General features: G+C 39.7%; 1 protein-coding gene and 2 long non-coding RNA genes across 4 annotated transcripts; all 3 read left to right on the plus strand.

Annotated features, from left to right (window-relative positions):
* The first annotated feature begins 24,388 nt into the window (after positions 1-24,388).
* Positions 24,389-28,107, plus strand: LOC138886416 (uncharacterized). Of its 2 annotated transcripts, none has more exons than XR_011405141.1 (2): positions 24,389-26,012; positions 27,407-28,107. It is a non-coding gene; the product is annotated as an uncharacterized lncRNA (long non-coding RNA). The 2 variants fall into 2 exon arrangements; XR_011405142.1 differs by having other exon boundaries at positions 24,389-25,344.
* A 2,084-nt stretch (positions 28,108-30,191) lies between these two features.
* On the plus strand, positions 30,192-34,113 carry LOC104225194 (serine/threonine-protein phosphatase 7 long form homolog). The gene is made up of 5 exons (XM_070167537.1): positions 30,192-30,328; positions 30,467-30,594; positions 32,507-33,302; positions 33,388-33,573; positions 33,651-34,113. The coding sequence occupies exons 3-5, from the start codon at positions 32,835-32,837 to the stop codon at positions 34,110-34,112; spliced, it is 1,116 nt and encodes a 371-aa protein (XP_070023638.1). The 5' UTR covers positions 30,192-30,328; positions 30,467-30,594; positions 32,507-32,834; the 3' UTR covers position 34,113.
* Positions 34,114-34,175: 62 nt separating this feature from the next.
* Positions 34,176-35,188, plus strand: LOC104225193 (uncharacterized). Its single transcript, XR_710527.2, has 3 exons — positions 34,176-34,767; positions 34,858-34,942; positions 35,021-35,188. It is a non-coding gene; the product is annotated as an uncharacterized lncRNA (long non-coding RNA).
* The last annotated feature ends 36,901 nt before the right edge of the window (positions 35,189-72,089 follow it).

Raw genomic sequence — 72,089 nt, forward strand, 5'->3', positions numbered from 1 at the left:
CCCGGCCATATTACAATTGTGACTTTACAAGTAAACAATCAAGGCTCAAATAAGGATTCACATATAACATTGCAATCAGGTTGAAAACTTTCAAAGGTAAGTAGAGAGCGCAAAAATTTATGAAAAAAAAAAGATTTGAATAGTTTTACAAGAAGAGATGAAAGCAAATAAAGGGAGGGGGTCCTAAGTTTATAATTAATATGGATCACTCCAATGCAATACCCAGCAATCACTCCTCAGAAGAGGGGTCGCACGTGATATTAGCGCATCGGTCATCATATCCATATCTACCCTTCCCACTCCGTTAAGGTGTTAAAGCGCGAAATGCTATCGTTACTTATTGCATGCTATTACCCGTCCCAATCTTATCAATCCCGGAGGCATATGGGACTACTAATCCTAAATGGGAGGGAGTTGGGGCTTTTGTGGAGTTTTCAAAAGGATAAAAATCTAAGCGACAAGCAATAACAGATAGCAGTTAAAAGGGAAACAAATAGCAGTTAAGGCTCAAGTCAGCCTCCTCATTTAAAGCAGCAGATTATCTAGCATGATTTACAAATACTGGTTTGGTCTGTATTAAACTTAACGTAGGAAGGGTGGCTAATTTATCACATATTTTCCAAATAAGAAGTCCGAATTAAGCTTGCCCGCTGGTTGTAATTATCAAAACTGATGCAATTATAAAATTTTACCCTAAGGCTTGCCTAGGCGTTAAACAAAACCTATAGGCATGATATCTATTAGTTTCAGAAATAAAGAAGTAAACTGATTGCAGAAAAAGAATTGTCAATTATAGGGACATAAGATTTGCAGGCGTGAAAACATTATTGCTACTGATTTTAGGCTTATAAGCGAGTTGACAATTCAGGTTTAGTTAACAGCTCCTATAGACATGCTTTCTAGGTGTTACTGATTTGAGCACTGTTATTGCTTATGCAGGAATCCCATAGGCAGGTTGTGTACATGCAATTGATTAGGTATTTAAATCTTATAATAGGTTTGCCTAATGACGGACGCAGAATGCAGAAAGTCCTATAAACATGGTGTCTATATGAAGATGCAGAATTTTAGAATCGGCTTATAGGCATGGCATCTGTTATGAAATTGCAGAAAACCCTATAGACATAGTATATATATGAGAATGCAGAAAATACTATAAACATGGTATCTATATGAGAATGCAGAGTTTCAATGATTTATGAAATGCAGAACTCTAGAAAAATAGTAATCCCTATGAACATGGTATCTACATGAGTGCAGAATTTCAGAAGTATAGTAATTCCCTATGAACATGGTATCTACCCCTTGCATGCATAGTCCCCTACCCTTTTCCACTAGCCGACCCCAAATGTTTATTACGAGATTATTACAGTTCAGAATGAATAAGGAAAATATATCATAAATTAAAGATTCCAACCAAGGAGAGCCTAATTCAGACTCCAGGTCTGAAATATGAAATAAACCAACTTCCAAAGATCAAATTCCAAAACCTTCTCTCATCCGGGGTGTTTCAGAGATCCAAGAAGTTTTAGGAACTCCAGGCAGTGCTTACACCCCAAATATATTGCAGAATTTGATTATAGTGCAGTGTGGAAGGGCCAGCCCTCAAATGTCCAAGTTCACAGGGAACTCAATGTCCCAAAGCAAGGCTCAAAAGAGAGGGGCAGAACTTAAGGTTCTAGGAATAGGTGTAGGTGCAATAGAGGGGAATTAGGGAATGCCAAGGCAGGCTGGTGGTCATGCCCAGAAATTAGGAATGCTGGCACACCCTTGACCAGCCTGTTAGCTAAAAATTAGAGAGTTAGGACCTATTGAAGGTCAGGTTTAGCCCTGGACAGCAACTTGGATGCTGCCAGGCTATACCTCAACTCAATACACCTAAGGGAATGGGGTATGGGAAATTGAAAGAGTCTAGGATCCAAAGGATCCAGTTTTAATCCATGGACAATAACTTTGTGTATTGCCATGTCTTAAACCACAGCTCAAACACATAAAGGGGTATGGGGAATGGGATTCATTGCAGTAACAGATAGCAAGACATAAGCATACTATCATAGAAGTTGAATTCTACAGAGCAGTAAAGTAGGCATAGACATAAAAACTTGTAAGTAAACACATTGCGGTTGATGCTAGAATCAAAACTAGGACATACCAGTTTCAGGAAAAATAAATGAAAACAGAAGTCTTGAGAAAGCCAAAGCGCAGAAAGTTTTAGAAGGGGTTGTCAGAATTAAGTGAAGCTCTGAAGTGTATTCCGTTTAGGTGAAAAGAAAAGAGTCGAGTATTTATAGCTTGGAAAATAGGTAGAGAGTAAGGGAATAATCATAGTAATTATGGAACTATGTATCAATCATAATCAATCAACATAAAAACTTCCTTTAATTAAGGAGTTCAAACTCAAACGGTAATGGACAACAATCAGTTAAGGAAAGAGAATCAAGTAAACATCTTGGGTAAAGTAGGAAATTAGGGGCAAATACATAGGGGTTTAACTAAAGAAAGAAAATTTTAAAAAATATACGATTAGCCCAAATAAGGCAAGAACACAGTAAATCAATTAGTACCTAGTAAATCAAGGAATCAGGGATTCGAAATTTCCATTGAACCAAGTCAGAAAGAGAGGTAAAGGGAGGTTCAATTAGGGGAAAATCAGTAACAATCAAGTAAGAAACACTGAGGGGATTCAGAATCAATTAACAGTTAGTAAAACCCTTTTGAAAGAAAAGTTCTCATATATAAACCACATAGGCATGTGAGAGCATGATATTGGAACCAGTAGAAGACAGAACGGAGCACAATAGAAAAACTTCATAATACAGCAAACATGAGAACACATGAAAAAGCATGCGAGTTAGAAGAGAGCAAATAAGAACATAGCAGGGATCGATTCACACCATGAAAAGAAGAAGAAGAGTTAGAAACATTTTTAAGAACCTTTTCCAGAAACCATAATCGAAAAGAAGTAACTTTTGAAAGAAAATCGGAGAAAACATTTAAGAAACTTAAGCAAAGTGCAAACATATAACAGATCTGAAAAATAATCAGAAAAAACCTCGAGTAATTAGGGTTTTAGAAAACCCTGAATGAGAAAGGCTTGGAAAAGTCCGATCTAAGTCGGATGAGGTCAGAAACAGGCTCAGAAGACCAAGAGCCACCGTAGCAAGGCCGGAGATGACCAGAATCTTCAAATTGGTGAAGGTCTGAGTGAAGACCTTGGAGGTCTGGCCTCAAACCTTCGAGCATCAGGAATGCAAGAGCCGGAGGAGGTGAGTATAAGTTGTCCATGGCCTGAGAAGCCATGGACTCCGGTGAAAACACGATGGAACAAGGTAGGAGGAGGCTAGGGTTCCGAAGAACCTTGAGAGAGTCTCGAGAGAGTTTGGGATTCAAGGGCGGCTGAAGGGTGGAAATGAGGTTATGGTTAGAGGGTTAGGGGATTAAAAAAGGAAAGGACGAATCACGGCCGTTGATCAAAATGATCAACGGCCAGGATTAAAGGGGAATCCGGGCGGGTCTGAAAACGGGTCAAGGGTCAGGTAAAAATTGAAATTGGGTTTTTTCAATTTGGGGCGGAATTGGGGATCAATTTGAGGCTAAACTTTAAATAATAATGGGCTATGTGTTAAATAGCCAATTTCCCCCTTTTTATTTTATAAATAATAGCTAAAATGATTTTAAAAATAAATTAAAAGCACTGAACTAATTAATAATATATAAATATTAATCTAAAAATGCTGGAAATGGTTTTATGATTGCAAAATGCTATTAATCGTAATATAGGCCATAATTGCAATTTTATGTAATTTAGCTTTAAAAATATCAAATGAATTTGTAAAAATATGTAAAAATCACATTAATTATATTTTGGTGTAACTATGAGGATGGAAATAAATTATTCCCCATAATGATAATTTCGAAAATAATTATTGGATTTTGTATTGTTAAAATAGACAATAAATTGGTTTTGAAAATCTTTAAAAAATTTGGGGAAAATACCAAAATACTTGGGCATGCTTATATATGCATACACATGCTATTTTGAAAGTATTTTGAGTATAAAAATATATATAGAAAAATTGGGTATCAATAGCTGCCCCTCTTTACCCGGGAAGGATGATAGGGTTGTCGGGTAAAGATAAGATGACCAATTTTGACCGGAAGTGGCGATTTGAAAGGAGTTTTGACCGAGCTCTGGTTTTTGAGCCGCCTACATATCCTTGGTCTTACAGGAATCAGGTCATATGTAGTTCCGGAACCATTGACGGAATATGCCGATGAAGATTGAAACGAACGAACGCGATGTTTAGATTGAGAGAGGTTTTCTGAAAAATCGATAGGCTGCAGGAACCGGAGAGGGATCGCTCCTGCTGAGACGGCCGTTGTCAGCCAGTGCACCTGCAAGTAAGCAATACGAGCGCATATTGTGCGTAAATTTAAACGTGATGCAAATTCCCATTGGACCATGAATGATGTCCTCGTACGGTTAGGATGACGTCCTCGAACCATGACGTCCTGGGCCATGAGGCATATGGGAAAGGATTCGTAGGCTATGAGATGATGTCCTTGGGCTATGAGAATGGTGCCTCTGAACCATGATGCCTTTGAATAATGATATGCAAAAGATAAAATGGGGTTCTCAGGCCATGGCATGGCGTTCTCGGGCTATGAAAATGGTGCCTCCGAACAATGACGCCTTTGGACAATTTGGCAATCTTTCGGCCCATAATATGCAGAAGGTGTCGATCTTTCAGCTGATGCAAGACGTAAATAAAAGGTGGTGATATTTCCGCCGATACAAGAAAGATAAGGTGGCGATATTTTTGTCGTGCAAGAAAATAAAAAGGCAATATTTCAGCCATGCAGAATGGAGACAGAGCTTAGTATCGGAAGGCAGAAAGGTAGCCTTATGCAAAATGCGAATGGAGATAGATCTTAGTCTCCAAAGGAAGAAAGGTAGCCTTATGCGATGCAGATGGAGGTAGAGCTTAACCTTGGAAGGCAGAAAGGTAGCCTTATGCAATGCAGAGAAATGCAGATGGAGGTAGATCTTAACCTCGGAAGGCAGAAAGGTAGCCTTATGCAGAATGCAGATGGAGGTAGAGCTTAACCTCGGAAGGCAGAAAGGTAGCCTTATGCAAAATACAGAAAAATGCAGGATGGAGACAATGCTTAGTCTCGGAAGGCAGAAATGTAGCCTTATGCAAAATGCAGATGGAGACAGAGCTTAGTCTCGGAAGGCAGAAAGGTAGCCTTATGCAATGCAGAGAAATGCAGATGGAGGTAGAGCTTAACCTCGGAAGGCAGAAAGGTAGCCTTATGCAATGCAGAGAAATGCAGATGGAGGTAGAGCTTAACCTCGGAAGGCAGAAAGGTAGCCTTATGCAATGCAGAGAAATGCAGATGGAGGTAGAGCTTAACCTCGGAAGGCAGAAAGGTAGCCTTATGCAATGCAGAGAAATGCAGATGGAGGTAGAGCTTAACCTCGGAAGGCAGAAAGGTAGCCTTATGCAATGCAGAGAAATGCAGATGGAGGTAGAGCTTAACCTCGGAAGGCAGAAAGGTAGCCTTATGCAATGCAGAGAAATGCAGATGGAGGTAGAGCTTAACCTCGGAAGGCAGAAAGGTAGCCTTATGCAATGCAGAGAAATGCAGATGGAGGTAGAGCTTAACCTCGGAAGGCAGAAAGGTAGCCTTATGCAATGCAGAGAAATGCAGATGGAGGCCTGCATCCAAAGAAAATTGTGAGTTCTGTGAGGGGAAAGGTTAGTTCGTCTTCCCCGGGCTCTTCACGTTGTGTGTAATTGGGGTAGCATTGCTAAACAACAGCAATTTGGATAATAGTTATGCATGCTTTAGTAAATATAGCGTAAGTATATGATCGAAAATAGCTTTCTTTATATTAACCAACGACTGCGACGTGGTTCAAGACATTGCAACCTCTTTTTCTCCAGAATTTTGAGGGTCCTCCTCAAAATTCTGCCCCAGTTTGCTGAGCGGACATTTCTGACGGCTGTACTGAATGACTAAAAAACATCTTTCGAATTTTGAGGGTCCTCCTCAAAATTCTGCCCCAGTTTACTGGGCTGGCGCTTTTGGCGATGCATGAACTAAGATTAACTTCTGAATTTTGATGGTCCTCCTCAAAATTCTGCCCCAGTTCCAATAGCGGGGGAAAATTGAATCTTTATTAAATTATGACTGAACCCATAGGGCTGCCTACGTATCCCCTCTTAAACAGGAATCAGGTCAGGCGTAGTTCAAATTACATCATAGAGGGAATCATAAGTGGTTACACATAATATCGTTTTACTGCATCTGAATTGATTGGCTTCGGCCAGACTTCTCCATCCATCTCTGCAAGAATAAGGGCTCCTCCAATTAGAACCCAGTGAACCATGTACGGACCCTGCCAATTGGGAGAGAACTTCCCCTTGGCTTCATCTTGATGTGGGAATATTTTCTTCAATACCAGCTGCCCCGGTGTAAACTTCCTTTGCTTAACCCTTTTGTTGAAGGCTCTGGACATTCTGTTCTGATACAACTGACCGTGGCAAATCGCATTCATCCTTTTCCCATCTATAAGGGCTAACTGCTCGTAGCGACCTTTTACCCATTCTGCATCATCCAATTCTACTTCTTGTATAATCCTTAAGGTGGGAATTTCTACCTCGGTGGGGATGACCACCTCTGTACCATAACCAGCATGTAGGGAGTTGCTCCGGTCGATGTGCGGACTGTAGTGCAGTATCCCAATAAGGCGAATGATAACTTCTCATGCCATTATTTGTGCCTTTCGACCATCTTCCTTAGTATCTTCTTGATATTCTTGTTGGCTGCTTCCACAGCTCCATTCATCTGAGGCCTGTAGGCTGTAGAGTTCTTGTGTTTGATCTTGAAAGTTTCACACATTTCTTTCATCAAGTCGCTGTTGAGATTGGAACCATTATCGGTGATGATTGACTCCGGAACTCCGAAACGACAAACAATGCGGTCGCAGACGAAACCCGCCACAACCTTCTTAGTGACCGCCTTGTATGATGCTGCTTTGACCCATTTGGTAAAATAATCGATTGCCACTAAGATGAACCTGTGCCCATTTGATGCGACAGGCTCGATAGGTCCGATAAGATCCATTCCCCAAGCGGCGAATGGCCATGGTGAGCTTGTTGCAGTAAGCTCGTTTGGAGGCGCCTTTATCATATCTGCATGTATCTGATAGCAATGGCATTTGCGAACATACTGGATACAGTCTGTTTCCATAGTCATCCAAAAATACCCTGCTCGGAGTATCTTCTTTGCGCTACACATCCATAATCAAGACTCTACTAGACACGGCTCATAGACAACCCCTAGGACAGACTTGCTCTGATACCAAGTTTGTCACGACCCAAACTGAAGGGCCATGACTAGCACCCGACCACACTTGCCGAGCACCAACGTACATTTCATCTAACCTTCATTATTATCTTTTAGGGCTGACGAGATCAATATAAATGGTAGACCTAGATCATGGACAACCAGCAATAAAATATGACGGCATGAACATACATAGCAGGGGATGACCAGACAATCAAGAAACTACATATAAGGTATGAGCTACCACGCTACTATGAAAGACTATACAACAAAAACTAGCCGACAAGGCATACCAAACTATACATGAGCCGACACCTGTCTATGAGCCTCTAAAAGAACATAAGTGTTGCAACATAGCCGGAATAGGGCCCCGACATACCCATAATGTCTATAACAAAAATTGCATACCAAGACCAAGGCAAGTCCGGAGAAGGGATCTCGCCAATCACCGCTGAACTGGACAGTCTACTGTGGTGGGGGAGCTGCACCTGCCTGTCTATCAGGACCTGCAGCACGACATGCAGCGTCCACAAATAAAAGGACGTCAGTACGAATAAAGTACTGAGTATGTAAGGCAAGGAACCATAAATACGATCAGTAATGTAAGCAAGGATAGAGAATATACAACCTGTAACATCTTAGTACCTCTGAGGGCTACTTACATGAAATGCATGATACATATGTATAAATACATAAACCTTTAAAGCATTCGCCTCTGTGGGCATCATCATCATCATATCGTACCCGGCCATAATAGGCTCGGTAAAAAACATACCCGGCCATCATAAGGCTCGGTAAAATCGTACCCGACCACGTGGAGCTCGGTAAAACCCAACTGATCAGTGGTTGCACAATAGGTGCCGTACCCGGCCAACTATAGCATGGCTCGGTAGAGTAAAATAGATACATATATATAATGCATGCTCGACTCATGGAATCACATTCTAAACCTTTCGGAGTGACGTAAGGTCGGTATCCTCTATACACGTTATTAGGACTAACTCTTCACTATGAACCTTATAAGAATCAGGAAGTACCAACAACATTGATAACATAAGAATAAGAGAAGCAACATTAACATCAATCGTTCCATAAGAGGGAAAACAATGTAAGTACTGCTAGCTTCTAAGAGTAGAGTATCTTGGAAGCTCGTTCATTACATTATGTACAATCGGAGTCGTGCAAAAGAAGGAAAGGGATAGCCTCACATACCTTGTATATACTGCCCCAATCTCAAGCTATGCAATTGTCAAAACTCCTTAGTCTACAATAAGAGAAACGATACTATCGTTATCATTTAAGCGTCATAACTATTATGTATCGACCACAACCTATTTTACGATGAAACGGACAGCACCTCCCCTATATATATGACCTCACACCATTCAAAACAGTCACCAAACAGCCCAAACAACATCAATAATAAACATATTGAGCCTCCCAAAATAGTCCACACACAGCCTAATCACTCCATACATACGACGACCACCGTAGTCGTGTCAAACAACCTGGAAATGTTACGAATAACTATCAGCCCATAACCCTACATATATATGGTGTTTCTCCACACCCTTCCTCCTCCAAAACTCCACAAGATAGTAGTAAAATATGCAGCCCAACAACAACGCAAAACAGTCCACAAAACAATAACATTACTACCAAGCCTTTCGATATATATCTCACAAGTTCTAGCTTCAATGGCTTAGCCGCAACTTGGATAATCTTAAATACATATAGAGTAAGAGGTTCCTTACCTTTATACAGAAATAAAAACTCCAATTTGACCTTAAATTTCCATGAAATATCCCTCCAATGCTGCCACAACAACAAAAAAGCGAAACTAGCGATCAATTAGTGTTTTTCGGCACTAGAATCACTTTAGAAGGCTTGAAATCACCTAGGATTGATATTAAGAACATGAGGGAGTATTTACAGAACATAAACCCTTTAAAACAACCTCCCACATGAGCTGGAACGACACAAAAATGAGCAACAACAAGAAGAACAAGAGACTTACTAGCGCCACGGAATTCCCGACACTTGATTTGTGTTGTTTGCCCTTTTTTTGGGTCTTGAATCTTGAGAGAACCTTGAGAGGATGTTCCTAGGGTTCTAAGGTCTGAAAATAGTGAGAAGAAATGACTTAAAACGGGTTGGAGGCATCCTATATAGGTCCAAATATCTTAAACCGCCTTAGTGGGCCCCATAGAGAGGTGCTTGGCGCAGTCTCGCAAAAATGCGAATATCTCTCTACTCCTAGATCGTATCGATGAACGGTTTAATGCGTTGGAAACTAGACTCATAGATCTTTAATTTGGTTGGTAGATCACCCCGTAATTCCTTGTAAATTATGAGAAAAGATTAGAAACATTTGACCTAATGTTTAAGTAAAATTATGAACCTAAGTTGCGACAACTTTTGTCGACTTTTGTTTCATAACTCGTTTGACTTCAAGACTTATGATACGGATATTATATGATTAAAATACCTTAATAAATGACCTCTTGAGTGTATTAAGCACCGCTAGATTACCTGAAAATACGAGTTACAACATCCTTGATTCGTTTAACTTCTAATACTGGTTAATCACCCTTATACACTCTTGTATCACTTAAGACCAATAGGATTGACTTCTTATCATCTCAAAGATAATTCATTCTTGGATTTATGTTAACTAATATATGGCATGAACTAACACATGTGGATATGGGTTGTAACAGTAAACCCAAATCGGGGGTCCTTCTGTACAAGATTCCTCCACTGTGAAAAAAGTTGATGGATAGCCTATGCAGTGTGCGCTTCTGAGTAGCATTGGCAAGTCCTGGATATACCCTGTTGTCAAGTACTCCTTGATGTCATAGAACAATGGTTTTCCATCTGCTTCTTCCTCAACATGGGCACAATAAGCTGGCTGATCATGAATCTTTACTAGGATGGGATCGATGAAATTTGTATCGGGATGTTGGATCATGGACGATAAAGTAGCTAATGCATCAACAAACTCGTTCTGGACTCTGGGGATGTGCTGAAATTCTGCCTTTGTGAACCTTTTCCTCAACTCATGTATATGATGCAAGTAGGGAATTATCTTAGAGTTCTTGGTTGCCCACTCTCGTCGAATCTGATGTATGAGCAAGTCTGAATCCTCGATCACTAGCAACTCTTGAACGTTCATGTCAATGGCCATTTTGAGCCCAAGATGCAGGCTTCATATTCGGTCATATTATTGGTGCAAGGGAACCTGAGCTTGGCGAATACCGAGTAGTGCTGGCCGGTTTCTGATACTAGGACTACTCATATGCCAACTCCTTTGAAATTTGTAGCTTCATCGAAAAACAACCTCCAAACATCATAGGATTCTGCAATATCTTCTCCTATGAAAGATACCTCTTAATCGGGAAAATACATTTTTAGGGGCTCGTATTCTCCTTCCACGGGATTCTCGGCGAGATGGTCCGCCAAGGCTTGCCCTTTGATTGCTTTCTGGGTCACACAAATAATGTCGAATTCACTTAACAGGATTTGCCACTTGGCGAGCTTGCCAGTGGGCATGGGCTTCTGGAAGATATACTTCAGAGGGTCCATTCTGGATATGAGACAAGTAGTGTAAGCACACAAGTAATGCCTTAACTTCTGCGCGACCCAAGTTAGAGCACAGCAAGTGCGTTCTAAAAGAGAATACCGGGTTTCGTACGGTGTGAACTTCTTACTGAGATAGTAGATGGCTTGCTCCTTTCTCCCTGTTTCATCATGTTGTCTTAGAACACAACCGAATGCTCTATCCGATACCGCAAGGTAAAGCAATAGGGGTCTTCCCGGCTCAGGCGGAACCAAGACCGGCGGCGTTGACAGGTATTCCTTAATTTTGTCAAAATCTTTCTGACAATCATCAGTCCATTTGGTAGCAGTGTCCTTCTTCAACATTTTGAAGATAGGTTCACAAATGACTGTAGATTGATCTATGAACTGGCTGATATAGTAAAGTCTTCCCAGGAAACTTATTACGTCCTTCTTGTTCTTTGGCGGCGGCAATTCTTGGATAGCTTTGACCTTTGATGGATCAAATTCTATTCCTCGACGTCTCACGATGAAACCCAATAATTTTCCAGCAGGAACCCCAAATGCACACTTGGCGGGATTCAGTTTCAGATTGTACCTCCTCAGTCTGTTGAAGAACTTTCTTAGGTCTTCCATGTGATCCCTGGCTTTCTTGGATTTGATGATGACATCATCCACATATACCTCGATCTCCTTGTGTATCATGTCATGAAAGATGGTAGTCATGGCTCTCATGTAGGTGGCACCAGCGTTCTTCAAACCGAATGGCATCATTTTGTAACAGTACATTCCCCATGGCGTGATGAAAGCCATTTTCTCTGCATCTTCCTCATCCATCCATATCTGATGATACCCAGCGAAACAATCAACAAAAGACTGCAACTCATGCTTGTCGCAATTGTCGATAAGAATGTGTATGTTAGGCAAGGGGAAGTCGTCTTTGGGACTGGCCCGATTCAGATCTCGGTAGTCAACACAAACTCTAACTTTCCCATCCTTTTTTTGCACTGGCACGATGTTGGCTAACCATGTCGGATACTCTACTACCCTGAGAACCTTGGCTTTGACTTGCTTGGTAACCTCTTCTTTGATTTTCAAACTCATGTCGGGTTTGAATTTCCTGAGCTTCTGCTTTACCGGCGGGCATGTTGGATCTGTTGGCAGTTTGTGAGCTACAATGGATGTGCTGAGACCAGTAATATCATCATATGACCAGGCGAATATGTCTTCATATTCCTTTAGGAACTCCGTGTACTCTTTCTTTTCTGATGGTGACAGGTGAATACTGATGCGTGTTTCTTTGACATTCTCTGTATCTCCTAGATTAACGACCTCAGTTTCATCCAAGTTAGACTTAGGCCTATTTTCAAAATTCTCAACTCCTCTGACGACCTCTTCTGGTATATCATCCTCTTCTGAGTCCGTATCCATTTGTTGCATCATCTCGTTGCGAGTCACAATCGTTGGTTCATCGTCAAGGCAAGTAATAGTAATGCTGGGTAAAATAAAGTGAATGATAGAAAAATAATAAGAGTGAGATATATAATAAACTAAAATACTTTGATTAAATTCGTAATTGTTTTGAGTATCAAGCTCTTTTCAGAATTAAAGACAATGCGGAAATAAAATCAGCTAGTAAAAAGTAAAGTGTGATGCATGGTGCTTTTGTTTAGCCTTGCTACCCCGAAGCTTTCCGGGCCCTGGTGGTTCTGATTGACCAATTGTTGAGGCGCTCTCCTCGGTTCACAACTTGTATAGAAGGGCCTTCATCCCCTTCCTCCTCGAAAATAACACAGCAGTCCATATCATCATCCTCCAGGAATAGATTCTTCACGGCTGCCAATGCTTCATCTTCCACTGACCCATATATAATATCTGCCGGCTGGAAAGTCTGCTCTAGGTGAGGTATCGGATGCTCCAGTGGGTAGTAGGGACCGCGCCATGTTGGCGACCAGTGATTGAACTCCTCCCAAATGTACTCATACCCTAAACCAAATGTAGTGCCATATTTCTTCAGCTTGATGGGTTTGGCGATTCCCTGGAGGTTTTTGCCTAGTCCCTTTCCAGGTTCGTATCCACACCAATTCAGGATACTTTCAATCTTGTTATTCCACCATTTATCTTTGTCTACAGCGTTGACTCTTTTAATGTGGTGGTATGTTTCTCCGCCTATTCTCCTTCTTCCTCCAATCATCGGGATGGTCTGGCGACTATATATGGGGTTTCTACCATCGCCATGAATGATCACCTCTTGGTGATTCCATTCGAACTTCACTGCCTGATGCAGGGTCGATGCTACACCTCCAGCGGCATGGATCTATGGTCGTCCCAACAGCAAATAGTAGGATGTTGGGACATCTATCACTTGAAAGTCAACATCGAACCAGGTTGGCCCCATTTGTAAGCATAGGCTGATCTCTCCGATAGTAGACCTTTGGGACCCATCGAAGGCTTTGACATTGATGGACCTCTCTTTGATCTCGTGTAGGCTCTTTCCCTATGTTCTGAGAGTTATCAACGGACAGATGTTGAGGCTGGAACCTCCATCGATCAAGACTCTAGTGACGAAGTAATCCTTGCATTGCACGGTGATGTGTAGGGCCATGTTGTGATTCAGTCCTTCCGGCGGCAGCTCATCTTCGTGGAAGGTGATTTCGTGGCTTTCCAGTATTTGTCCTACCATATTTTCCATTTCTCCCCTAGTTATGTTGCTGGGCACATAAGCTTCGCTCAATATCTTCATCAAGGCATTTTTGTGTGCGTCAGAGCTCTGTAGAAGAGCTCGGATGGAGATCTGTGCTGGTGTTTTGTTCAACTTCTCAACGACCGAATACTCCTTAGCTTGTATTTTCCTCCAAAGATCATCGGGACCAGTTTCAGTAGTCCGTCCCAAGGCTTGCTTACTGGACTCAACTAGGTGCTCTGGAGAGTAAACCCTGCCTGTTCTGGTCATACCCTGCGCAGCAACTGCTTCTCCCATCTTGGTCTTTCCTTTTCTCCTTGCTTCAGCTATGTAATCCCATGGTATGACATTTGAGTAGAACGGTGTTATGTCTGACATTGCTACAGGGATGGGTACCCTCGGTGGTAACACATCAACTTCAAAGAGTACAGGTGCCTTTGGAGCCCCAAACTCAACCTCAATTGGCCCGGCCACCTTCGCAGAAAAAGGTGCTTCAAATTTGAGAGGCATAGCCATGTTTACTTCATCGCCCCTGGAGGGCTGGTTCTGCACAATAATCGGGTTAAGTGTGACTGCTGGTTTCTTTGGCTCATCATCCTCAGCAATCAGTCCTATCGATCCCTCGGGGTCCCAGTCATTTTTGATCTCCATCATGTGAATGCCCCTACCTTTGTGATCAGGCAGAGGGTTGTTGCGGACATTAGGAGCAGGCTCCTTTGCTACGATAACCTTATTGTCGATCAGAGTTTGAATCTTGTCCTTCAACGAGCGGCACTCATTCAATGGTGTGACCTTTTATGCCGGAATGGTACACACAAGTCTTATTAGGGTTGACCCACTGGGAAGGATTTTTCTGGAGTTATGGCTGGGATAGGGGAGACGTAACCGGCAACTTTAGGTTTCTCATACAGCTGGTCAATTGGCTCAGTGATGGCTGTATATTGTCTGGGAGGTCTACGGTCAAAATTTGGTCTAGGTCTAGGGAAATTTTGGCGAGTGGGAGGTGATTGGTAGTGAGAGGGTTGGGCATTATAAGCTTGGTAAATAGGTGCAAGTTGAGAGTATCTGGGTGAAGTGGGTTGATATGTGGGATGTGGAGATGATTGGTAAACAGGTGGTGGATTTTGGTAAGAGGGTGCGGGTGCTTGGTAATTCGGGATAGGCTGATATGTAAGTGGAGGTGACGGGTAAGTGTAGTATTTTAGTCGTGATTTGGCTCCCTGTGCGACCATCACGACATTGACATCCTTCTTCTTGGACGTGCCACCAGACTGCAAAGCCTTGTTGGTGGCCTGCAATGCTTCGAGATTAGTAATCATACCATTCTTAATGCCTTCCTCAATTCTTTCTCCCAGCTTGATGATATCGGAGAATTTCTGGCCCTCGATCAGCATCAACCTCTTATAATATTGTGGGTCCTGAGCCCAGACGAAGAATCTGTTCATCTGTTCCTCTTCTAAGGCTGGCCTAACCTTAGCAGCCTCTGATCTCCAACGAGTAGCATACTCACGGAATGTCTCGGTAGGCTTCTTCTTCAGATTTTGGATGTAGAATACATCCAGTGCATTCTCTGTATTGAATAGGAACCTATCCATGAAATCCGATGTCATACCTACCCAACTTGTCCATTTCTTGGGGTCCTGACTGATGTACCAGGATAAAGCATTCCCCTTCAGGCTTCTCATGAAGAGTTTCATACGAATTTTCTCATTCCTTCCGACTCCGGCCAACTTATCACAATATGTCCTCAAATGGACTCTGGAATCTCCCGTGCCATCGAACATTTCGAACTTGGGAGGTTTGTATCCCTCCGGAAGTTCAACATCTGGCTGAATGCAGAGGTCCTCATAATTCAGCCCCTCTATGCCTTTGTTTCCTTCCATCTCGGTTTGTCAACTTCTTGAGTTCTGCTGCGAAGTTTCTGATAAGAGAGTCCTTGTCATCAGACTCAGGTGCACTTGAGATTGGTTGAGTGTAGTGGGGTATGGTATCTACGTAGATGAGAGTGTTGTGGGGGTGGTCGTTTGTGGTGTTTAGTGGTTCAGGAATGAGTAGTGGAGTGTGGCATGTGTTGCAGTGTTGAGCATAAGTGAGTTGCATTTGTGGTTGTGGGGTGTTCTGTGGAGGTGCAGGATTTTGAGCATTTGAAAGGTTGACATCAGGAGCGGTGAGAGTGAATGATAAATTTGCCAAGTTCTGAACTTGATCCAGTTCTTCTTGGAACTTCAACAGTTTCTGCTCAAATTGGGCAGCAGTTTCCTTAGCAACTGGGGTACCCTGAGGAATCTCAATTCTTTCAATTTCCTTTCTGGTGCCTGAATATCCCATTCTACCTTTGTTCTTGTTCCGGATAGGACTCGGAGGAGGAGGAGGTGGAGGGCCCTTGGATCTCGTACTGTATGATGATGGTGCCAGAATGCACGAACTAACCTTTGGGGAGGGGAATAAAAATAAAGAAAGACAAAAAAGGTAACAAGTTAGTGTGGGTTATGAGAAGAAAATGTTGCAATATTTAAACACATCATGCAAGAATATAAATCGCGTCCTAATTTGGGTGCCTCGTTATGCCTGAGGTAGGCCTAGCGACAAATTAACTTGGAGAACTTATAATGCTAAATGCCTCATTTTATTTATAAAAATAAGACGAATCCAAAACGACGCTAAATAACAGAAAATAAAATGTCATTAGTGGCCATCGACCTTATTACACAATTGAAAGCAAAATAAAAGACTCCTAACTACTTGGTCCCAAAAGGACCTTCCCCAAATTTGGTATCTTTATCCCCATCGAACAGCTTCACCAGCTCGCGCAGTCCTAGCAGCAGATAAGCTTGGGCCAAATGTCCGCCTGCATTCCCTTCAGCATTTCGACAATCTTCAATCCTCTTGAGGAACTTTCCTTCTAGCTCCACTAGACCCCGCTCCAAATACCTTAGTCGCTTGTTGGCGCTGATAGCCATATCCTTCCATTCCTCGATCAACTTCTGATGGGCTTCTTGTATTTCCCGATGCTCACTTTCACACTCTCGAATTCTCTTGCGCAGTTGATTGTACTTAACCCGTGCTTCAACTTTTTCGTCGATGATTCGGTGTCCGTGAATGAACCCGGGCTGACCCATACCATTGTGATTATCTTCCAACCAATCCGAGTAGTGCGGCACGCAACCAGCGTGATACCTGTCTGGCTCAATAGATTCTTTCCCCAAAACGAGCTCGCAATGCCACATGTGTTGAGCTTGGCATTTGTAAGGGCTATCATCGTCCTGTAAATCAGCCCTAAAGTGACTCATTTTGTCGACCCTTGGTATGATTTGCTTTCTTCCCGCCTGCCTCATGGCTCAGAGGGGAATGTAGGGATAAGTTCCTTTTAGACCAATGAGTATGAGAAATGGTGCGTCTCGGGATCGAACAATGAATTTTTCAGTAGGTAACCATTCGACCATCCACTGTACCTGGTCTTCTTTTAGATTCTCAAATAGCTCCACCCATCTTCTAGCGTCCTCTGGCTGTTCGAACATGTTAGGCATATAATTCATACTCCTTGGCTGGTGGAAGGCAATGTTATCATCCCAGTCTCTGCGTAAGATCTCTTGTCGGTGTTCTCCTTTCTGGAGGTGCTCCATGAGCCAGAGCTAAAGTAATAAATTGCATCCCTCAAAATGACTTGCTTTTCGCTGACAGTTGTCCAGAGCCCGGTATATCTCAGCAACAATCATGGGCACTATACTGAAAGGCTGTCCGCCAATTCCTTCCATCAGAGTCTTGGTTACCATGGCCAGTCTGGTGTGGATCCTAGCCTTCTTCATAGGGAACACTATCATCCCCAGGAAAAAAAACATGAATACGAAGACCCTTCTGTGAATATGCCCCAGTGAGGTGAGGGCAAATTCATCTGAGTAGGTGCGGTATGACTTGCTATGGTCGTACCTCTCGTACAGATAGTCGAATGGGATGTAGGAGTCTTTCAAACAGGTCAAGTCTGGGTTCTTCTTCAGTCCCATCATCTTAAGGAAACCCCTACCCTTGCGATTCTCTGGCATAAGCAAACCCGGAGTCTCCCAAGGAATACCAGCTAAGCCTCCTATTTCTTCGAGCAAAGGAGTCATTTCAAGGTCCCCGAAGCGGAACACGGACCTGTCACTATCCCAGAACAGAGTTGCAGCCTCTATGATTTTGTTGTCAGGTTGTATTTCTATAAGAGAAGGCAGATTCCCTAAGTATTTGCGGACGAGGGTATGATCACTGGAGTGGAGATCTTCCCACCAATTCAGCAGCCTTGGATGAATGTTGGTTACCATGCCAAATCTGGTGACTTTGTGCCTCATTTTCTGCAAAACAAAGTGTTAGACCCCAACCCCGCCAGACTCGACTATCTAAACCAATAATTAGCATAAAAAGCATTTAGTTCTCCAAATAAATGCACAGAATGTGTAGGTGTCCATTTAGGTTTCAGGGAAACCCGATGGACTTTGGACAAGGCTATCTTAATGAGTCATTATGCAGACAACATAACTGACTCGGCTAGGTTTGACCATGATGCATGCACAGTTAGACAGAGTATGGTTTCTATTGGGGTTTTAGACAGGTACCCTTGAGCGGAAAACTCAAGAGGGAAAGGCACGGAACTGTCGACTGCACCACTGATCGACTGGTTTTACCGCAAATATGCCTTTGCCGAATTTAAAGGGTAATAATATTGGAAGAGCGCAACCACTCATTATAAGCGTTTCTATGGTATTTGTTTGCCACGAGTGGAATATGATGTTGAATATGCAGTTTACAAGAATGAAACAAATTGACATGTATTTTCAATAAGATAAATGGTTACAATAATTGCAGTAATTACAACAGTATTGAAATAAAGCAGTAAAGGAAAGTAGCTAAAGGAAAGAAAAGACATGAAGAGCCAAGTCAGTTTCATAGTGAAAGAATAAAAAACAGTAAATAAAGCAATTAATGATATAGTAAAGTCACAAGCAACATGCAATGGTAAAAGCCTAAAGAAAATTCCCAGCAGAGTCGCCATGCTGTCGACGCCCCCTTTTTCTAATGGGTCAAAATCGGGTATACTACATTGGGAGGACAACTCTATTCCCTTTCGAGAATTGGGTTTCGGAATTTGAAGAGTCGCCACCTAATGATTATAGTGCATTAGGACACTTTAAGAAGGGTTTGAGATGAAGAGACCAGAGATTAGGGTAAGGGCTAGAAATTATCCTGAGGGGAAGGTGTTAGGAACCCCTCAAGATCCACTAGTGTGGTCCCAGCCATGTTACAATTGTGACTTTACAAGTAAACAATCAAGGCTCAAATAAGGATTCGCATATAACATTGCAATCAGGTTGAAAACTTTCGAAGGTAAGTAGAGAGGGCAGAAATTTATGAAAAAAAAAGATTTGAATAGTTTTACAAGAAGAGATGAAAGCAAATAAAGGGAGGGGGTCCTAAGTTTATAATTAATATAGATCACTTCAATGCAATACCCAGCAATCACTCCTCAGAAGAGGGGTCGCAGATGATATTAGCGCATCGGTCATCATATCCATATCTACCCTTCCCACCCCGTTAAGGTGTTAAAGCGCGAAATGGTATCATTACTTATTGCATGCTATTACTTGTCTCAATCATATCAGTCACGGAGGCATATGGGACTATTAATCCTAAAGGGGAGGGAGTTGGGGCTTTTGCGGAGTTTTCAAAAGGATAAAAATCTAAGCGACAAGCAATAACAGATAGCAGTTAAAAGGGAAACAAATAGCAGTTAAGGCTCAAGTCAGCCTCCTCATTCAAAGTAGCAGATTATCTAGCATGACTTACAAATACTGGTTTGGTCTGTATTAAACTTAACGTAGGAAGGGTGGCTAATTTATCACATATTTTTCAAATAAGAAGTCCGAATTAGGCCTGCCCGCTGGTTGTAATTATCAAAACTGATGCAATTATAAAATTTTACCCTAAGGCTTGCCTAGGTGTTAAACAGAACCTATAGGCATGATATCTATTAGTTTCAGAAATAAAGAAGTAAACTGATTGCAGAAAAAGAATTGTCAATTAAAGGGATATAAGATCTGCAGGCGTTAAAACATTATTGCTACTGATTTTAGGCTTATAAGCGAGTTGACGATTCAGGTTTAGTTAACAGCTCCTATAGACATGCTTTCTAGGTGTTACTGATTTGAGCATTGTTATTGCTTATGCAGGAATCCCATAGGCAGGTTGTCTACATGCAATTGATTAGGTATTTAAATCCTGTAATAGGTTTGCCTAATGACGGATGCAGAATGCAGAAAGTCCTATAAACATGGTGTCTATATGAAGATGCAGAATTTTAGAATCTGCTTACAGGCATGGCTTCTGTTATGAAATTGCAGAAAACCCTATAGACATAGTATCTATATGAGAATGCAGAAAATCCGATAAACATGGTATCTATATGAGAATGCAGAGTTTCAATGATTTATAAAATGCAGAACATTAGAAAAATAGTAATCCCTATGAACATGGTATCTACATTAGTGCAGAATTTCAGAAGTATAGTAATTCCCTATGAGCATGGTATCCACCCCTTGCATGCATAGTCCCCTACCCTTTTCCACTAGCCGAGCCCAAATGTTTATTACAAGATTATTACATATCAGAATGAATAAGGAAAATATATCAGAAATTAAAGATTCCAACCAAGGAGAGCCTAATTCAGACCCCAGGTCTGAAATATGAAATAAACCAACTTCCAAAGATCAGATTCCAAAGCCTTCTCTCATCCGGGGTGTTTCAGAGATCCAAGGAGTTTCAGGAACTCCAGGCAGTGCTTACACCCCAAATATATTGCAGAATTAGATTATAGTGCAGTGTGGAAGGGCCAGCCCTCAAATGTCCAAGTTCAGAGGGAACTCAAGGTCCCAAAGCAAGGCTCAAAAGAGAGGGGCAGAACTTAAGGTTCTAGGAATAGGTGTAGGTGCAATAGAGGGGAATTAGGGAATGCCAAGGCAGGTTGGTGGTCATGCCCAGCAATTAGGAATGCTGGCACACCCCTGACCAGCCTGTCAGCTAAAAATTAGAGATATAGGACCTATTGAAGGTTAGGTTTAGCCCTGGACGGCAACTTGGATGCTGCCAGGCTATACCTCAACTCAACACACCTAAGGGAATGGGGTATGGGAAATTGAAAGAGTCTGGATCCAAAGGATCCAGTTTTAATCCATGGACAATAACTTTGTGCATTGCCATGTCTTAAACCACAGCTCAAGTACATAAAGGGGTATGGGGAATGGGATTCATTGCAGTAACAGATAGCAAGACATAAGCATACTATCATAAAAGTTGAATTCTACAGAGCAGTAAAGTAGGCATAGACATAAAAACTTGTAAGTAAGCACATTGGGGTTGATGCTAGAATCAAAACTAGGACATACCAGTTTCAGGAAAAACAAATGAAAGCAGAAGTCTTGAGAAAGCCAAAGTGCAGAAAGTTTTAGAAGGGGTTGTGAGAATTAAGTGAAGCTCTGAAGTGTATTCCGTTTAGGTGAAAAGAAAAGAGTCGAGTATTTATATCTTGGAAAATAGGTAGAGAGTAAGGGAAGAATCATAGTAATTATGGAACTATGTATCAATTATAATCAATCAACATAAGAACTTCCTTTAATTAAGGAGTTCAAACTCAAACGGTAATGGACAGCAATCAGTTAAGGAAAGAGAATCGAGTAAACATCTTGTGTAAAATAGGAAATTAGGGGCAAATACATAGGGGTTTAACTAAGGAAAGAAAATTTTAAAAAATATACGGTTAGCCCAAATAAGGCAAGAACACAGTAAATCAATTAGTACCTAGTAAATCAAGGAATCAGGGATTCGAAATTACCAGTGAACCAAGTCAGAAAGAGAGGTAAAGGGAGGTTCAATTAGGGAAAATCAGTAACAATCAAGTAAGAAACACTAAGGGGATTCAGAATCAATTAACAGTTGGTAAAACCCTTTTGAAAGAAAAGTTCTCATATATAAAGCACATAGGCATGTGAGAACATGAAATTGGAACCAATAGAAGACAGAACGGAGCACAATAGAAAAACTTCATAATACAGCAAACATGATAACACATGAAAAAGCATGCGAGTTAGAAGAGAGCAAATAAGAACATAGCAGGGATCGATTCACACATGGAAAAGAAGAAGAAGAAGAAGAAGAGTTAGAAACATATTTAAGAACTTTTTCCAGAAACCATAATCGAAAAGAAGTAACTTTTGAAAGAAAAACGGAGAAAACGTTTAAGAAACTTAAGCAAAGTGCAAACATATAACATATCTAAAAAATAATCAGAAAAAACCTCGAGTAATTAGGGTTTCAGAAAACCCTGAATGAGAAAAGCTTGGAAAAGTCCGATCTAAGTCGGATGAGGTCAGAAACAGGCTCAGAAGACCAAGAGCCACCGTAGCAAGGCCAGAGATAGCCGGAATCTTCAAATCAGTGAAGGTCTAAGTGAAGACCTTCGAGGTCTGGCCTCGAACCTTCGAGCATCAGGCATGCAAGAGCCGGAGGAGGTGAGTATAAGCTGTCCATGGCCTGAGAAGCCATGGACTCCGGTGAAAACACGATGGAATAAGGTAGGAGGAGGCTAGGGTTCCGAAGAACCTTGAGAGAGTCTTGAGAGAGTTTGGGATTCAAGGGCGGCTGAAATGTGGAAATGAGGTTAGGGTTAGAGGGGTTAGGGGATTAAAAAAGGAAAGGACGAATCACGGTCGTTGATCAAAATGATCAACGGTCAGGATTAAAGGGGAAGTCGGGCGGGTCTGAAAACGGTTCAAGGGGTCGGGTAAAAATTGAAATTGGGTTGTTTCAATTTGGGGCGGAATTGGGGATCAATTTGAGGCTAAAATTGAAATAATAATAATATGCTATGTGTTAAATAGCCAATTTCCCCCTTTTTATTTTATAACAAATAGCTAAAATGATTTTAAAAATAAATTAAAAGCACTGAACTAATTAATAATATATAAATATTAATCTAAAAATGCTGGAAATGATTTTATGATTGCAAAACGCTATTAATCGTAATATAGGCCATAATTATAATTTTATGTAATTTAGCTTTAAAAATATCAAATGAATTTGTAAAAATATGCAAAAATCACGTTAATTATATTTTGGTGTAACTATGAGGATGGAAATAAATTATTCACTAAAATGATAATTTCGGAAATAATTATTGGATTTTGTACTGTTAAAATAGACAATAAATTGGTTTTGAAAATCTTTAAAAATTTTGGGAAAAATACCAAAATATTTGGGCATGTTTATATATGCATACACATGCTATTTTGAAAGTATTTTGAGTATACAAATATATAGGAAAAAATTGGGTATCAACAATTTTCTGATACCGGATCCCGGGTAGAGATGTGTGTTGTCATTATCGTACTAGCCTTGATTATTATATTAGATTAAGTCTTCTGCTTGATTTCATTTATCATTAATATATAATGTTGGATACCTGTTAATTCAGATTGTTAAAATGGGTTAAAAATAAAAGAGTTAGAAATTTTCTATGTTTAGTAGCTTGCCTAGCTTCTACGAGTAGGCGCCATCACGACTCCCAAGGGTGGAAAATCTAGGTCGTGACACCAATGAAAACTAAACCAGTGAAGCAATAAGATCCTGTCTTGACATTCGAACTCGAAACACAAGTACGACCATGGAAATATAAAAGGATAATCATAATAAGTACGTAATAGATAAAGATAAGAATTAGCGGAGGGTAAGTGAAAGATAAAAGAAAAAAAATCTCCATCAAACACTAAAATATGTCATGAGTTGTTTGTTCCTTCACTTATATATTAGTATAATGATGATCTTGTGCAGAGACCCTTGTCATCCAAAGTGGAGTCAGGAACATCAATTCATTATCATACACTAAAATTTGAGATGCATATTATTGAGGAGGAATGATGGGGCCCATATTGAGAAGTAAAGGTCTATATAATACGTAAATGACATGATGAAAAGGAAATTTGAAGGAGGTATAAGGAAGAGGCTTAATGAAGAAGTTGACTCAAGTCTAAGGGAATGAAACAAAAGTGATGAATCAGTAATATTACATAATTAAAATATTTATAATGATATGTAGTTCAAGTAAACATTAGAAGAAAAATTTGATTATGAATTTTGAAGATGAAACGCCAAAGAAGAAGCATGAGTCCTATTAGGAACGGTTAGATTAACCGTGTCTTTGATAGTGACTTTTAGGATGATTATTATAGTAGTGAACAAGTGCAATTAGATAGAGAATTAATGAGGTGACTTTTGGATTATTTTAAGTAGCATATAAATCAAGAAAAGGGAGGAAAAACAAAAAATTGAGGTAAAAGATAAATAAAAATTCTAGCTTTAGAGAGTGCCACATCACCTCTCTTAGGCCCTCAATTATATAGATATATAGACTATCAATCCTTTTAGGGAAATAAATCTGAATACTTTACCTTGCTCATTGCATGTGACTAGGAAAGTATGAGTTTTACTAATAAGGCCATTTGCAACAAGAATTGGGTTTCAAAATTAGGTTATCGTGGTACATTATTACCCCCAAAAAAAGATACTGAGAAAAATTATGGAGAATCTTCAATATCTTTCTTTCTTGATTTCTTTGTACAATAACCTATTATATAATTATGAGAAAGAATATTTCTAGCTATCTAAGAGAAGCTGCCCATACCCTCTGTCCCACTTATGTCCAAGACACCTTTAGACTTAGGCACTTTTTTTTCACATTATTAGGACAAATAGCATTAACAGTTCCCAACAACTTTATTCAAAGACTATGAAATATTTTTTGCATCACTCGAACAGTTCCCAATAACCTTGTCCAAAGACTGTGAAATAGTTGAGTCGATTTTCTTTCCGGCAACATCCTCCCTCAAGTGAGATCCAGTCGATCGGACTCCCAACTTGCTTATAATTGATCGGTGAAGAGGCCCAGATAAGGCTTTGGTGAATATATCTGCAATTTGGGAAGAAGAAGGAATGAAGGATTGTGAAATCAACCCATCTAGCAATTTCTCACGAACGAAGTGGCAGTCAAGCTTTATATGCTTGGTTCGTTCATGAAAGATGGAATTTTTATCTATATTTATAGCGGATTGATTATCACAGTGAAGTGACACAGGTAAGGAGGAAGGAGCTGGAAGATCTTGTAGAAGGCAAACAAGCCAACTAATTTCCCAACAAGACGACGCATAGAACGATATTCTGCTTCTGCCGAAGAAAGGGCGACTATCGGTTGTTTCTTTGATTTCCATGACACCAGACAACTCCAAGACTTATAAAAAATCCACTTACAGATCATCGTGTACTAGAACAAGATTCCCAATCGGAATCGCAATAGGCCAAGAGCTGAAAAGAGGGATCCAAAGACATGAATAATCCAAGTCCTGGGTCTCTAGATAGATATCTTAGAGTATGTAGAGCTGCCTGAAAATGCCCAGTGCAAGGGGATTGCATATGTGGACTTAGAGTTTGGACAACAAATGCGATATCTGGTCTAGTATTCATCAAAAAATTCAACTTCCCTAAGAGTTGCCGATATATTGTTGGATCCTTCAAAGAAGTGCCGCAATTAGCTGAAATTTTGATAGTTGGATCCAAAGGGCTTGAGGCTGGCCGTTCTTTTAAACAATGGAACTCAAAGAAAAGATCTAGAGCAAATTTTCGTTGAGTGATGACTAATCCTCCAGATTCTCGAAGAAGCTCCAACCCAAAAAGTAGTGAGCTTCTCCCAAGTCTTTTATTCTAAATTTGGCATCAAGAAAATGTTTGATTTCATCAATCTCTTCTTGATTGTTCCCAGTTATTAAGATGTCGTCGACATAGATGACCAAAATAGTGATGAGATTCCCAGAAGTCTTAAAAAAGAGAGAGTAATCATTCAAAGATAAAGTGTATCCTCTAGTCCCTAAAGTAGAAGATAATTTAGCATATCATTGGTGTGATGCCTGTTTAAGTCCATATAGTAATTTACGAAGTCGACACACGTGTGAAGGAGGACCTACCAGACCAGGAAAAAATTTCATGTAATCCTCTTCGTCCAGATCGCCATGTAGAAAGGCATTATTGACGTCGAGTTGGTGTAAAATCCAATTCCTCTTAACTGTTATGCTCAAAATACATCGAATTGTGGTGATCTTTACCACCGGAGAAAAGGTCTCGTATAATCAATTCCTTCTCGTTGTATATCTCCTCTTATAACTAATCGAGCCTTTAATCTTTCCAAGGATCCATCTGACTTTAACTTAAATTTATACACCCATTTACAACGGAAAACTTTTCTTCCTTGAGGCAACTTTACCACATCCCAAGTGTGATTGGAATCCAGTGCTGCAAATTCTTTTTTCATGGCATCCTGCCAACCTGGGTGCTTCATTGCCTGCTGGTAAGAAGTAGGATCTACAATCTGACATATGAAATTAATTTTATCTTTGTTTTGTTGTGTTAAAGCAGAGAAAGAAAATGAGTGAATAGGAAAAGAAGGGGGGTTAGGAGAAATCACAGAGTAAGTAGAGTTACATATATAATCTGATAAATACTTACGTACATTATGTATTCTATCGGATCTGCATAAAACTGGTTCTTATGCTATAGATAACACTTCATCAGAATTAGGGGAAGTTTCAGGAGACCTAGAGTATTGATTTGGACTAAAACTTATATCATAGGAAACTTCAGGGGATTGACTCAAAGTGGCCGGTAATTCATGTGACTGAGATGTAGTGTCTTTGAGTGATGAGGGTTCATGTGAAGTAGATTTTCCTTGAATTATCATTGGTTGATCTACTAAATCAGTAAATGAAGGAAAACAAGCAGGAAACAAATGTGACATAGGTTTTGAATATGAAAAAGGGAAGATATTTTCAATGAATTTCACATATCTTGAAAATGAATATTTGATTTGATTGCAGACTAAGAACTTTGTATCCTTTCTTACCATATGGATAACCTAAAAATACACCTAGTAAAGCCCTAGGATCTAGTTTGTCTCTATTTCTAGAAAGTATAGGTATAAAACATAAATATCCAAAAGGTTTCAAATAAGAATAATCTGGTTGTTTTCCAAAGACTACTTAATAAGGAGACCTGTTTTGAAGAACTTTAGAAGGAAACCTATTAATCAAATGTATTGCAATAAAAAGGCAGTCACCCCAGAATTTCTTTAGGGCATGTGACTGAAATAATAAAGCTCTACAAGTCTCAAGTAAGTGTCTATGTTTGCGTTCAACCACTCCATTCTGTTGTGGAGTTGCAACGCAAGTGGTTTGATGAATTATTCCTTGAGAAGAAAAATAATCTTTAGGAATGTTCCCTGTTCGTAATTCATATACATTATCTGATCTTATTATTTTCACGTTGGCAGAAAATTGTCTTTCAATAAGGGAAAGGAAAGATTTCAAAATAGGAAAGGCATTTGATTTTGTGGAAAGGAGGTAAGTCCAAGTACTTCTAGAAAAATCGTCCACTATAGTAAGAAAATACTTTTCTCCTTTATATGTTGGAGTGTTATAAGGTACCCATTTATCAATGTAAATCAAGTCAAAACACTTCTTGGATTTAATAGTGCTGGTTGGAAAGGGTAGTTTAGATTGTCTTTCCATGGGGCAAATTTCACAAGGAAAATCTTTAAGTTCTCTAAAAGTGATAGGAATTCCTGTAATGTTCTTCATTGTATGATAAGAGAGATGTCCAAATCTATTGTGCCAAAGTCTTTCAATAGTAGAAACATTGCAACTAGGAATAATTTCATTGATTATTTCATTCAAATTTTCATGACAGACAGGACTTAAAGACTTAGAACAAACATGACTCAAAGATTTAGAACAAGCAGACTTGGACACAAAAGGACAGGACTCTGTGGCATTGCACTTAGGTAATTGACTGGCAACTGAAGAAACTTGGACATGGAGCTTTGAAAAGTCTTGAGAAGTGTTATCTTTCAGCATGTAAAGACCTGTTTTTGCTTCACCAAAAAGCTGATGCCTCTTCATTGAAGGGGCCTGCATAAAACACCCATGCTTAGTAAACATCAAAATACAATTAACTTGCTTACAAAGTTGATATACTGACAACAAACTGTGTTTGAATGTAGGGACAACAAGCACATTATGAATCTCAAGATCTAAGTTCAAGAACAACTTCCTACCATTGTAACCTTTACGTTGTAGGAATTAGGTAAATTAACAAAGATGGAATTTGAAAGTTTCTTTATGTTATGAAGTAGGTTCTTATCATATGTCATGTGCTGTGTTGCACCTGAGTCAATAATCCAAGTATTATGAAAAAGGTTGGAAAAGAAAGAGGTAAACTTGTGTAGAACAAAATTTGTACCAGCAAGGTTAGCACTAACACCAGGTTCAGGTTTTGAGGTTGATCCACTAGATCCGTGCACTGTCCAGAACATTTGGATTAATTTTTCACATTGTTCTTTGGTAAAGCCTTGACTGTTGACTGAAGTTAGTATTGTATTTGCTCCAGTACCTACATTATCTCCTTCTTCGGTATTTACTACATTAACTTGATGGTTTCCATAGCCCCATTTCCTTTGTTTGCTTAACTTGAAATGTTCTGAATAACTAACCAACTTGTAGCATTTTTCTTTAATATGTCCCGTCTTTTTGCAATATTTGCAGTACAACTCATATTTCCTCAAATCAAAGTTAGAAAGTTGATTTCCTCCTTTGTTCTCTACGTTTCTCCTTTGTCCATTCCATCTCTATCCAGTCAACATAAAAGCAGCAGATTCAATAGAGACATGAGTACCTGAGTGTATCTCCCTTTGAGTTTCCTCATGCAAGATGATTGAGTAAGCTTGTGCAATTGTGGGGAGTGGTTTCATCATCAAAATATTACCTCTTACTCCACTGTAAACATCATTTAGCCCCATTAGAAATTATATTAGCCTTTGGTCCTCATTCATCTTGTGGTTGTGTGACTTTGCACCACATTTACAATCACAGTTGCAAGTCATAAAAGTATTTAGTCCTATATTCTCTTCAGCTTAGTGAAATACCCTGTCACGCCATTAGTTCCTTGGTTGCTGTTGTTTAGCTCTCTTTGTAGCTGGAACAACTTAGTCATATCAGCTTGCCCATAATGCTGCTCTAACTCATTCCACAACTCTTCAGACGTTTGAGAGTAAATAACACTCTCTGCAATGTCCTTGCTGAGAGAGTTAAGCAACCAAGTAATGACCATGTCATTGTACCTCCTCCATTGATATTGCATCGGTGGATCTGTTGGCATGGTATACGTTCCATTAATAAAACCAAGCTTGTTCTTAGCGGATAAAGATATCAAGATGCCTCTGCGCAAGTTTGCATAACTAGTTTCATCAAAGTTTATATTGATGAGATTCATTCCCGGAGAATCTGAGTTGTTCAGAAAATAAGGATGACAAGCATCTATTTTTTCAGCCAATGTCTCAGCCATTTTTGGATCAGAAAAAATATTTTCAGTGTTTGATTCAACCATCTTTATATTGATGGAGATTCAAAGAAGAAGGAGAACAAGAGAAAATTGTAGAAAATAATATCTTAGTGATGCTCTGATACCATGAGAAAAAATATGGAGAATCTTCAATATCTTTCTATTTTTTTCTTTTTACAATAACCTATTTATATAATAATGAGAAAGAATATTTCTAGCTATCCAAGAGAAGTTGCCCATACCCTCTGTCCCACTTATGTCCAAGACACCTTTAGACTTAGGCACCTTTTCTTTTTCACATCATTCGAACAAATAGCATTAACAGTTCCCAACAACTTTATTCAAAGACTATGAAATATTTTTCGCATCACTCGAACAAATAGCAGTAACAGTTCCCAATAACCTTGTCCAAAGACTGTGAAATAGTTGCGTCGATTTTCTTTTCGGCAACAGATATTGCCGTACACACTTCATGTTTGACCATTCTATCATATGTAATAGTAATTCACATGTTAGATTTAATTATATTATTCATTGTTTAGTATTATTACATTGTTAACAAAAACTTTTATTAGCATATCATTTTGTTTAATATTTTTTTCTGCTCGCTTTCTTTTTGCAGTATAAGGGAAGATAATACTTTTATTAATACCCCCCACGTCCCTATTGTTAATTGGCTTCTACTACTTACTCCCTCCGTTCTAATTTATGTGAACCTGTTTGACTGGGCACGGAGTTTAAGTAAAAAATGAAGAATTTTAGAATTTGTGGTCCTAAACAAGTCCAAATGGGGCCCAGAGTATTTGTGTGGTTATAAAAGCTTCTCATTAAGGGTAAAGTTGTAACTTTAAGCTAAATTGTTACCAAATTTAGAAAGGGTTCACTCTTTTTGGAACGGACTAAAAAGGAAATAGGTTGACATAAAATAGAACAGAGGGAGTATTAAGTATCGCCAACTGCTTTTTCAACTTCTTTGAAAGCTCTGTGTCCATTTCTGCATATATTCTCTCTCTTCTTTTATACGCAAGAAAGAGAGACTTGATAAATACTGAACAATATTGGCACATAAAAACGCAATATATTCATAAATTTGTACTACTACGCATATATATTATTATAGTAGTAGAGAAAAATAAGGCCCTTGTTTGGTACGCATTATGATCCAACAAGAAAATCAAGACTTGGCTTCTTCCTTGCCTGCTCTTCCACGATTAGATCGACTTGATCGTCTTGTAATTTGATCTTTCTTCCTCCACTAGATATCAAATTAAGGTAGTTTTCAGCTAAGTACGGAATTTAAGAAAGAAATAATTTTTTTAAAATGTCATAACAAACTTTGTTAGGCTATAAAAATTTGTCATTAACCGTAAAAATATTTTGCTAACCAACTGCGAAATCGTGGAGATGCAGCTGCAGCTTCTGGAAGAGAAACATGGCATTTCAGGATTCTGACTCTGACGTCCTCTGCTCTGGAACAAGTTCATCACAAAGGCACACTCATGGAGCGACTTTCCGTCCTTGAGACTCGAGTTTCGCAGGTTTAATAAAGATTTAATTACATATACTGGCAGTAAAATGAGTTTTTACACTGCATGTCAATTAATTTAACCTGTTGTCGCGCATGTTAATTGCCTTATTGTTCAAGTTATTGGTTCCATTTAATTTATTTTTTGGATAGTTACCTGTAATTTTCCTTTACATGACAATAATGTCAAAGTAACTTTGCACAAAAATATTTGATTTCTATTGTAGTTAAGCCAGATAAGACTAGATATGGATGAATGGAAATTGTCAAGGTCGAGCTCATCAACAGGTGCACTTTCTTTTTCTGAGAAGTCGGGGAATACTTCAGTTACGTAAAAATACGTCTCTACGGTTTTAAAAAAAAAAGTTACTTTTGTACCTAAAACGCAGTATAATATTGCGTTTTACTTTAATGGAATTTTAGCCTTTAAAATAAAGCGTAGTATAATATTGCGTTTTACTATAGCACAGTATTATACTGCGTTTTACACCTTAAATTTAACCCCCCCCCCCTCTTCTTCCCACGACAGAACACTGTCATCTCCCCCTCCTCCATTAAAATATAGCAGCGGTCCCCTCCCCCCAAATTATAAAAAAAATTCGAGTGGACTCCACCCGTCACACAAAAAGTGAAGATTGTAGGTCCCGCATACAACCCAAGCCTTCGATTGTTGTGGTTTCCTTAATTCGAGCTCAAAATTTCAAATTTTTGACTTTTCTAAAAATATAAATCGAGGTATTCAGATTTAGTTTATGACGAAACTTGTATAATAATGCATATTTGTTGTCTTGAATGTGTTTTTACGTTGTTTTGTATTTTATTTGCGATTAAATTTGTATGTTATTTTTATCCGGATTAAATTATTAGTATTTAAAAAAAATAGTTAAAGTTGAGAAATATTTTTTCTTGTTAATAAAATTTTTCATAAATTTCTTTTACTGTTTTATATGTAATTTCATGAATGTTATGTTATTAAAATATGTTTGTTGTTTTTATTTAGTATAGATTATTTATTTGCTTAAAGAATAGTCCCCTTTTAGCGTAGTAAAATATAGAGCCTTATAGCGTAGTAAAATATAGAGTTTTTTAGTGTAGTAAAATATAGAGCCTTTTAGCATAGTAAAATATAGAGCCTTTTAGCATAGAATCTCTGTAGTTTAAGTATCTACTAACTACAAACTCTATCCAATTACACTTTACAAGAATTAATTATTTAATTTATAAAACAAACACATAGAACTAACAAATTAATATATGCTGTCAAATTAAATATCGAGCGTGGAACTCATAGATATTTATCCTGTCCAATTAAAAATTAATTATTTAATTTATAAAACTAATAAAATTGTAAAAATATTGAAATTGACACACATAAGAATTCAGGATAGCTTGGTGCTACTGGGGCTCAAATATCGAGCCTGGAACCCATAGATATTTATTTTGTCCAATTAAATAATTAAATATTTAATTTATAAAACTAACAAAATTCTAAAAATACTGAAATTGACACACATAAAAATTTAGGATAACTTGGTGCTACTGGGCCTCAAATATCGAGCCTGGAACCTATAGATATATACTTTTTCCAATTAAATATTTAATTTTAAAACTAAAACAAAATTCTAAAAATATTAAAATTGACACACATAAGAATTCAGGATAGCTTGGTGCTATTGGGCCTCAAATATCGAGCCTAGAACCCATAGATATATACTCTGTCTAATTAAGTAATTAAATATTTAATTTATAAAACTAACAAAATTCTAAAAATATTGAAATTGACACACATAAGAATTCAGGATAGTTTGGTGTTATTGGGCCTCAAATACCGAGCCTGGAACCCATATATATATACTATGTACAATTAAATAATTAAATATTTAATTTATAAAACTAACACACAAATAATATTGTTTAATTTACAGTAGATGACATGGACGTGCCGCCGGTGCATCCTGGACCTTTCTCAGATGAGATATTAGTGTTACAGGGCGATCATAGGTCCGACTACGTATTGGGAGGGAGAGCTAGTGGAGCAGACTCTCCGCGCCAGGAGAGTGGACGGCGTGTAGGACTTTATCAGGGAGAGAGAGGTTTTCATTCCCGCTAGTCCAGTGCCTGCGTGATACGGGCTTCTATAGGATTTTTGAGATTGGGCGGTTGTAGCTCGACTGGTCTCTAATCACGGCGTTGATAGAGAGGTGGCGACCGGAGACGCACATTTTTCACCTGCCAATTGGCGAGGCCACCATCATGTTTCAGGATGTTCAAGTTTTATATGGGCGACATGCTGATGGACTGGTCGTTGCACTGCCTCAGTATATGAGATCTATGATGCGTGCCCAGTATTTGGACTTGCTGCAGCAGTTCACTGGTTTTAGCCCACAGGGTGAGGATGCAGCTTCAGGAGGCAGTCGTATTTCTGTAATAGCTATTAGACAGCATTTAAAGGTATTGCACGCCGACATCACCGGCGAGACAGAGGATCTACATATTCACCAGTACACGAGGTTGGTGTTGCTCCTTCTTTTTGTGGGTGTCTTGTTCCCGAACACTTTGGGAAATCTAGTGAGTATGCGATTTCTTCATCATCTTCAGCAGCTAGATGAGTTACCCCAGTACAGTTGGGGTGTTGCTATTCTCGCTTACCTGTATAGGAGTATGTGTTGGTCTAGCATGGGCACCCAGAGCGACATATGTGGTTTTCTGCCGCTTCTACAGGTGACTATTCAAATACTCTGTTCATTACTTCCAATTCTATATAGTCAAAATGACTCTTAAATTTTACGTCGACCTTGTATGTTAGGTTTGGGCCTGGGAGCAGTTCCTGCCATTGCAGCCACCTCTATCATCATTACCTCCAGATGTAGCACCTCTGTTTCTCCCTCTAGCTAGGAGGTGGGTTCTCCGGCATGGAAACTACCGAGCCATTAATGCTCATCATAATCTCTCCCTTGTCAGGGATGTGTTGGATATGCTGGATGCCGCCCAGGTAAATATGTACCTAAACTTACTTGTTATATATTCATTTGTGTTGCGCATACTCACTTTTATGTTATTATTTAATAGTTCGTCTGGATGCCATACAACGACGACTTGATAGCTGACCTGCCCGATTATTGTCGAGCCGGCCGACTAATTTGGAGCACTTCCGTCCCATTGATGTGCCGCGATATTGTGGAGCATCATGCTACAAAGAGGGTACTTTTCCAGTTTGACCGTCCGCAGAATATACCGAGTCAGCCTACATGGGAGGCTACACATTATCAGCGGGATGATCATTCGAGGGCAGACGACACATTTGTAGCATGGCTAGAAGCGCAGGTCCATACTTGGGAGCAGCGAGAGGACCTGATTCCGCCACCACCTTCACAGATCCAGGTGGCGACTATTGAGATTTATACGTCCTGGTACCGCCGTCACACCCGACTGATAATCAGGAACCCCGTTCATCAAGCTGGCGATCGGTACAGACCATACGTCGGGAGGCACAAGGCACTGATATGTTTTTTTTGGAACCCATACTTATAACTGTGATATAACGTTATGTAATTAATATTTTAAATGTTGTGTAAGCTATTGTTTATTATTTATTCTACCAGTTGGGACTGCAGATGCAGCAACATGGTGACAATCCTATAATCGTAGAGTATGGCCGCAAGGTAGTAGAGTTGGCTCTCCGGACACTACAGCGAGCCAGAGAGGACGAGAGGTTAGATCACGTTGCTGAGTATGTGGCGCCACAATAGCACCATCCGAGTAGGCCTGTCGCACAAGGCAGGGGTCCGGTACGAGCCAGGGATGCCCCACGAGGCAAGGCTATCCCACGAGACAGGGGTGACCCACGAGGTGTGGGGTACGGGGAGGAGGTGGTCCCCAACAAGGGGGAGTTGAGGCACCTGTTGAGCCACCTAATGAGGATCTTGGAGATGATCAGCTGGGTTACATCCCTCAGCTAGACGAGCCTTCCAGTAGCATGTCGTCGTATAGCCTTTAGCTGGAGCTGCCAGCATCGCAGGCAACCCCGTCAGATCCATTGTTGATCACGGGTACATTCGACGGAGATGTAGAGCAGTTCTTTTCAGGCCCATCTACCGCAGTTGAGGATCGGCCGACTCGAGACGTGGATGGTGGGTGCAGGTTGAGTTTTGGCTCATCCCCCGCGGTTGATGCGGATCTATCACAGGCGCGTGTATATTTGTATTACTGTTAAATTTTAATTTGTTTTTTTCCTTAATGATTTGCCATAAATTAATTTTTAATTTTCTTATTAAAGATTCGTCTCAGCCCATTATAGAGCCCACTTTATGCGATGATGAGGACACCACGGATGCTTTATTCAGGAGCCCGACGAGACCATCGTAAGAAAATGTTTTTGACTTAACACGTACATTACTAATATATATTTTCATATACTGAGCTTAGTAATTGTTTTGTAGGTTGCTGAAGGACCAACGGCCCCTTCTATCGATCTTGCCAGCTCTACTGACGATCATGCTGCTGCGCATCCTCACATAAAGAGGTGACGTGATGAGGATGATCCTAATAGTGTACCCGGCCGATAGGGGATGCGCCTCAGGCCAGCGGCTGCATTGAAGCACACAGGCTGTGGGACTCTTTTTTTTTGGTATTTTATGTAAATAATACATTATGTAAATAATGGCAATAATTTTATTTTAACACAATTTGAACAACAATTTTATTTTAACACTACAACACAAACACAAACACAAACACAAATATAGTAAATATAACATAACATAAATTCAGTACAACCAATGAAAACACATGACACGGAAAACATAAAGATACACTACTACGCTCAACACGTACATGTCATTGTTTAGTCACAACCGTCTAGTATTCTCTGCTCCAACCACTTAAATTTGTCTTCCAGCTTATTTTTGTTTTCTTCCACCTCCTTGAGTTTCTCCGCAACTTCTCGTTTGGATTATCGCTCTCTTTCTCACTGCTTCAAACACAAACTACGAAGAGAATACAACTTGTCTTTGTAGCATTCCTACTGACAGGGTTCATCAATCCATACCTCAAAATTGCAAACAGGTTCATCGGGAACCCTATAAAACTTGTTCATACATGTCCAGTAGCGGCGTCCAAATTCTTTCCAACAATCTTGCATTATGCATTTTTTGCCGCACTCGCACCTTGGGACATAAAGGGGTTGAGACATTTGTTAAAGCGTAAAGAAAAACCTTGCTTTTATGGAAATATTTGTTATTGGTTATTGTTAGGCGCAGAAAATTACTACAATGCGCCTGTTATTTATAGGCAAGATTTCACACAAAATGTAGTATTGTACCGTTCTATACATATTCAATTTTTCTGAAACAAAACAGCTTTTGCGCGATCGGTTCAGGTTTTTTTTTTGCGACAAGACCACACAAAACGTAGTATTGTACTGCGCTATACATATTCAATTTTTCTGAAACAAAACAGATTTTGCGTAGTCGGTTAAGCTTTTCAGACCGACAAGACAACACACAAAATGTAGTATTGTGCCACGTTATACTACTTTCAATTTTTCTAAAACGAAACAGCTTTTGTGCAATCGGTCAACTTTTCTTTGCGAGAAGACAATACACAAAATGTAGTATTGTACCGCGCTATACATATTCAATTTTTCTGAAACGAAACAGCTTTTGCGCATTCTGTTCAGCTTTTCTTTGCGAGAAGACAACACACAAAATGTAGTATTTTACTGCGCTATACATATTCAATTTTTCTGAAACGAAATAGCTTTTGCACAGTCGGTTCAGCTTTTTTTTTTTTGCGAGAAGACAACACACAAAATGTAGTATTGTACCGCGCTATACATATTTATAGGCAAGATTTCACACAAAATGCGCGGTCGGTTCAGCTTTTTTTTTTTTGCGACAAGACAACACGCGAAACGTATTATTGTACCGCGCTATACATATTTAATTTTTCTGAAACAAAACAGCTTTTGCGCAGTCGGTTTAGCTTTTCAAACCGACAAGACAACATACAAAATGTAGTATTGTGTCACGCTATACTACTTTCAATTTTTCTGAAATGAAACAACTTTTGCGCAATCGGTCAGCTTTTCTTTGTCAGAAGACAACACACAAAATGTAGTATTGTACCGCGCTATACATATTCAATTTTTCTTAAACGAAACAGCTTTTGCGCAGTCGGTTCAGCTTTTCTTTGTGAGAAGACAACACATAAAATGTAGTATTTCACCGCGCTATACGTATTCAATTTTTTTGAAACGAAACAGCTTTTGCACAGTCAATTCAGGTTTTGTTTTTTGCGAGAAGACAACACACAAAATGTAGTATTGTACCGCGCTATACATATTCAATTTTTCTGAAACAAAACAGCAATGTCTTGATTTTTCCTTTATTATCTTTTATTTTCATGTATGTTGCTTTAGTTATGGTTGTTGTGCTTTTATCTCTTCGAATATTATGTTGTGAAATTTCAATTTTCAGATTGGTCTTCTTTACTAACACCTATAAGTTGAATGTTGGACTACCATATCATCATCCCAATTCAAAAGGTCATGTTAAAAAATAAGATATAACAAGATTGTGGAACATAATTTTGTTTATTAGATATTGCAACATACACAAGTACAAACACTTATTACAAAAAATATTACAAAAATAAAACACTAGGTGTATCCTTGATTGTTGGGTACATTCGACGAACTTATACCAGGAGCTGGATTACCACCGCCACCCACACCAGCTGAAGGATATTTACGACAATTGTGTCCTATTTTGCGAGCATATGTGTCACACCTCCTTTTTGCGCGCCCGCCCCGAGGGGTTAGATGCGCGGGTGGAGTTTTTCCAATTTAAGTGACAATATTCGAAATGGGATTATTTATTTAATTCAGAGTCGCCACTTGGGAAAAGTTTGGCTTTTGGTGTCCCAAGTCACCGGTTTATCTTGAATCCCAAATCGAGGAAAATATTCGACTTTTCCAAATGAAGTCTGCGAACCAGAAATTCTAAGTAAGGAATTCTGTTGACCCGAGGGAAGGTGTTAGGCACCCTCGAATCCCGTGGTTCTAGCACGGTCGCTTAAATTGTTATAATGGCTAAATATCTGATTTAAATACATGTTATGACTTGCGTGCTCCCATTAAGTTTAAACCGCTTTTATCATTATCATTTATTTTTATAGAATTGCAACGTCGTGAAGATGCGTCTCGAACCACGTCACAATCAATGCACCCGTGATCGTCAACACATTTTGACTTCGCTGAGATTTGGATTTGGGTCACATCAATGTGCACCCGAATTTAAGAATATATTTTAACTTAAAGTCGCGCCTAAAGAGTCTAAACGCGTTATTATCTTTGGGGAAGGTAGTGGAATTCTCTAAACAGTCCCTCCCAAATTCTAAGTATTTGTCGTGATCAATTATTGAGGGCCCCGCAGTTTGCATTTTTTATTCGGCGAGGCTCGTCTCATTATTTAAGAAGGGTACCCTACAATGACTACATTTCTACTACATTTATCTTTAAAGAGAAGGATGATGCCGAATTTTGCGGGTTTGGACAAATACGGACTGAATCCTTATTATGTTTGCCGGAACTAAACTTGTTTGATTACCTGATTGATTGTTCATAAGGTGAGGGTTACCGCATGCTTTGTCTTCATCGAGTGGATAACTTATTAATTCGCTAAATGAGATTGCAAACAAACTAACAACATACATTGAGTTATGTTTAATGACCTCCAAGTTCTATTTTTTAACACTTTAACCTATTTGAAGTTGATAAACGAAATCGACTGTTTTACCAGGGGAGTTACTACTAAGTGAACTCAAAAAATGGTTATTAGTTTTTCTCAACAATCATCACATTATTTCGAGACAAACAACCTATACCGAAACTCAGTATCGAACCTGCATTGGAGCGAATGAACTGACAGGAGAACTGGCATTCATAGCCAGACTCTTAATGTGACTGCATGGGAGTTTGTTTGGGATACATTTATCCCGGACCCAGTACCACAATTTTGTTGATTCAGTGGTCTAGGCAAAATACATACAAGTGCCTATGACTCTATGTTATACAGTCATAACTAAACCAAACAAGTGTTATACTGAACTGAATGTATACTAAATCAAAACATGTTGTCTATGTCATACTGTCATTACTATTGAACAATGCTATCTGACAGTCCATCTCAAACAGAATGTATGCTAGTTTATACAAAGTGTTTGCAGTTTGCAGTAAAATATACAATCCCAAATAACATTCGACCTATTTTTTAACACCAATGTTATAACATGAACAACTGTTCTTTTCTTTATTTCTGCTTCAACTTCAAACTTTCAACCATACAAAGTTTCAGAGGTTGTGTACCTGGAAATATTTGACAATTGAAGGAAAAGGGGAAGTCAGCAGAGTATGATGACAACAAAAATGCAGCAGCAATCACAGCACTATCAGTAGCAGCAGGGCAGAATAGCAGCAGACAAAGCAATGCAGCAAGAAACAAGCTCGAATGCAGTGATGCAACTATGGCCAATAGAGAACAAATGGCCAAATAACAACAGCACCCAGTGGAGTAGAATCAGAATTCCAGATAGATCAAAACAGTAGTAAACCAATGAGAGCACTCAACTAATAGACACAACTGGGATTTCAGAGGATCAGAATTGGTTTGAACAAATTGAAACAACTGAAAACCCAATAACAATAGGAGGAAGAAAGTTTCTGATTATTGGTTGTATCCCTTCTATCCCTTAATCTCCCTCTATCTATGTGTATCTATTTTGTATGTATTTCAGCTCTCCTTTTCAAACTCCTCACAGTATGTCTATATTCTTTTCCCTTATCTATTCAGCTCTCTTTCCCCAGAAATTCCTCACTGTGTGTGTTTATTTTCTTTTACAGCCCTCAAGGTCCAGTGTCTATCCTTTTTCCTCTTTCTGTTCTGTATATCTCCCCCCCTTTTATAAACCTCAAAACTATCTTTTTTAAACAGCCTTTTTTCAGAATACCCCAGTCCCTCCCATGTGCATTTCCATTTCAGATTCCCATTAGTTATTTAAGTATTAACAAAATCCCCCCATGATATTCCCTGACAGTCTTACTCTTTTAAGTGAGGTTTAATACTTCTTAAACTAAAGTAGAGCATGGGCAGCAGGGGTGTGCTTTGACAGCACACGCTGTCAAACTATTTTTAATTCAAAAGGGGCCTTTGTGCAGGAACCAGGCTGTGCACAATGCACATGCTGTGCACAAGTGCACAATGCACATGCTGTGCACAAGTGCACATGCCCTCAATTCAGATTGCAGCTTAACAATCTATCCTTTCAGATTCAAATACAACTATAAATGACCCTACTTGATTCTTACTTTGATTCAAACAAAGTTGCAGCAGGCAAAATGTTCAATCGTTAACATTCGAACTACTGAAACTAATTGACGACATTTGTCGACTCGACTATATTAGCATTAACATACACAATCGTAGCCAAAAATCAAACATTCAGAAGTATGGGACACATGACTCAACTTATACTGATTAAAACAGAATTGTATTTTGAGGAATCAGTTAGTCAGTACAAATTCGGAATACCACCAGTACGTACGCCTTATCAGAATAGGAGGGGAGGGATTCAGACAAACACAGGGGCTCAAACAAAGTGGCCAAACAAAAGTTGATAAAATTAAAACAAATATGAACAAACTTTCAAAGACCAATCACACGGACTAAAAAAAAGGAAAAGAAAACAAGACTCACCTCAAATCTTTGAAAAATCAAAACCTCGACTCGGATTTGGACAGACCTTTCTTAAGGCTGAATGGATTTTAATCGAAGTGTTTCTCAGATGAGAAACACTTTGATTAAAGTCCATTAGACCTTAACCTCTTCGGTTGAACCGGTATAAACCAGTGACGAAGAAATACAAAAATTTCCAAAGCTCAGATCCGGGATTCAGGCTTCCTTGGTCAGATTCGGACCAAACCAAGTATGGTTTGGTCACGAGGGGGGTCTGGGGAGTGTCTGGTGTGAAGCTGGGGTTGGTTGGTGTAAAACGAGTTTTAACTCGAATCTTCAAATGAAGATTCGAGGACCTAGGGGATGGTTCGGACTACATGGTTAGCAGATCCATGTTCAGGATGGCAAGGGGGTTCTAGGGTGTTAAGGGGAAGGTCACCGGCGTTCAGGCCGCCGGGTTTCTGGTGAGAGTGTGCAGGGGCGGCTCTAGGGTTCGGGGGTTTGGGTGAAGACGATGAGGCTGGGGTATTGGATAGGGGGGGTAGGGTAAGGATTTGGGCTTATATAGTTAGTGGGTGGGTTGATCTCAACCGTTAGATCAATCTAGATCTACGGTTTGGATCTGATGGTCTTAAGTGAAACGGTGTCGTTTCAAGTGTTGAGGGTTTGGGTTTGGTCCGGGTGTAAACGGGTCGGGTTTGTTGATGGGTTATGGGGATTGATCTTGGACCGTTGGATCGGCTTGGTTTAAACGGTTGTGATGGGTTGGCATCGAAACGACGTAGCTTTGGTGTTAAACTACGTCGTTTCATGGCCTGGGGGTGGGCTGTTTGGACTGGTGGCTTGGGCTGTCCGCTTGGGCTGAGTTCGTTGGGCCAATTTTAACAAATTGGCCCAAATCCGGAAAGGGCCCTTTCTTTTTTCTTTTTTTTTTTTATTTTTATTTCTTTTCTTATTTATTTTAAAACAAAACTAAGCCAAAAATCAAATTAAAATACACACTCAAATACAATTATTTGCACACATACTAAAATATTTCAAAACAGGTAAGGTCAAACCAAATAAAATCACGGACGAAAATGCCTAATCACGATTTTCTATTTAACGACCGAATTATGGTTTGAATTACGCAGGACACATATATATTTTTTGAACTTTATTTTAATAAAGTAAATAAATAAGAATGGGCCAAAATCACAAATAAATCCACAAGGTGCCGCACAGAAATCCGAAATTGTACAGCGGGGCCAATTATATATTTTTTATTTCTTTTTGGAGCGATTGTCGTGTGAAGCAAAAATCACGTGCTCACAGCTGCCCCTCTTTGTTCGGAAACACGAAGGGTTTTCGTGCAAAGATCAAGTGAGCGTGTATGAGCGATTTTTGCCTATAGACCACTCCGTATGAAGCACTTTTTGAAAGATCTGACCGAATCTTGCTTCAAAGATTTCCTACATATCCTGGGCTAAACAGGAATCAGGTCAATGTAGTTCGGGAGGTTTTGGTAGCTGGGACTAACATGGGATTGCAATGCTTGCTGCTACTGCTGCTGCTGTTGCCACTGCTACGTTACTGACCGCCTTATTACAACCAAATGGAAATTGGAAACTGAGCTAACTACTTATATGCATGTCAACTGCTAGTTACAAGATTCCTATCTATGATTCTTTTACGACTTGATCTTGGGTCTTAGCTGATTCTGCTTGTAGACTCCGATCTGAATCTTGATGCTTGCGAGTTGCAGCGACTTGTTTAACCTCTGGGATACTGAGTGAGACGCGATTGGCAGGGTTCAGGCCCTTAATTAAACGTTGGAGTCAATCCTCCTTGCATTTACTCCGATATCTCGGGACATCATCTTTTTTTCTTTTTTCTTTTTTTCTTTGATTCCGAACTGGGATTCATCTCGTGGGTCATTTCGATTCATGTGGCTCGAGGTCAGACCTGCGGGAGAAAACTAACGAACGAAATTTTCTGCCCCAGTTTCACTAGGAAAATTTCGTTAATTATTCACCAGGAAGTTCATAAAATTGATGAAAGAGGATATGCGTGCTCAGTTCGGGGTTGGAGCCCTAATATCGACTAGCTGAGGAAAGGTTCAGTGTAGGGTTTAAAACCCTAACGCCGAACAAAGGAAGAATTCAGTTTAGGGTTTAAAACCCTAATGCTGACTAAAAGGAAAATTCAGTTCAGGGTTTAAAACCCTAATGCTGATTGCATTAAAAAGCTCAGTTTAGAGTTCAAAACTCTAATGCTGGCTAAAAGAAAATTCAGTTTAGAGTTTAAAACCCTAATGCTGACTAAAGGAAAATTCAGTTTAGGGTTTAAAACCCTAATGCTGATTGCATGAAAGAGCTCAGTTTAGAGTTTAAAACTCTAATGCTGGCTGAAAGGAAAAAGTTCAGTTTAGAGTTTAAAACCCTAATGCTGACTAAAAGGAAAATTCAGTTTAGGGTTTAAAACCCTAATGCTGATTGCATTGGAAAATTCAGTTTAGGGTTTAAAACCCTAATGCTGATTGCATGAAAGAGCTCAGTTTAGAGTTTAAAACTCTAATGCTGGCTGAAAGGAAAAAGTTCAGTTTAGAGTTTAAAACCCTAATGCTGACTAAAAGGAAAATTCAGTTTAGGGTTTAAAACCCTAATGCTGATTGCATTGGAAAATTCAGTTTAGGGTTTAAAACCCTAATGCTGATTGCATGAAAGAGCTCAGTTTAGAGTTTAAAATTCTAATGCTGGCTGAAAGGAAAAAGTTCAGTTTAGAGTTTAAAACCCTAATGCTGATTGCATTGGAAAATTCAGTTTAGGGTTTAAAACCCTAATGCTGATTGCATGAAAGAGCTCAGTTTAGAGTTTAAAATTCTAATGCTGGCTGAAAGGAAAAAGTTCAGTTTAGAGTTTAAAACCCTAATGCTGACTAAAAGGAAAATTCAGTTTAGGGTTTAAAACCCTAATGCTGATTGCATTGGAAAAGCTCAGTTTAGAGTTTAAAACTCTAATGCTGGCTAAAAGAAAATTCAGTTTAGAGTTTAAAACCCTAATGCTGACTAAAGGAAAATTCAGTTTAGGGTTTAAAACCCTAATGCTGATTGCATGAAAGAGCTCAGTTTAGAGTTTAAAACTCTAATGCTGGCTGAAAGGAAAAAGTTCAGTTTAGAGTTTAAAACCCTAATGCTGACTGGCTGGGGATAAAGCTCGAGAATACTACACGATCTATTTTTGAGTTTTCTTGTTTTAGATAAAAGGGAGTTTCGTGGAAGCTTACCTTTCGAGTGAATTCCTTATTGCCAAAATGTTTCTTGTACCTTCCTCTTTGGGCGACACCTGCTTCTTGCACGGTTGTCTTGGATTATACCTGTTTCAACTTTTCAGATAAAGAACAATTGTTAGTTCGGAAATGACGGTTGGTTCGGTGACCTTGATCGTTCCCAATTGCTTTGTTGCATCTCATATTTCTGTTGCGAAATCGCGCCATTGATTTGATTCGAATGGCGAAACCTTTAGACCGCTTAGGCTTGTATTTCCAGATTCTGTGATGATTTGCCTCGTAAGGCTCTTTTTTTTTTGTTGTCCCGTTTTGCTTGGAGGTCCTCAACGGGGATTTTATTGGAGGTATTTTGTGGGGATTTGTACAAAAGGGAAGCTTTGTGGGGAATATTTACAAAGTGGATTCTTTGTGGGGAATTTTGTACAATGGGCATGCTGGGGATTTATTTCAAAGTGGGATTTCTAGGATTTGTTGGGGTAAGCTTGTTGGGGATGTCTACAAAAGGACCCGCTGGGATGTGCTGGGGAGGTTCCATTTTTTCCTTTCTTTTTTTTTTTTTTTTTTTTTATAATTTTATAATTTGGGGGGATTCTGTGGGAGATTGTACAAGACTCTGTTGGGATTTGTACAGGGGGGAGACTCTGTGGGGATTCGTCCGAAGGTGGACTTGCTGGGGAAGATTTCAAGATTTCTCTCTTTTCCTTTTCTCCGGAACACCATCAAACGTCATGATTCATCATGCTTGGGTAATCATATCAACGAGATGAGGTGCTTTCCTTCATGAGACGGGATTCCGTGTAAACAAACCATGCCACCTACCCTTTCCGGTGTGTCCTGAACTCGGGGTTAAAATGCAAAAGGGATTCGAAAAGAAACAAAGCAGGGGAAAACAAATCAGAAAAGAAATACCCTTTTCGGGGAGAGAAAGACTTATCTGAGGAAGATAACGCTGGCTTTAAATGACATGCCCTTTGGACTGGACGTCTGACCTTCTAAGAGCTTGCGTTTTCCTGAACCAGAAACGGACCTGTGATTCCAAACTGGTGGCATTCTGCCGAGACTTTCTTGGGGTGGCGTCATCCTTTTCGGCCGACAGCGCCCTTTGCGGGTTTTCGCTGGCTGACCTCTCTCATTTCTCTTCCTGTCGTCGCTTGATAGCACTCTTTGCGAGTTTTTACTAAACAAGCTCTCTCATTTTGGTTTCTCTTCTCCCGTCGCCTCGTGGTGCCCGAAGGTTTTCACCGCCGAGACTCTCTCATTTTATTTCTCTCAACTCAGGGTGTGCTGGTTTCCTTTTGTGATGCTTATTGGTTTCCCACCATCTTTGGTAATTGATTTGAAGGCTTGTACCTGGTGAAGAGAGGTAGCTGAGACTAAACTTCTCAAGTGTCCTGACATGCCCCGGTTTTCAATTTCAGGGTGAATGGATTTTGTTGTTGGTGTGACTGAACCTCAGGGAGAGGCTGCCTACGTATCCTTTCGGAATCAAGTCAAACGTAGTTCAGGCCTCAATCAATGTTTTTTTTTTTTTTTTTTTTTTTTTTTTGAGAGGATTGGGTAGTGTTTAGGGAGTAGTGGGGAATAAAACCTTTGCCATTTTCAAATGTGTCAGGACCACCGGAGTATGATTTAGACGTAGTACCTCTTGACTGCATCTGCATTTACTGCTGTGTCGGGGTCATTTCCTTCGATATCACCTAAATACAATGCTCCCCGCGGCAGTATCTTCCTCACAATGTATGGGCCTTTCCAATTTGGGGCAAACTTTCCTCTTGCTTCTTCATGATGCGGCAGAATACGCCTCAGTACCAATTGTCCTACTTCGAAATTCCGAGGTCGGACTTTCTTGTTGTAAGCACGGGCCATCCTTCGTTGGTATAACTGTCCGTGACAAACTGCAGCCATCCGCTTTTCATCAATCAACGTCAATTGCTCCAGTCGAGTCTTAACCCACTCGCTGTCCTCGATTTCTGCTTCGACAATGATTCGAAGTGAAGGAATCTCTATCTCTGCCGGTATTACGGCCTCGGTTCCATAAACCAAAAGATAAGGAGTCGCTCCCACCGATGTGCGCACCGTAGTGCGATACCCCAATAACGCAAAAGGTAACTGCTCATGCCACTGTCGGGAACTTTGTATTGTTTTCCTCAAAATCTTCTTGATGTTTTTATTTGCAGCTTCTACAGCACCATTGGCTTTTGGCCGATAAGGAGTGGAATTCCTGTGTGTTATCTTGAATTGCTCGCACACATCTCCCATCAAGTGACTGTTCAAGTTTGCTGCATTATCTGTAATGATAGTCGCAGGAATACCGAAGCGACAGATAAGATTTGAGTGTACAAAATCCACTACAGCTTTCTTGGTGACCGACTTGAGAGTGACAGCCTCTACCCACTTTGTGAAGTAATCGATGGCAACCAGTATAAACCTGTGTCCATTCGAAGCCTTTGGTTCAATTGGTCCAATGACGTCCATGCCCCAAGCGACAAATGGCCAAGGTGCGGACATGGGATGCAGTTCTGTGGGAGGTGCATGAATCAAATTACCGTGCACCTGACACTGATGACACTTCCGGACAAAGCTAAAGCAATCCTTTTCCATGGTCATCCAGTAATAACCTGCTCTAAGGATCTTCTTCGCTAAGACATACCCGTTCATGTGAGGTCCACATACACCTGCGTGTACTTCGTGCATGATCTTTCTTGCTTCCTCGATATCGACACATCTTAAGAGATTGAGGTCCGGAGTCCTCTTATATAACAATTCACTGCTCAAAAAGAAACCACTTGCATGTCGCCTAATGGTCCTCTTTTGATCTCCAGTTGCATGCTCGGGGTATTCTTGTGTCTTCAAGAATTTCTTGATGTCATGGTACCAAGGCTGCGTATTTGATCCCGCCTCGATTACACTGCAGTAACCGTGTCTTTCCTTGATTTGGATTTCCAAAGGATCGACGTGGGCGTTGCCCGGGTAGGGTAGCATAGAAGCCAGAGTAGCAAGTGCATCTGCCAGTTCATTGTGAAACCTCGGAATATACCTGAATTCTATTGAGTTAAAGCGCTTGCTGAGGTCCTCCACATGTTGTCGGTATGGGATAAGTTTGACATCCCGAGTTTCCCATTCGCCTTGAACTTGCCGGATGATCAGGTCAGAGTCTCCCATAATCAGTAAGTCTTCGACATCCTGATCGATTGCCATATGTATGCCCATAATGCAGGCTTCATATTCAGCTGTATTATTTGTGCAGAAGAAACGAAGTCTAGCTGTGGCGGGATAGTGCTGACCGGCAGGTGAGATCAAAATTGCCCCGATCCCTATACCCTTGGCATTCACGGCTCCGTCAAAGAACATCTTCCAAACATGAGCTTCCTCCGAGATCGCTTCTACGGTGTTTACCTCTTCATCCGGAAAATAGGTATCCAATGGCTGGTATTCCTCATCGACCGGGTTTTCGGCCAAATGATCTGCTAACGCCTGGGCTTTCATTGCCGTGCGAGTGATATAAACTATGTCGAACTCCGTAAGCAAGATTTGCCATTTAGCCAGTCTCCCAGTAGGCATTGGTTTCTGAAATATATATTTCAAGGGATCCAACCTGCTTATGAGGAATGTAGTGTGGGCTTGGAGATAATGCCTCAGCTTTTGAGCAACCCATGTGAGAGCGCAGCATGTCTTCTCCAACAGAGTGTATTTGGCCTCGTAGCTGGTGAATTTCTTGCTCAGGTAGTAGATCGCCTGTTCCCTTTTCCCGGTCACGTCGTGTTGCCCCAGGACGCAGCCGAAGGAGTTCTCCAAGACTGTCAGATACAAGAAAAGTGGCCTTCCTGGTTCGGGAGGGACCAAGACTGGGGGATTCGAAAGGTACTCTTTGACTTTATCAAAGGCTTCTTGACACTCCGTTGTCCACTTAATCGCCGCATCCTTCCTTAACAACTTGAATATGGGCTCACACGTGCTTGTCAGCTGGGCAATAAACCGACTGATGTAGTTCAGCCTGCCCAAAAGACTCATCACGTCTTTCTTCGTTCTTGGGGGAGGTAGATCTTTGATAGATTTTATCTTAGTCGGATCTAGCTCGATACCTCTCCTGCTTACGATGAAACCCAAAAGTTTACCTGACGGAACTCCGAAAGCGCATTTGGCTGGATTTAGCTTCAAGTCATACTTCCTTAGCCTCTCGAAGAATTTCCTCAAGTCTTGGATGTGGTTATCCTGCGTCCTGGACTTGACTATAACATCGTCCACGTACACCTCTATTTCCTGATGCATCATGTCATGGAAAATGGCGGTCATGGCCCTCATGTAAGTAGCCCCAGCATTCTTTAAACCAAATGGCATGACCCGATAACAGTAGGTGCCCCAAGGCGTGGTGAAGGCAGTTTTCTCGGCATCCTCTTCATCCATCAATACCTGATGATACCCAGCGTAACAATCTACGAAAGACTGTATCTCGTGCTTGGCGCAATTGTCAACGAGGATGTGGATGTTGGGCAGCGGGAAATTATCTTTAGGACTTGCTCTGTTCAGATCTCGGTAATCTACACATACTCGAGTTTTCCCGTCCTTTTTCGGTACTGGAACCACATTCGCCAACCATGTTGTATATTGGACTACCCGGATCACTCCTGTTTTCAGTTGCTTGGTGATCTCCTCTTTAATTTTGTCACTGACCTCGGTTTTGAACTTTCGTTGCTTTTGTTGAACCGGAGGACAATCAGGATGAATCGGCAATTTGTGAACCACTAGATCGACACCTAGTCCCGGCATGTCATCATATGACCAAGCAAACACGTCTTTAAATTCAAGAAGAAGTTGAATTATCGCCTCTCGCGTTTTCTTGTCCGTGTGAATGCTTATCTTGGTCTCCCGGATTTCTTCCGGGGTTCCTAAATTTACCGGTTCAGTGTCATTCAGATTCGGCTTAGGTTTATTCTCGAAATATTCCAACTCTCGGTTTATCTCCCTAAAAGCCTCTTCCGCATCATATTCTGGTTCTGGATTCATTAATTCGCAATTAAATAGCTCATTGTGACCTGGGCGTGAAGTCCGCAAGCATGTCATATTTAAAGCCGCATTATTAGGACTGAAAAGGAAGATAAGAGGAAAAGTAATAAAATCAGGACGAAAGAAAGAATAGGAAAGCAATGATGATTTTTTTTATTATTTTCTTTTGAAAATTGGAAGACAACAACGTTTACAACTAGGAATTCGGAATAACAAACGAAAAGAAGAAAACGTTCAAGTTATGTCCCGGAGATAACTTGTGATACAGGAAAGGTGGCAGGACAGGTCTACCCGGACTTCCGTCTAGTTGGGACTGGCGTGATCTCCCAGTTTTGGAGCTTGGCGTTTGGCCCCATGTATATCATCTCAGCAGTGCTCGTGCCTTCGCCTGGTTGAACCATGTGGACCTCGTAGAGCATTTCCCTCATTGCCCCACATATTTCCTCGATTTCCTCAACTGTGAAGACCTCATCTTCTTCTTCTTCAGTGTACCCTGGCCTGACAAAAGTCGCATGTAAATCCGGCAGTGGTCGAGGCAACTTCCAGCCCTCACTTCTCCTTTTCTTTGCCCATTTTTCGTCTGCTGGAGTAGGTTTGAAACCTAGTCCAAAAGGTTTCTTGACGACTGGTAAAGTAATGGGTTCCGTCGTTCCCTGAAGATTTCGTCCAAGCCCCTTCCCTGGCCTAAATCCGTGTCGGATCATTTCTTTGGCCACCATAACCGAAGCGTTAGACAAGAAAGGCTGGGGGCAAGGTACTCCCTCTTCGTGCTGCTCTGCCAATACCACCTCGAAAGCTTGATAGACCGTATGCTCACTCCCTTCTCTTGGTTCAAGATACGGGATAGATGGGTCCCGATAAATGGCATGTTCATCTTCTCCATGGACCACGATCTCTTGGTCTTCATACTCGAACTTCACCATCTGGTGAAGAGTAGAAGGCACGGCTCCTGCCGCATGGATCCAAGGCCTGCCAAGGAGGAAATTGTACGATGTGTCCATGTCTATCACCTGGAAAGTGACTCGAGATTCGACTGGTCCTATGACCAGCAACAGGTCTATTTCTCCCATGGTGTCTCTCTTGATACCATCGAAAGCTCTCACGCAGACGTTGTTGGGTCGGATTCTTCCGGTCTCAATTTCCATTCTTTGCAGCGTGGAGAGCGGGCAGATGTCAACACCTGATCCCCCATCCAGCATCACCCGCTTGACATAGTAGTCCTCACATTTGACTGTTAAATGCAATGCCTTGTTGTGTGCGGCTCCTTCCGGGGGTAGATCGTTCTTGCTGAAGGAGATTTGGTTGATGGCGAAGAATCTTTCTGTCATCCGCTCTAGTTGCTCCACCGAGGTTTCGACCGGTACGTATGCTTCATTCAGGGTTTTCAACAGGATCTTTTGATGCTCGGTTGACCTCATTAATAGTGACAGCATGGACACTTGCTCAGGGTGCTTGCGCAGCTGGTCTATCACTTCGTAATCCGGCATCTTCATCTGTTTGAAGAATACTTCCGCTTCTTCAACACTCACAGGCTCCTTTGGAGGGAAGCGCCTTTGTGTGGCGTTGTTCAGTTCTTGGGTATTTGAGTACCCTCCAACGAAAGTATTTTCTGGAAGTTCTTCCCTGACCTCCTTACCTTTATATGTTACCAAAGTCTTTTGATAATTCCACGGCACTGTGGACGGGTTGGTCATTGGCTTTTGTGGCACGCGTCCGATAACCACTGGCTCATTCAGCCGAGGTGGTTGAATCGTCCCCCGGACCACATAGGCCCCTTTTGGCACATACATAGGTTTTGTCTTTTTGACCCCGAAGTTCTGCGTCTTCTTGGCTTGACCTCGTGGTATGTAAAGAACTCCACCCTTTGCTGGTACTACTTTCTTCTCCACCTTCTTTTCGGGCTTGCTTTCTGCAGCTTTGGCCTCCTCCCCCCTTTCTGATTTCTGGTCTGTTTCAGGCCTCCTCGCTGTGTCGACAATGGCAATTATGGCTTTCAAGGCAGGGTCGAACTCTTTGTCTTCACAAATCATGCCGATCAGCGGCCCGTTATTGTGAGCGGGCAATGGATTGTTAGTTACATTTGGGATCTCTTCGTCCCTTAGCACTATCTTCCCCTGCTCTATCAAATTTTCGACCACTCTTTTCAATGACCAGCAGTCGTTTGTATCATGCCCCTCGGCCCCTGAATGATAGGCGCATCTGACTCCGGCTTTGTAAGAAGGAGATGTCGGGTTTTGCCTTGTTTGAGGGATGGGTTGTAGGAAACCTAACTGAACCAACTTTGGGAACAAAGTCGAGTATGGCTCACCGATGGGCGTGAAAGTCCGCCGTCGAGGTGGCTCTTGGGGGCGGTAGTTATTTTGCGGGGGTTGTGGGTTATAGTGGTTGCGGTAAGGAGGCTGATTTCTGGGAGGTGGAGCTGGGCCTCGGTTAGCTTGTTGTGGTGAATGGTTATAAGGTTGGGCATTCATGACCATATAAGGTTGATGAGCATATGCCGCATTTGAGTGGGGGTAGTAGTGTTGTGAGGCCCTTTCCGGAAAATGGGGCCTGTGATGACGATACTCCCTTGCTTCAGAGGCTGCCATAGCCGTTTCTTCCTTCTTCTTCCCCCTTGTCGTCCCTCCAGACCCGCTTTGGATGGCCTGAGAGGTTGCCCTTAGGGCTGCTTGACTCAGAATCCGACCCGTTTTCAGCCCATTCTCTACCATTTCTCCTATCTTGATTGCTTCCGCGAATGGCTTACCCATGGCCGACATCATGTTTTGGAAATAGTCAGACTCTTGAGCCTGGAGAAAGGTAGTGACCATTTCCACTTCATCCATGGGAGGCTTTACTCTCGACGCCTGTTCACGCCACTTAATAGCATACTCTCTAAAACTTTCCGAAGGCTTCTTCTTCAAATTCGACAGAGAGTTTCGGTCTGGCGCAATGTCGATGTTATACTGGAATTGCTTTACAAAATCTCTGGCGAGATCATCCCATATATGCCATCGGGACATTTCCTGATCCATATACCATTCCGAAGCTATCCCTACTAAGCTTTCCCCAAAATACGCCATTAGCAGTTCTTCCTTTCCGCCGGCTCCCCGCAATTGGTTGCAGTATTTTTTAAGGTGTGCAATGGGGTCACCGTGCCCATCGTATTTCTCGAACTTGGGGGTCTTGAAGCCCGTCGGCAGGTGCACGTGAGGGAACATGCACAGGTCGGCGTAAGAGACGCTCTTTTGCCCGCTCAAACCTTGCATATTCTTCAAACTTTGTTCAAGGCTTCTCATTCTCTTAGCAATCTCATTTTGTTCTGCAATCCTGGGGTTCTGTTCCTGTCCCGGTGCGAGTTCGCACTGAGGCGGTAGAGGATTATTGTTGGTAGCGAACCTGGTTGGTTCCATTGAGAACGATGGTGCTTGGAATGTAAAAGAGGATGAGTCAAAGCTTGGCTTGTATGTGGCAGGCTGTGCCGTAGCTGGGCAAGGCGATGCAGTAAAGATATTCATGCTTGCATCGGTGGCCGACATTCGGGGATGAGGCTCAGAAGGTGATCCGGCGGAGAAAACGGAGTTGGCTGGATACCCGAATGGGGTAGCAGGGTAATTTATGGGGACATTAGAAGTCCCACCTGACCTGGAGAATAATTCAGGGAATCCGGGGACGACACTTGGCGGCTCTTTCCCATTGTTCCAATCATCCAGCATTTCCAACATGCGGAGCCGCAGGATTCTATTTTCTTCTGCAGTTGCGGATTCAGGCGTGAGGACGGCTGAGATTGAGCTCTCCTCAGAGACGGGGACTGTTTGCAATGGAATTTCCGAAGACATTTCCACACTTCCTTTTGACCTGGTGAAGTAGGTGTGAGTACTGTTTCTGGTCCTAACAATAGGTAGTTGAACACCTCTCCTTGACCTCGTGAAGTATGAGTGCGAGGCCAGACTTTCACCAAACCAACCGTCTTTTCAAAAACCCTGGAAACATGCTCAATGACAAGCGCACGGTTAATTTGTAGCAGATAACAGATAGTTAATCTCACGTTGGGCATGATGTACCTATACAGTTAAGTGGATTACTATATGTCTGCTACGAGAGCATGCGTCATTCCGGTATTTTCCTCTTATTTCCCCCTCTTTTTTTCTTCTTTTTTTTTATTTTATTTTCATTTATTTTTCTTTTATATATATATATTTTGTAGCAAAATAAAATGCGATCGGATCCGATGAGGATTGCCTACGTATCACGATACTCACGTGAATCAGATCATTACGTAGTTCGAAAACACAAATGAGCGTGAAAGAAGCAAACTCTTTATTATTGAAGCAGTCTGTTACAAACTACATTTTGCAAAAGAAAAAGCAAACTTTGAAAATAAACCTAGACTCAAAAATAGACTAAAATCACCCTGATGAAAGAAAAACAGGCAGAAGATGCTAAGGTACAGATTTGACCTATGAATGCATTATGGTTTTAAAAATTGGTTTCCGCGGGGCATCGTTCGGCCTCGCCGCGGTCCTAGGCGTGAGATCCCTCTCAAGTTGCTCTAGCTCGTGCATAGTCTGCTTGACATAACCCATTACTGCCGAGAGGACGGTAGCGCTGGACATGTTCTCACATCGTAGGCATCGTCTGGTGATGGCATGGGCAATGGCCTTGATCCTATCTCTGGTTTGCTTCTTCTCTACGAGCAGGCGTTTTGTCTGATCGCTGCATATCTTGAAAACTTGAGCATCTTGTACATGCTGATGCTTCAGTCGTCGTACTTCCAACTTCATCTGGGCTATTGAGTCATACCAGTATCTGCTCTCAATTTGGAAATCCTTGGCCTGATTAGCTGTTTTGATCTCAAGTGCAGCCATCTCTCTCTTTATCTTAGCAACAGTCTTCTCATGGTCGCTTTCCAATCGATTCAGGTACCTGCGATGCTTGTCTGTTCTTGTACCCCACTGTGCTTTGAGCTCTGCTATGATGTTTTCAGATTTCTCCAAACCATCTCGCCATTCCCTGACTTCACCTTTTAGCCCTTTTATCAACTGCTCGTCCGATCGACGCCTTGGTTGTCTATCTGCATCCAACCTTATCTGTTTGATCTGGGCTCTGAGCATTTCATTTTCTTGAATCAACCTGTTCCGTTCTCCCAGATCGGTAGCAACTTGCACGTTGTGTTCATATTTCAATTTTTCCACTTGTTGCTTTAACCCGCTGATTTCGGTGCAATAGCCTCTTTCTTTTGCTAACCAATCCCACTGCTTTTGTGATGATTCGGTAAAATTCCGGATGTGGGGTCTCTTAGCTGGCCTTTCGTGCTCGAGTTCCCTTCTGTACCATGCAAGGTAACCTGGCGCCGTTTCTCCTTTGGCTTGATCCCGCACGCAAGTATCTGATTTCAAATATTGACCCTCATTCCAGATTTGGCGAATCTTTGCTTCTGGGAACTGTCCGTTAGGACTTATCTCGATTGCTTGAGTGCTTAGATCTTCCTCATGAGGTACTGTCTGGCATTTTCCGAACTGTCTTAAAACTCGGCCGGGTGCGTAAGGTTGAATGCTCTTAAGCCCCATCAGCAAGAAATGAGTTTTAGTCGCTGACATATATAAGACCTCATCAACGGGCAACCATCCCAACTTCCATTGTATTTGGCTGGCAGTAAGAGCTTGAAAGAACGAGGTCCAAGCCAGGACTCCTTCGGGCAAACTGATCTCTTTGGCTCTTGCGTAAGATTCTTCTATGCGGGTCTTACCCGGGGAACCACGGCTCAAAATCTCGGAATGATGGCAAAGGTGCTCGGTCATCCATATCTGCAGGAGCAAGTTACAACCTTCGAAGAAATTTCCCCCAGCTTTACAAGTTGTGAGAGCTCGAAAGATGTCGGATACCACCATAGGCGCGAGAGTACTGTCACTTTGCGTGAGTAAAGTGCTGACGACCCCCGATATCTTCAAATCAATGTTTCCATCTTTCCTGGGAAATACCAGAAGTCCCAGAAACGTTATCATGAACGCCACCCGTCTGTGCTCGTCCCACTTCTGACGAACTCCTTTGCTGCACAGTTTGTTGATTGGATTATTGAATCCCCCCTCGTGACCGTATCTATCATATATGAAGCATGGAGTACAGAATCCGGCTGCTAGATCCGGGTTGTGGACTGTTCTAGGTATTTTCAATGAATCCAGGAACCGATGTACCGTGACGACTCTTGGGGCGACCAAGTATTTTTCCCTCAACGGAAGTTCAGTATTCCCGATGTATCCGGCCATTTCTTCCAAAGTTGGGGTGAGCTCAAAATCAGGGAAATGGAAAACATTGTGCGCCGGGTCCCAATAGGTAACCAAAGCTCTTATGATATCTCCCCGAGGCTGGATTTCCAACAGACCCACAAGACCTTTCAGATTTTTCTTAACCTCATTTTGCCCTTCAACACCTAGATCATTCCACCATAGCCGTAACTTGATAGGGATTTTGGTCATTATTGAAAAATGTTCATTTTGCATCGTGCTCATCCTGCACATTTATTAAGGTGATTTTAACAAAAATGAACGACTCAAAATATTTTACAAAGGGGACCAAGCTTTGAACACGGCCTTTAAGCACTTCGGGGACGAAGATTTTAAGGCTGTGTGGGTCTAAAAACGTTAAGCAAAACCCAAAAGTGGCCATTTATGCAAAGTCAGCCTTCCGGCGTCCCTTTCGGGAACATTCGGCTATTCATGTCAAAACAGCATCACCTGACTTATTTATGACTCTTTAAAAATTTGAAACATATATTTTTTTTGATTTTGGCTATTTTAGCAAAATGGGGGTTGAACCCGACGAGGGTTGCCTACGTATCTCACATCCGGTGAGAATCAAACCGGCGTAGTTCGGGGATATCGTAAAATAGGGAAAAAAATCGAATAAACCTAGAAATCAAGAATGCGTATTTTTTACATTTTTGAAAAGAGATAAAGATTATATTGTATTTCTTTTTAGGAAAAATTTGGACCTTTAGTCTGAATTCATAAAAGGGGTACTACGAAAGAAACAACACATTTTTTTTGAATTATGAATTTTGATTTTTTTTTTTTTTTACTTTAAAAATAAATACCCTTTCTTTTTTTTTTGATTTTGAAAGTGATAAAAGAAGATTTTTATAAATTTTTTTTTTAATGACTCTCAATAAACAAGACAGTTTTTTTTCTTTTTTTTTTTAAGAAAATTTCGGCAAGGTTTTGACACTACTTGGACATTGGTTTTATTTTTCCAAAATTAAGTAATTATCTCCCCTACGCTGTTACTTTCCCCTTTTTTTTTTTAGGAACCGGTCGACATGCGGAATCGAAGCAAATAAATGCATAACACAGATAGGAATGCAGCATGATGGTCTTTCCATTTCAGGTTGCCTGTCCTAGACGGACCCAACCCCTGTGTTGAGTCCCCTAAGTCAAATGCAATGTGATGCAAATAAGCGTTCCTATTAGGGATCCGGCATGAAGTTTCGTTATACTAGGTTTAAACCTTGGTATTTGTTCTAGACTGTGTACCCGAGCGGACAACTCGAGTCGAGGAGGGGGCTACGTACCGGGGACCCGCGAGATCGTCCGGCTTTGTAACTTGTCCGTCCTCTTTCTTATTTTAGGTATTGACATTAACAGAATAGGGAGTCTCGACCAGCGAGCTTCTCCCCGGAGGTAAGAAGAGAAGGGTTTCGGCACAGTTTATATACAGTTCAGATAATATCAAAGCGGTAAAAGACAGCATTTAGCACATTATGCAAAAACATGTAATAAAGATCAGATAATAAAGCCAAATATAACAATTATTCTAAGCTCGAATTCTTGAACCCTGAACCAGTGGTTCTGGGTCCACATTCCCCAGTGGAGTCGCCAGAGCTGTCACACCTCCTTTTTGCGCGCCCGCCCCGAGGGGTTAGATGCGCGGGTGGAGTTTTTCCAATTTAAGTGACAATATTCGAAATGGGATTATTTATTTAATTCAGAGTCGCCACTTGGGAAAAGTTTGGCTTTTGGTGTCCCAAGTCACCGGTTTATCTTGAATCCCAAATCGAGGAAAATATTCGACTTTTCCAAATGAAGTCTGCGAACCAGAAATTCTAAGTAAGGAATTCTGTTGACCCGAGGGAAGGTGTTAGGCACCCTCGAATCCCGTGGTTCTAGCACGGTCGCTTAAATTGTTATAATGGCTAAATATCTGATTTAAATACATGTTATGACTTGCGTGCTCCCATTAAGTTTAAACCGCTTTTATCATTATCATTTATTTTTATAGAATTGCAACGTCGTGAAGATGCGTCTCGAACCACGTCACAATCAATGCACCCGTGATCGTCAACACATTTTGACTTCGCTGAGATTTGGATTTGGGTCACATCAATGTGCACCCGAATTTAAGAATATATTTTAACTTAAAGTCGCGCCTAAAGAGTCTAAACGCGTTATTATCTTTGGGGAAGGTAGTGGAATTCTCTAAACAGTCCCTCCCAAATTCTAAGTATTTGTCGTGATCAATTATTGAGGGCCCCGCAGTTTGCATTTTTTATTCGGCGAGGCTCGTCTCATTATTTAAGAAGGGTACCCTACAATGACTACATTTCTACTACATTTATCTTTAAAGAGAAGGATGATGCCGAATTTTGCGGGTTTGGACAAATACGGACTGAATCCTTATTATGTTTGCCGGAACTAAACTTGTTTGATTACCTGATTGATTGTTCATAAGGTGAGGGTTACCGCATGCTTTGTCTTCATCGAGTGGATAACTTATTAATTCGCTAAATGAGATTGCAAACAAACTAACAACATACATTGAGTTATGTTTAATGACCTCCAAGTTCTATTTTTTAACACTTTAACCTATTTGAAGTTGATAAACGAAATCGACTGTTTTACCAGGGGAGTTACTACTAAGTGAACTCAAAAAATGGTTATTAGTTTTTCTCAACAATCATCACATTATTTCGAGACAAACAACCTATACCGAAACTCAGTATCGAACCTGCATTGGAGCGAATGAACTGACAGGAGAACTGGCATTCATAGCCAGACTCTTAATGTGACTGCATGGGAGTTTGTTTGGGATACATTTATCCCGGACCCAGTACCACAATTTTGTTGATTCAGTGGTCTAGGCAAAATACATACAAGTGCCTATGACTCTATGTTATACAGTCATAACTAAACCAAACAAGTGTTATACTGAACTGAATGTATACTAAATCAAAACATGTTGTCTATGTCATACTGTCATTACTATTGAACAATGCTATCTGACAGTCCATCTCAAACAGAATGTATGCTAGTTTATACAAAGTGTTTGCAGTTTGCAGTAAAATATACAATCCCAAATAACATTCGACCTATTTTTTAACACCAATGTTATAACATGAACAACTGTTCTTTTCTTTATTTCTGCTTCAACTTCAAACTTTCAACCATACAAAGTTTCAGAGGTTGTGTACCTGGAAATATTTGACAATTGAAGGAAAAGGGGAAGTCAGCAGAGTATGATGACAACAAAAATGCAGCAGCAATCACAGCACTATCAGTAGCAGCAGGGCAGAATAGCAGCAGACAAAGCAATGCAGCAAGAAACAAGCTCGAATGCAGTGATGCAACTATGGCCAATAGAGAACAAATGGCCAAATAACAACAGCACCCAGTGGAGTAGAATCAGAATTCCAGATAGATCAAAACAGTAGTAAACCAATGAGAGCACTCAACTAATAGACACAACTGGGATTTCAGAGGATCAGAATTGGTTTGAACAAATTGAAACAACTGAAAACCCAATAACAATAGGAGGAAGAAAGTTTCTGATTATTGGTTGTATCCCTTCTATCCCTTAATCTCCCTCTATCTATGTGTATCTATTTTGTATGTATTTCAGCTCTCCTTTTCAAACTCCTCACAGTATGTCTATATTCTTTTCCCTTATCTATTCAGCTCTCTTTCCCCAGAAATTCCTCACTGTGTGTGTTTATTTTCTTTTACAGCCCTCAAGGTCCAGTGTCTATCCTTTTTCCTCTTTCTGTTCTGTATATCTCCCCCCCTTTTATAAACCTCAAAACTATCTTTTTTAAACAGCCTTTTTTCAGAATACCCCAGTCCCTCCCATGTGCATTTCCATTTCAGATTCCCATTAGTTATTTAAGTATTAACAAAATCCCCCCATGATATTCCCTGACAGTCTTACTCTTTTAAGTGAGGTTTAATACTTCTTAAACTAAAGTAGAGCATGGGCAGCAGGGGTGTGCTTTGACAGCACACGCTGTCAAACTATTTTTAATTCAAAAGGGGCCTTTGTGCAGGAACCAGGCTGTGCACAATGCACATGCTGTGCACAAGTGCACAATGCACATGCTGTGCACAAGTGCACATGCCCTCAATTCAGATTGCAGCTTAACAATCTATCCTTTCAGATTCAAATACAACTATAAATGACCCTACTTGATTCTTACTTTGATTCAAACAAAGTTGCAGCAGGCAAAATGTTCAATCGTTAACATTCGAACTACTGAAACTAATTGACGACATTTGTCGACTCGACTATATTAGCATTAACATACACAATCGTAGCCAAAAATCAAACATTCAGAAGTATGGGACACATGACTCAACTTATACTGATTAAAACAGAATTGTATTTTGAGGAATCAGTTAGTCAGTACAAATTCGGAATACCACCAGTACGTACGCCTTATCAGAATAGGAGGGGAGGGATTCAGACAAACACAGGGGCTCAAACAAAGTGGCCAAACAAAAGTTGATAAAATTAAAACAAATATGAACAAACTTTCAAAGACCAATCACACGGACTAAAAAAAAGGAAAAGAAAACAAGACTCACCTCAAATCTTTGAAAAATCAAAACCTCGACTCGGATTTGGACAGACCTTTCTTAAGGCTGAATGGATTTTAATCGAAGTGTTTCTCAGATGAGAAACACTTTGATTAAAGTCCATTAGACCTTAACCTCTTCGGTTGAACCGGTATAAACCAGTGACGAAGAAATACAAAAATTTCCAAAGCTCAGATCCGGGATTCAGGCTTCCTTGGTCAGATTCGGACCAAACCAAGTATGGTTTGGTCACGAGGGGGGTCTGGGGAGTGTCTGGTGTGAAGCTGGGGTTGGTTGGTGTAAAACGAGTTTTAACTCGAATCTTCAAATGAAGATTCGAGGACCTAGGGGATGGTTCGGACTACATGGTTAGCAGATCCATGTTCAGGATGGCAAGGGGGTTCTAGGGTGTTAAGGGGAAGGTCACCGGCGTTCAGGCCGCCGGGTTTCTGGTGAGAGTGTGCAGGGGCGGCTCTAGGGTTCGGGGGTTTGGGTGAAGACGATGAGGCTGGGGTATTGGATAGGGGGGGTAGGGTAAGGATTTGGGCTTATATAGTTAGTGGGTGGGTTGATCTCAACCGTTAGATCAATCTAGATCTACGGTTTGGATCTGATGGTCTTAAGTGAAACGGTGTCGTTTCAAGTGTTGAGGGTTTGGGTTTGGTCCGGGTGTAAACGGGTCGGGTTTGTTGATGGGTTATGGGGATTGATCTTGGACCGTTGGATCGGCTTGGTTTAAACGGTTGTGATGGGTTGGCATCGAAACGACGTAGCTTTGGTGTTAAACTACGTCGTTTCATGGCCTGGGGGTGGGCTGTTTGGACTGGTGGCTTGGGCTGTCCGTTTGGGCTGAGTTTGTTGGGCCAATTTTAACAAATTGGCCCAAGTCCGGAAGGGGTCTTTCCTTTTTTCTTTTTTTTTTTTATTTTTATTTCTTTTCTTATTTATTTTAAAACAAAACTAAGCCAAAAATCAAATTAAAATACACACTCAAATACAATTATTTGCACACATACTAAAATATTTCAAAACAGGTAAGGTCAAACCAAATAAAATCACGGACGAAAATGCCTAATCACGATTTTCTATTTAACGACCGAATTATGGTTTGAATTACGCAGGACACATATATATTTTTTGAATTTTATTTTAATAAAGTAAATAAATAAGAATGGGCCAAAATCACAAATAAATCCACAAGGTGCCGCACAGAAATCCGAAATTGTACAGCGGGGCCAATTATATATTTTTTTATTTCTTTTTGGAGCGATTGTCGTGTGAAGCAAAAATCACGTGCTCACAATATGCTACATTTACGCGCATAAACAGTATCACCAACATCCATTTGGTTCAATATACGCGTTCTCTTTTGCACTTGCAGCTTGCGCAAATAGTACTTGTTACACACCATTTTAAATGGTTCCGGTGGCCAATAATGCTCAGCACCCAATGGTTGCAACTGCCCACTATATGTGTCTATGTATGCAGCAACACTGTATCGCCTATCAACATAGTTGGTTTCCCCTAAACCAACTTGTTGAAAGCACTTCAAGGCATGTGCGCACGACATGTGGTAGATGGTCCATTTCCCACATGAACACAACCTGTTGGCTTCATTCACCGTCTATAGATTATTCCTCTGGTGTCCGCAGATAGCGGTGCAAACTTCAAATACACCTCGGTCGCGATCGTACTGTAAAAATGAATGCCAATGTGCTCGCCTCCTGTAGTTCTCAAATCTTCTTATCGGTATTGGCATAAATTAAACACCCATGTCCATCAATCTGTTTGAATGTCACCCAGACCATGGCAGTGACAGGCAATCCACGTGCAGACTTCAATAAGCCGTTGAATGACTCCAACACATTTGTAGTCAGGGCTTCCCATCGTTTGCCACCATCAGTATGCAATGTCCACATATGAATCTCATGTCCCATCAGCTAAGTATAAGCTCGTGGATTTAACTGCCGGATCTCTTCCATGCGCCTCATGAATTTGCACTACCGGTGCTCAGTTGCAGCAATCCACATTAAATCATGCAAGGCCTTGTTGTGATATTTCTTCTGAAAATTGGCCTTCAGGTGCCTCACACAGTAACGGTGGTATGCATAGGGTTCCTGCCATTCAGGAAAATGCCATACATAACTTAAAATATCACCATGTTGATCAGATATTAACAAATACTTGAACGCTGTGTGACAACGTGCTGCTTCAAGTGGTTCAAAAAAAGCGTCCACGTCTCTTCGCTTTCATTGGCACAAATGGTAAAAGATAGTGAAAATATTTGTCTGTTGTCATCTACTGCAACTGCGATCAAAAGCTTAATATCATACTTTCCATAGACATGAGTACTGTCTATGTAAATTATCGGACGATAATGCACAAAATCATCAATTGCTGGTTTAAATGACTAGAACATATAGTTGAAAATATATTCGGGTCTGTCCGGACTCCGCTCATGCCTCCATTCAACAACACTCCCGGGGTTAAAATGTTGCATTGCGGCCATGTGCCTGGGTAGAGATGAAAATGACTTATCCTAGTCACTATAAATAATTTCAAAACCACGTTTGCGCCCGAGATATGTCTTTCTCTTGGTTATAGTACACCTATACTCGTGGTGGACGGCTGTAATACACTCTTTAATCTTGAACCTAATGGACACTTCCAAGTATGGAATCAAGACAAGGGAAATCAAGTCTACATCAAGTTGAAGTGATTCTCATTGAATGTGTCCATTTCACATCTATGGGTGCTAATATATTTACCCACTTTCCACAACCCTTATTTCTTCTTGCTAGCACGCAACATCCAGTGACAACCCATAAAGTCTCTATGGCATACAGCCTTGTATACCTCCGTAGTTGATTCCCTTACCGTCATCTCAAGGCACTCTCTTACGCTGTAGATTTTTACAGCCCTGATTGGGCGAGATTTATCGGGGAAATACATGCCCTTTGCCAGCACCGTCGGTCTAGACTTATGCCACATTGTTGACCGAAATTCGTCAGTATCCCTTGTGAGGGCATCCACATTCAGCATACTTGGCAAATTATCAATGTAGGGAATATTCCGCTCATGAAACGACACGTGAGACTCGTACACTCTTGGTCTAACGGGAGGTGGAGGAGCGTGCTCCCTCGTCAGCTCAGGTTCGATATTCACTTCCTCCTCATCATCACCCTCATCAGGGAAGGGTGTGTCATCTCCAGACTCATCGGCATTGTTGTCATAATCACTATCATCTTCCTGACTCTAAGCATCTTCCAAATCACGAGTCAATATGTCGTCTATGGGCAATTGTGTGAGGTTAGGAACATCAAGTTGGTCGTTTTCACTGCACAAAAAGAACAAAATGATAAGCTACTCAAGTTGATAAATACTTTACATGTAGCTATATCACTTTACTTACAAGTTGTACTGTGTTGACGTTTCATGATGGATATTTTCTTGTTGGTGATAACTCCCGGATAGACCACCGTGGTCCAACACGCCAGAACTACGCATATTCCAACTTGGAGCGGGGTCATAACTTGTAAAATTCATATTTGGACTGTACCCCCTATGAAAAATATGAGTGTTAATACAAATCCAATTCAAACATAAAATAAACTTCGTTAAAGCGTAGAAAAATTGAAGTTTACCAGTCGTCTTGTGGATTATATAAAGTCAAAAAATTATTTCCTCGCTGCTCATTCGCCGGTGGTGATAAGTTTAAATCAAGGCAAGCTCTTTCATCAGGAATTTGTCTGGCAAAAACTACTCCAGAATAACCACCCGATGACTGGGGGTTATCTCTACTATGCACACCCTCATTATTGGGAACGTCTTCAACCTTGACGTATATTTACAACAATTTTATTACAATAAATTCCCTGTATTCATCCGGAATCCGCAAAAAATCTCTAAGAGTTTCATCATCTTCGATGTTAAACTTAGAATAATAAGCAAACCCCTACGGAGTCATAGAATACGGAAATCTACCGGTTACTTTAAAGTTCACTGAACGTTTTCTCGCACTCGTTTATTTTACGTAACAACGATACCAATTTATCGTACTCCATTGTAAGCGGCAATTTAACATGACACTGTGGAGATGAACTATACCTCACAGAGTTATTCTCCATTACAACCTCACCCCTTCCCCCCAATATACTCCAATATAATGAAACCCTTATTTTTGGCTCTTCAGACATAATAATAAAAATGATTGATCACAAGAAGAGAAGTATGAACGGAAGTTTGAAGGAAAGTTTTGAATGGATTTTCATAAAATCATAATGCCTTTAAATAAGGCAAGTCCTAGCTCGGGGTGCAGAATTTTTTTTTAATGTAAAATGCAGTATAATACCGTGCTTTATATATTTGAATTATTGTTATGTTAGTTAACCGTAGAACACTTATTGGTGAGCCCAAAAAAGAAGTAAAGTGTAGTATAATACTGCGCTTTAGGTAAAACGCAATATTATACTGCGCTTTACTTTAACGGCTAAAAGTCTGTTAAAGTAAATTGCAGTATAATATTGGATTTTAGGTAGAAAAGTAACTTTTTTTTTAAAAATTGTAGAAACGTATTTTGATTCCAGAACGATACCATTTTGGTTTCGGAATCTCGACTTTCCGTCCTTGAGACTCGAGTTTTGCAGGTTTAATAAAGATTTAGTAACATATACTGGCAGTAAAATGAGTTTTTACACTGCATGTCAATTAATTAACCTGTTGTCGAGCATGTTAATTGCCGTATTGTTCAAGTTATTGGTTCCATTTAATTTATTTTTTTGGACAGTTACCTGTAGTTATTTTTACATGACAATTAGGAGTGTCAATGGATATTCGAAAACCGACGAAATCGATCAAACCGTTCCGTACTAAATCGATTTTTAGGTTTCTTTTTAAGAAATCGTAGGTTTTTATATAAATCTATAACCGCACCGATAATTAGAGTAGGTTTTTTATATCATAAAAATAAACCGAAAAAATACCGAACCGCACCGAATAAATTTTGCACGTAGAAAATATATTTATTTAGTAAGTTTAAAATAATAATGCATTAAATTTTTTTTGAGCCTTGGAATTATGAAAACTATTACAAGTCAACAAGTAATTAAACTCAAAATACTAATTCCTAAAACCTATTATGTTACTTCTACTTAAACTAAGTTATTTCAAGTATCTTTATTAGCAAGACACAAAGTATTCTAGCGATTATGAGTAGCAAACTACAATGTATTGAATATATTTCCTTTCATATAATTTAGATTTATCTTTTTGAATATTTAATCTTCTATAGAATTTATTCTTGAGTCGTCCCAACTTGGTTATCTTTCAACTCGTATGATTAATATTTTATTTGTCTTTGTTTGATTTCTTTTACGCTGTTGTAGAATAGTTGATGGATCTATACTTTAGTCATCTTTTTTTTTTTAAATTCATCACCCTTTAAACAGTAAAAATGTCTAGAGAGTTTTGCTAAGTCCTATAAAAGAACGTATATTATTGCAATTCTACTTCTACTGGTGAATTTACATGATATTAAAAAAATACCGAAAATTAACCAAACCGTACCGATACCGAAGAGAAACCGACATGATTGGGACGGTTTCGAAAAGTCTAATTTTGATTATACATAATAGAATAACCGAAAAAATAATATGGTACAAATTTTATAAAATAACCGACCGAACCGAACCATTGACACCCCTAATGACAATAATGTCAAAGTAACTTTGCACAAAAATATTTGGTTTCTATTGCAGTTAAGCCAGATAAGACTAGATATGGATGAATGGAAATTGTCAAGGTCGAGCTCATCAACAGGTGCACTTTCTTTTTTTGAGAAGTCGGGGAATACTTCAGTTATGTCTACAGTACTTACAGGTTAGGACGAGGACGAAAAAATAAATCTCCATGAGAAGATCAAAGACCCTCTTGCAGTTGCAGTTGAGGTAAAAAAAAATGATATGCTATAACTAGCTAGTTATCGCGCGTTTCATGAAATTTAATAGAGTAATATAGGCTTGTTATGCATGTGTCAATTAATGATTTTATAGTCCATCACTTCCTAATGATTATATAGTAATTGGTGAGCTACACAATTGAAAAAGTTATCATGTTAATGATATGTATATTGATTTGTGTCTTACAGAATATACATATCTTTCTATTTCTGTGCTGGCATTTGAGTTGTCTCCGTCACTTGCTCAACAACTGCCTTCTTCCACATTAGCTTCAGACTTCCACGAGATAACCATAGAAGGGTTGTGTATAACAAGTTAATTTTCTAAGCTATCATATTATCAGTAGGATTTAAGTTAATAGTATACGCTAATAGTGCAAAAACATTTTACGTTATTAATGCAAATTAACTGGTTATAACAAGTTTTCACTCTCTTTTCAAGTTATGACATCAAACATGCATGATATGAGGATTATTAATTTGTTGTTGTAGGTCAATTTACATAATGGTGTAAATAACTTAACTCTTGATTGAAATTGTTGCTCTGCAGGAAAAAGGCTTGTCCATTAATGCAGTATCTTTGACAGAAAAGACAGAACAAAGTACAAACATGAGAAGGAAATCCCACAGAAAATGGCCTGGCTGGCTCCGACTACTAGGATGTTGAACTATGATATGTGAAATGTTTAGAACCTTTTTTATCTAAACCTTAAGCTTGTTGGTTTCGAGGATCACCCTTTTTCGTTTATATCTTTTTAAAATTACTTTGAAAATATAAAATTACAATAATGGATTTGTTCACTCACAAGGTTTAAGTGTGATACTATAAATTCGGTATAAGTTCAGGGTAAATTATGTACCAATGTCACGACCCAGAAGCATATTAGTTGTGATGACACATAACCCAACCCGCTAGGTAAGTCAATTAACAACTGTCCAATTCTAATAAAATTAATAAGGCAATTAAATAAAAGAAAAAATCTAAATCTTATACATTCCCCAAAGATTGGTAGTATAAATCATGAGTTTTTAAGATTAGAATTTACAAAGCTGGTATGAAATAAATACATCATATGTACGTTCGAAATGTACATAAATAGATTTTTATGAATTTAAGGCTACCATGAACAAGAGGCAACTACAACCGGAACGCAGGTACGTCTTCAATTTCAGCTCCCGCCGATCACAACAACATCAGCATCCAACATTTGCACGCAAGGTGCAGAAGTGTAGTATGAGTATAACCGACCCCATGTACTCTATAAGTAATAAACCTAACCTTAGGTTGAAAATGGTAACAAGCTAGAACATAGGTCGGAGTCCAACGCCAATAGCCAACAACAGTTCATAACAACATAATAAAAGCAAAAAAAGTACTCAGAGATAAAATGCTTGGCTCGTTCACAGTTCAAGAAAAATAGGTATGCTTTTCAAGTAAATCAGTGAAAATTCAAATCTTTTACTGAAATCGCCAAAAATATGAGTAAGTTTGAAAAGTGTAATTTCTCCCAAAAAGCTTTCAACATGTAAGAGTTTTATTTTCAAATGGCATGAGGAAAATACTCTATGCTTATATATCATGTATGCATGTGAAGGCAATGTATCTCAGAGATGAACCATGTACTCACACTCTCACAGTACTCAATCTTATTGTCTCACACTTTCCACTTATCATGCTCAATCACTTGACATGCTCAGTCACTCAGTACTGTATATGGCCAATTCAGCCCAGGGAAGATCCATTCCGAAATATATATATATATATATATATATATATATATATATATATATATATATATATATATATATATATATATAGCAACTGCCAGTCAGTCACTCAGTACTGTACAAGGCCAATCCAGTCGGGAAAGATCCATCCCCAAATAGAAATGCTTCAGGAAAGATCCATGCCCAGGAAGATCCACCCCTCAATATAAATCAACCGCGCTCATTGAGGATTTGTGCAGACTTTGGAGGGGCTCCTTCTGCCCAAGCGCTATATCAAGCCAATCATGGCATAAATCAATGATACTCGTTGCAGCGTGCAACCCGATCCAAATATATACAGTCATAAGGCTCGTTAGAGCGTGCAACCCAATCCACATATATGCATATATCACTCACATCTCAGGCGTTCGGGCTCACGATGCCATGAAACTAGCCCAAAATGATGATAATCTGTCAATAAATAGTAACAGAGACTGAGATATGATGTGAAATGAATGAACATGACTGAGTATGAAATTTGCAATTTAAACAAATAATTCAACAACAATATGAAATCGGTAGGTCCTAACAGAATAAGCATGTATCCTAGACATAGTTTTTAACATGGATCACAGCTCAATAGCTCTAGTAAGTAAAGATTTCATGGTTACAGATAAGATCAGGTAACTAAAAAGTACCATAGAAATAACGGAGCCACGATTCACACGGTGTACGCCCATACGCCCGTCACCTAGCATGTGCTTCACCTCAACACCAAAATAAATAACACATAATTCAGGGTTTCATACCCTCAATACCAAGTTTAAAAGTGTTACTTACCTCGAACAAGCCAAATCCAATATCTAGCAAGCCAAACGATGCTCCAAAAATGTCATTCCGCACGTACCGACCTCCTAACGTCTTGAAACTAGTCAAAAGCAACTAAAATATATCAAATTATGCCAAAGAAAACAAATCAAATCGATAAAGGTCGAATCTTTAATTAAAATTCCAAAATCGACCAAAAAGTCAACCCTAAGCCCGCACCTCGGAACATGATGAAACTCACAAAATCCGATAACTCATTCAATTACAAGTCTAACCATACTAGTTTCACTCAAATCCGACCCCGAATCAATTTTCAAAACTTAAAAAAATCACTTTATGAAATTTTAAACCAAAAAAAAAACCCTAAATTTCACTTTGAAATCATCAATCAAATGTCAAAAATGAAGATGGATTTATGAAATATAACTAAAATCAAGTATAGAACACTTACCCCGATCCATATGGTGAAAATCGCCTCCAAATCCGAGCTCCCCAACTCAAAATATGATTAAATGAATAAACCTTCGATATTAAGTATTTTTCCCCAGATGTTCTACCTTGTTTTGTGTACCAAACGATCTCGAAACTATCTTTTGATGCGTCCAATGGATTCCTTGTAAGATTTCAGTCAATTTAGGCTTTTGAATCACTCCATTTGACCTTATAACGAAAGAGATATGTTGGTTTCAATATTTGGAAATAGTGAACATTTTTAAATATGAAGTAAGTGGTAATTTCATAATTAATACGAAAAAAATCTAGCAACCTAATTCTTAGTAAAATGACCATAAAATTCTCATACGGTGAATAAATTCGACGATTCTTTTTGATATTGCTCCATAATTACAATACAGATGTAATGCTTCATCAAAACAGAAATCGGAGCTCATTTGTTCAATATGGTACCACATATAATTGAAGAAACGGCGTCGAAACATAAGAAAAGCGAGTGCAACACAACCCAAACCTATCTGAAACTCACCCGAGCCCATCAGGACCCTGTACGAACATAAAAACAAGTTCCATAACATAACATGAACCTACACGAGGCCTCAAATCATGCATAACAACATCGAAACGACGATACATACCTCAAATCAAACTTAATGAACTTTCGACTTCCAAAAACTCGCGCCGAAACATATCAAATCAACTCGGAATGAACTCAAATTTTGCACACAAGTCCTAATACATCATACGGAACTACTCATATCTCCAAACTACCAAGAAAATTGCAAATGCTCAAAACGATCGGTCAGGTCGTTACAATCAACCCAACACATTTAAGATGTCTTAGCTCCATTGCAAGATACGTTGGCATGTGGGATAGTACTTTTATCTAGTCTAATGAAATGTCTTCAAAGTAGAATTCAAAGATTACGTTCAGTCACAGACGAATTTAGAATTTAAATAAAACAATCGGCATACAAACTCAATAAATCAAACTCAACATTATGTGGACATGGTAATTAATCTATATCTAATTATACAATATATGTACACAGAGGCGAACTCAGGATTTGAGCGCGACGGGTACCATCGTTTTATATACGCAAATTTCTAGTGACAAAAGACAACTCTTAGAAAACGTAATGATTATGATAACAAATCAACATAATACAAATTTGATATTGCCGAATACCATTAATTTGATATTAATCTAATAAAAGTACATCATCGCTCATACTTGAACGACATGCATTTTCATATGCAAAGGGCAAATATTTAAACTTTAATGTATAAATTTCTATATAGATGTCCCAATGTGATTGTAGCTAATAAATGAGGTAAATGTTTAGATATCACTAATTAGAATTGACAAAAATATATATCTTGCCGATGCGTGGAAAATCACAATTCACTTGTGAATGTCCATATGGAAGAGAGTATCATATAGGAAATTGTTCAAGTTATTTTTAATTTTTGCAATCTTTGAAAGTAAATTTATTAGTCATTACAAGTATCCAATTGCCCTCCCATTCTTGTAAAGACAATAATAGTTTACTTGCTCGTCATTCTTAATTCTTTATACTTTCCCATCATTCTTAGTACTTTTAGTTACCTGTTTAGATTTTTCTCTCAGGTAAAACTTTCAAAAAAAGAGAAAATTCAAAGCAGAGAGTGAATGAGGGACTTGAAAAGGAATAAAATAAATTAACTATTACATACTAATAACAAACTAATTTGAAAAAATAAAAGAAAAAAATAAACTAATTGCTAGTAAGGGAGTAGTAGTAGGTTAAAAAATAGGGAGTGAAGGAAGGATTTGAGAAGAATAAAATAAAATGACAATTACGTAATAAATAAACTAATTCAGAAAAGGTTATAGAAACAAAAATAAACCATCGGCTAGGAAGGGAGTAATAATAAGTTAAAAAAAAAAAAAAGGAGTAATCGTAAGAAAAAAAATAATTAGTAGTAAGTATCCATGAACATTTTTTTTTAAAGTAACCAAAAAAAAAACCATTTAGAACAAAAAGAAAAGCTATAGATAGAATTGGTTTCGAACCCAGGTAAAAAGGATATGCAAAGGAACTTGTGTGGTTCAACAAACCATTCTCGGCGTCCAACTTTTAAGTTTATAAGGCCCAAGGAAAATATATAACGGGTTCTCAGTATACATACAGACATATATAACATATATATATGATTTTTGCCGAGGCTAACGGGGTCCCGTGACCCCCCAACACGCTATGTAGGTCCTCCCTTGTATGCACATGTAAACTAATATGTATATGGTAAATCCGCCTCTGTCTATACATCATATATATCCATGTCTCGAATGTTATCCCAAAAATTGATAAACGTATCTTCATCCCAAATCAATGCATCAAGATCACGAATAGGTCCTGAAATCACGTGTTCTGAAATTGATTTACAGTAATAAATGTTTTGCTTTTGCAAATCATTCTATTTCTCTTTTCTCGTTGCAGTAGTATCCTTCTTGTGGCAAATTCCAGTAGTTGATGGATAAAACTTTTGATCCTTCTTCACAATGTTTTTTACGATTGTTTTTGTCCTAGATTTCTTAGGAATATCTTTAGGAGAAAACCCTAGATGTCCAGTAATAGTTCCATCTTTGTTTTCCAGCCCGTTACGAGGTTTTTCACGAGATTTTTGACACTTCATCAAGAATACCTAAGCAGGATATTAGAACTTCAATCTTGGTCAAATAACAAATTGTCAAGCATGATTAATTGAGCAAGTGGCGTTGGAACTGTTTTTATAAACATAATAATCCTAATATTATATGGAAAAAGGTTTAACATTACATTAGTTTAGAAGCCAGAATCGATTTGACTTAGGACAAGAATCTTTTTTTAAATATGGTAATACTTATAACATGAGGAAAGAGAATATCACTAATTAATCACTACAATATAGCCGGTTCTGCCAAGTTTTAGGAAGCCAAAAACACTTTTTTCTTCTTCAAATAAATAATTTCTCCGTTTCATTTCTCAAAGGGTAATGCTTTTTTGTTTGTTTTTTTCTTTTCAGCGTCATGATTTGTGAAGGTACTGTGTTCTAGATATGTTGCCAACCTTTTTTCTTCTTGTTTATTTTGTAGCAATTTCATTAATTTCCTTAGCCGTTTATCAAACTTAGCACAAACAATTGTATGAAAAGTTATCTATAAGTACTCATACCCAAAATCGTATGTATGATATTTTGTCTCTTTTTAACATAAATTTTTATTGCTTAGCATGATTAGTTCACATGAATATTGTGAACGATCTTGAACGAAAATCTTGGAAACTAAATATACTTTCACACTTAAACGTCATACATATTGTCCTAAAAAGTCAGAATATACCATAATTCAAGTAATAGAACAAGATATTTCAAATTCAAAGACAACGACTTAAAGGACAATAAAATAAAGTGAAAAAAAAAACTACCTAAGATTGTGACTAACATGCTGAAAGAGTTAAATTAACTAAATCTATATATATATATATATATATATATATATATATATATATATATATATATATATATATAAATAATTGTGGGAATGAAAAAGGTGATGTGGCATGTCTGAAATGCTAAGCTTTGTATTTATCTTTTTTCTCCTTTTTTTGGCTTTTTTTTGTTGCTTTTTCCTAGTCTAATAATTATTACTCCACCGTTTCATAAATTGCAAGCACTGATTCATCTACTAATCTAATACTATTTATTGTTCTAACGTTTTATT

Source organism: Nicotiana sylvestris, chromosome 2 (genome assembly GCF_000393655.2).
Source record: "Nicotiana sylvestris chromosome 2, ASM39365v2, whole genome shotgun sequence".
Classification (NCBI taxonomy): Eukaryota; Viridiplantae; Streptophyta; class Magnoliopsida; order Solanales; family Solanaceae; genus Nicotiana; species Nicotiana sylvestris.

What these genes read in the sequence shown, in the direction of transcription:
- LOC104225194 (XM_070167537.1), top strand. Translation starts at nt 32,835, where the DNA reads ATGTTTCAGGATGTTCAAGTTTTATATGGGCGACATGCTGATGGACTG. An exon ending in GTTTTCTGCCGCTTCTACAG is followed by an intron (nt 33,303 to 33,387) that starts GTGACTATTCAA and finishes CTTGTATGTTAG; the next exon opens with GTTTGGGCCTGGGAGCAGTT. An exon ending in ATATGCTGGATGCCGCCCAG is followed by an intron (nt 33,574 to 33,650) that starts GTAAATATGTAC and finishes ATTATTTAATAG; the next exon opens with TTCGTCTGGATGCCATACAA.